Source organism: Quercus lobata, chromosome 12 (genome assembly GCF_001633185.2).
Source record: "Quercus lobata isolate SW786 chromosome 12, ValleyOak3.0 Primary Assembly, whole genome shotgun sequence".
NCBI classification, from domain to species: Eukaryota; Viridiplantae; Streptophyta; class Magnoliopsida; order Fagales; family Fagaceae; genus Quercus; species Quercus lobata.
The window spans coordinates 13189319-13253935 of NC_044915.1; the positions used below are offsets into that span (position 1 = coordinate 13189319).

Consider the following 64617-nt stretch of genomic DNA (forward strand, 5'->3'; position numbering starts at 1 on the left):
AGAAAGATAATTCCCTCTCTCCCTCTCTTCAAGAAGAGAGGCTAAAATAGGCGTAGAAATGTTCTCTCCCTTTCTGCCACTCATATATATATATAAAACATTATAAAATATCTTTCTTTATTTCTCCTACTTTTATCGATAAAGTATCAGTCACTTTTTTTTTCTGAATTTTTTTTGCGCTAAATATATATATGTACTTTGAAAAGTAAACATACTTGTTTGAAAAGTAAGCATACTTGTACTTAAAAAAAACACTCTAATAAAAAGCTAAAAAATAAAAAATCTAGCATATAAGCTAGTTTACAAACCCAACTCTTTGCTACAACTCTAAAGTAATTGGTCGAAAAAAAAAAAAGGATTCATACGAGAATAATTGTGTATCACACATAGAGTCTACTATTAAAGTACTAGCAAATATTGTGACATTAATAACGCACATTTACAGGTACTTGGATTTGTGACATTAAGAGGACCAGTCAGAGGTGGTGTGGGGAGTGTGGGGACAGCTTCAACTTTCAACCGCAAAGGCCCAGGTGGCCCACTAGTACTGTCCTAAACTATTTAATATTTTTGCTTTGGCCTGTTTATTGATTTTACAATTTTGTCCCCGTACTATTTTCCAAATGACTGATTTCTCATAACATGGGTTGTGTTGTAAGTTGCTACTTTTTTGTATCACGAATTTATGCTAGTATCTATTTATAGGGGCTGTTGTCCATATTCAGTTGTTGCGGAGTGAAGGAGCTTTTGTCTACGCATTGGATGTTCTGCCCAACAGCCTGTCCACAGTTATTATTTATCTATCTATCTGATTGGGGGGGGGGGTCATCAACATTAACAATTATTTATGGTTTACTACTCTTAAGTCTTGTCTCAATAATCTATACCGTACTCATTTGTCCAAAAAAAAAAATCTATTTTTGTTCTCCTGCCAATTTGGTTTGATCTTAACCAAGATTTCATATTTTGGGTCTTCATATTTTGGGTCTGTTTGGATTGAACTTATTATTACTGAAACTGAAAATTGAAAACTGAAAACTGAAAACACTATAGCAAGATAATTTTTAAATGTGTAAATAGTACCGTGGGACCCATTTTTAATATTTTTTAATAAATAAAGTGGCTGTGGGTTCCATAAATAGTATTGCTACAGTACTGCTACAGTGTTATTTGTCCCCCTTTTCTGCAAAACGCGTGAAAAAAAAAAAAAAAAAAAAAAAAAAAAAAAAAAAAAAAAAAAAGAAGAAGAAGAAGAAGAAGAAGAACGCCAGACGCAGTTTCAGTCGAATCCAAACGGCACCTTTAGGTTAAAGGCTCAAGCCCTACTTAAATTATTTCATCCACCCCTTCAAAGCTAGTTTTGTCCATGAAGAAAAGCTAGTGATTACTTTTTTTTTTTCCTTTGATGAACAAAAAGCTAGTGATAACTTCATTCTACCTCAGAAAATTGTTCATTCCATGACCACCTCCAAAAGTAAACAAGGTTTACATGGCTTTAAAAATAGATATTAAAAAAGTTTTTGACAGACTTGAATTGAGCTTCATGAAACACATTCTCACCTTCTTTATCTTTTCCAAGGACTAAATTGATCTCATCATGTCTTGCATTTCATCCTCTAGCCTATCTCCATTCATGTCAATGGGAAAAGACTCAGTTTCTTCCTTCCCTCTAGAGAGATTAGGCAAAATGACCCCTTATCCTTGTACATTTTCATTATTTGCATGAAAAATATCTAGCTTAACTCATCTAAAATGAATTCCCATCTCGTAATTGGATTGGCTTTGAAACCACAAGAGATGGACCGACATTTTCTCATTTTTTCTTTGTAGATGACCTCATCCATTTTGCAAAAGTAACCAAAAAGAATTATCTCACCGGTAAAAGGGTTCTTCAAGAATTTTGCAAGTTCTCCGGTTAGAAAATCAATTTCAACAAATCCTAGATCTTCTCTCCTCACACAAATCCATGTAACATTGAAACCATTGAAAAGAGAACTGGGAATTAGATCCTCCAAAGAATTTGGGAAATACCTTGGAAGTTTCTATCCTAATTGACAAAACGGATAAAATAGCTTTTGACCTATCATTTACAAACTCCGCAATAGACTTGCAAACTGGAAAGTTAGCTTTCTCTACTTAGAAGGCCGCCTTACCCTCATTAACTCTATCACCGCTTCTATTCCCGTGCACATCATGTAATGTACACTTCTTCCTTCCAAAATTTGAATGAAAATTTACAAAATCAACCACAATTTCATTTAGGGTAATTCTGCAACAAATAAGAAAATTCACCTTATCAACTGGGACACGGTCACAAAACCCAAATTCCTAGGAGGGCTAGGAATCAAGAAAAGCTTGAGTCACTAGTCACTACAAAGCTCTCCTTGCCAAAAGAGCTTGGGCCATCTGCACCAACTCCACTTAAAACCTCATGCCATCCTAATATTCCTTGGAAAGAGGCCTACCCCATCTCTGCTTGGACTATATGTACTGCCCGCAACAAATGAACATACATATAATTCATGCATATCAACTGAAACCCATTTAGCAAATTTCCAAATAAACTAAAACATCATTATGTGTCGCCATCATATCACAAACCAACCATAATATGCAGACATCACGAATCCAGCATAAAATTTTACACATGCTCATACGTTCTTTACTAATTGCCATGAATCACCTCCCCAAAAAGTAACAATAATCAAACAATTTTTTTTTTTTTTATTATTATTTTTTTTTATAATATATAATCTTTGCTTACACAAACTAATGGGCGTGCTCAACATCATATCAGAATCGTGCATAAAATTCAACACAGTCGCATAACATCATAAAAGAGAGACAGTGCAACTTTATTCAAAGTCAAGCTCACTCTGGTCACTTTTCTTTGCACTTTTGATCAGCTGTAAAGCGTTAAATTACTTTTACACTAACGAACCGAATTGATGAAACTCTATATTGTGCCTGAGCTCAGAGCAAAATTGATTTCATATGTTTATATGACTGCTACAAGATGGAAATAACAAAGAATGTTTACATGACACGTCCAGTACTGAGGATGATGAGTTGGGAAATATTACTCCTGCACATATCCATTTGGTTTATCTCCGCTCTTTGCCGATCTCTTCTGCAAATCCGCTTCATAATGTTGAAAAGCGGCATCTTGCACCATTATAGTCTCTGTCCATGAGTTTCAGCCATCAACAAGATGGCACTACAAACAACCCAACCCAAAAACAAATCATCACAGAAGCACATGGATGGTTCAGTTATACCATGTACTGATTTGTTTAATCAATTAATATGGAAAGGAGAAGGGAGGAAAACATCAACGGTACACACAGGCCAACAGGACAAGTGAAAGGCAATCACCAATCCACTAGCTTTCATGCTGCAGCCAGGTTGATTATGGTACTCAACCACAAAGTGGGAGAGTGAGAGTATATGATGAAAATCAAAACCTTTAGAAAATCAAAACTACGGAAATTGACCATATAATAGCAGCGGACTGAAGGCAATAACCAAGAAGATTGTTGATAGGGTTGGAAGAGTCAAAAGCTCATGAGGAAAAAATATAAATGACAGGGATTTTTTATATTATAAGATACCTCCAGCTGTGGATAAAATTTTGACATGGCATCCTCCACTGTGCTCACCTGTACATTAGTCATTAAATGAATAAGGCAATAGGCATGCTGAACCAATCTAATCAAAAGACAAATTTCAGAAGATCCATTTTCAAATGCTGTGCATTACATATCCTTATTTGATCCAATGTCGCATACTCGCATTTGAGGGCAATACTTCTTGACTGTCTTCTTCATTTTTTGCTTTGATAAATGACCATCTTTTGTGGCCTAAATATGAGAATGTTTCTTGACAAAATTCATTCTTCATATTAATATTAAAATCACTGAAAAATCATAATTCATAGAATATACAATTAATAAGTTCAGCATTTAACACAAAAACAATTGGTTCTAGCACATGCCCTGCTTAACCAACTCTTGAATAAATAAAGTATCTGTGGTGTTTAGTCACATTTTTCTAGAAGCAGCTATATATTATTTTAAGAAACACACATCTACTCACATGAGTTCCTCTTTAGTTGTGTTGGGCAAGCTGTTTAGTACTCTCTTGCGCATTCTTCCCAAGCTGACATTTGGTACTTGAAATGTTCTGGGTCAATCCATTAAGGATCTGAATCCTACAAATTATACAGTTTAATTATGCATCATATATATGATAGCATATCACTTTTTTCGGGGATTTTTGGGGATAAGTAATATTATTTCTAAAATCTTAAGGCTGGCACAAAATAAAGATATTATAACCATAACAGCAACCTCAGGTCTGACTATGGGATCACTTAAGCCCACAGCCATTATCTCCGATACTGAACCCATAAAAGAACCATATGCTTCCTCAGAGCTCAGGCTACATCTTAATTGTTCTGTTCCAGCTCGTGTATCATCAGAAGTTTTAAGTTGTTGGGAATCAAAGTAATCACGAGGATCCTGATTTTGGAAAAGCCTGTATAAAACATCTGTACGATAATAAATTAGAGGCATTGTACAAACTACAATGTAGAAAAAGTCCGACCTTGATACAAAGTGGAGCAAGAGGGTGATCATGAGGTGCCTGAAGGTGCTCCATCTCAGTCATCCGTGAAATTCTATCAAGCCTCTCCTGCTTTGCATTCTCATCAGATTCTTCACTGCAAATTCTCTATAAGACTTGAAAAAAGGAAGTGGGATTTTTTTACCAAACAAAAATAAACCTTGCTAACCCTGTCTTGACCGCGCAAGTGCTTCTGCTACGGTTCTTGGATCTTCCAACTCTACATCTACATTCAGGATAATAACCAAAGTTATCTACCTAAATTGAATGAACAAAAAGGAAACTCAGCAAGTTTAAAATCAAATAACTTCTGAAGAAAATGAAATTTGGTGAGAAACAGGCAACTTTTGACGTTTACTATATATTCACTGTTCCAAAATAGAAAAGAGAATGAATAAATTCAAGAGAGATCCTTACCCATAGTTCTTCCTTCAAGAACAACTTCTCCTTGGGGATAAGATCTTGCAAGAAAGTTCTCTTGAATTGCTCGTGCCTTCAATCAGTTATTTCCTAGCTACCATCATGGAAAATCCCACGATCCTGAAATATACAACCAAATAAGATACATAGGGATGTATGTGTACTCCTAGCAATTTTCCTCTATAGAAGCAGATGATTGTATCTAATAACAATGAAAATTAACCGGATACTAAGAACTATCCCTTCTGCTATTTTTTACTCTTAGAAGAGGCAATGGTTCATATATCAAGTACAGAAGTAGAACTAGAAACTGCTGACGTGTTCCAACTTTTAGAACATAACACCAATTTGCTCCGAAATTTTGTCAAAGCATGTTATCCTGACAGAAGCTAATGGACAAGCATGAATTTAATCACACTATGAATTTGAAGTGCGGAACAAAAAATACACCTTGTAAGTGGATGCCCTCATTAAGTAATTCCAAGAATGCAGATATGATAAACTATACAACTATGAATCTTTTTATTTAATAGATATTGTTTACCGACTTCTCTTTTTGTGGGCAGAGGGGGAGAGGGACTTTAAGAAGTATGGCCTCTCCCACTATACAAGTTTTGAGTTCAAAAGTTACTATCATAAAAGAGCAACTTTGTGTTATTCAATATAGAATTGCAAAGATCTCTTCAAAATCAAGTCTTAAATCTATAGAATCCTTCCCAAGACTGACTAGTAACTTCAGAGTTTTGTAATTACTTCATTGTGAATTCCTCTGTCAACTTTGCTTGACTCAATAAAAAATCACTTGCCTAAATTTGAATCCCCCTTACCAAGGTAAAAAAATGGAAAAGAAGAATGCGTTTGGATTGGGATGAAAACTTCTGCGTTTGCGTTTTTTTTTTTTTTTTTTTTTTTTTTTTTTTTTTTTTTTTTTTTTTTTTTTTTTTCACGCATTTTTGAGTGTTTTGAGTGTTGCGGCTACTGTTCATGCACTGTTCAATGAACAGTAACCGCAAACTTTGACTTTTCAAATTTTTTTGGACCAATCACAGCACATCGTGTACTGTTTACGGACCCACAAATTTCACTTTTCAGCAACTTTTTCATTAAAAATGGGTCCCACAATACTATTCACACATTTAAAAATTATTTCGCTACAGTGTTTTTCAGTTTTCAGTTTCAGTTTTCAACTGTATCCAAACGGACTCGAAGAAGAGAGGGAGAGACAGAGAGAATAATTTAATGAATCTACCAAAAGAAACTCTACAAGAGTGGTCTAATCCCACATACTGGGAGATGCATGTAATCATCCCCTTGGTCAGTTTCCATGTCAAGAGTTAGATCAACCCGTTGAATCTGCAAAAAGAGGAAACAATATTGTAAAAGTACTCGAGTAACCATACAAAAATATTGCAGGAGAATCACGTTAAAAAAAGAAAACCTCAACTCTCAGAAAGAGTACCATCTGCTGAGCTGCACTTGACAATATGTTTTCAGCAGCCTCTGCTGCTGTAACAGCATTTTATGTACTATGGAGATATTCTGCTCTGAAATATTTTGTCCAAAAATCCTTTTTTGTCATCTGGAATTCAAAAATCAAGGGAAAAAACACCAATACACACTTTGAGTAAAGTATAGGAGAACTTAAAATTACTTAGTCTCATCTAATCATTTCATAAGTAAACCTTCTTCACAGTTAAAGTGAAAAGAAGAAATTGTTTCGCCCTTTGGAGGCATAGTGCATTGGTAGGAGTCTCGGACTGGATTACACCTGAGGGTCTAGGAGTTACCTTGTTCGAGTTGTGTACTTTGCAAAAATGTTATGTCACGACATGGATAGCTCTAACACCCCAGGGGTGCCCACACCATGAGTACTGCCAGCTCAAGTGGGCTGACTCAATGATCATTGGCGTTAAACCCTTTTTTTTGTTCATCAAAAAAAAAAAAAAAAAAAAAATTGTTTCAATGCCCTAACTGCTTTATTGGGAACATGCTTATGGAATGCCTGGTGAACAGCTGGTTTCAGGACAAAAAACTGAAAGACAAGTAAACCATTAACACTAAGGAAAAGTAAGCAGCAAAAATTTCGTGATGAATAAGCCACATGCTTGACGTGAATATCAAACCGTTCAAACCCAAAGTCTCTTATCTAGACAATGGCAGAAGCAACTATGAAGATGTTGTATTTGAGCTCCAACTTTAGAGAACAAAACGGTCATGTGTTTAAGATCCAAGGGTGGTGCATGTGTAACTTACCAATAAAAAAGAATTATAACACCAATAAAAAAGATTATAACACCAGTGCATGTTCATAATCATAATCACAATCTATATGTTTGTTTCTTATCTTTCTTCTTATTTTATTTCTGCGTATCATTGTCTATAAACCCTTATCAATTAAGCATCAGCTCAGCAACTACCAAATATAACGGCCAATGACAATCAAGGATGGAGAAAGGACTTCGAGTTAGGGGCAGAAGTATAAATAAAAAAAAAAAAAAAAAATTTGAAACTCCAAATAAACATTCATTAAATAAACCATCAATAAAGAAAAATATATAAAATTATTGTTTTTTAAGATATTATAATGCAATTATTTATGAAAATAGAACTTGCCTTTTTTTAAAAATCTTAGACAAGCACTCAACAACTAACCAATAAATTTCAAAGTTGCAAATAATCTCTTTAATTATTTACCCAAAAAAAAAAAATCTCTTTATTTTTTAAAAGACACTAATTGAAAATAAACACTAACAGACAAAACTAAAATAAAATGCACAAAAGATTACATGGGCTTGGGTGTTGTGTTACACAGTTGTTAGTCATAAGTAAGGTTGTCAAAATCGGGATCCTATATAAGATCGTGAGAAGTAGGTGGGATTGTGAATTGTAGGATTGGATCATGGATTGTGAATTATAAAATCCTACATTATTTGAGAAAAAAAAACAAAAAAATACACATTGGTATGTTAAATAATCACATAAATTATACATTCATTAAAAAAAAACCAAAAAATTACATCTATTTGATGTAATTACCATACATCATTACATGCATTTGTAAACATCATTTAAAGAGTCCAAAAACCTCAAAACATAATACTCTATTGGGATTTTTTTTTTTTTTTTTTTATTTGGGTCCAACTGATATTCTATCTCTCTATATTAGAGTAACAAAACTTGGTCTATTGGGATGTTATTTTTCATTTAGGTCCAACTGAGCATTTTGTTAAGTTAAAGAAGATTACAAGAAAGCATGATCATTTGGAATCGTCAGAATCTACCAATCTTGAATGATCGTAAAGATCCTTGAAAGATCCAGATCGTTTTAGGCAGGTGGGATCGTAAAATTGTAGAATCGTAGGATCTAGATCGAGATTTTGACAACCATGATCACAAGAGACAAGACACCACTATTATTTATAATAATAATTGTAAGGACACGATTCCTTTGCGGCTCACTAACATTTTTGGGCTCACGCAATAAAGGTCCCTCACAATATGATTTGTAGAGAGTGGGCTTGAAAAGCTAGCCGCTGGCCAAGTGGCGATGCCCGGTCATGGCTTTAGAGGAAGCTCTAAGGCGTCGTACCCCGTGGGATGGAGCTCCTCGGAGCTGATCCGAGGACCTTTTGAGATCTTATCCCGGTTACCCAACGGCGGGATTTCTTCCGTGAAGTCCAGTCTGGTTGAGATGTTTCCCCACGTTGTCTTTCTTTTTTCTTTGGGGCTGGGCTCCCCTCGTGATTTACTTACTTCCTTATTTTATACTAGCTTGCATTCGCTCTCCTTCGTCCACGTGTAGGGTCAGTCTTTGCAAACACTGACATTTGTCCCATCAGTCCAATCCCGGAATTGTTGGGGATGGTTTGATAAAGCTGCAGAGTACGGCTCTGTCAGGCGCTGGGTCTTATCTGGAAGAGTAGTAAGGATAACCTCCCCAAGGTATCTTGGATCTCCTTACGAATTCGTCCCTATACCAGTTTCACCCCTTTGTTCTGGTGGGACTATGGATTTGCCGAGGACTACACTGTCCTCGGTTGCCTCCCAAAATTCTTTTGTACTCTGCGTTGTAGAGCTTGGGCCACAGCTCTCCTCGGATTGGGCCTTCGGAATCTCCAAGGGCAAATGGGCCCTGTCCACGAATTGTTGGGCCCCACAATAGCCCCTCAAAACCCTTCTGTTCGACTTCCGGGTTGGAAAGGAGGGTTTTGGCAAACCCGGGCCCTCAATATGGCCCATTTAGTTTGACCTCGCATTCATGTGAGCGGTTTCCCAGGAAGTCAGCCGGTTTTCAAGGGATTCCGTTTAATCCGCTCGTGATCTACTCCTGCCGCTTGGATGTCCCAGACGCGCCCTTAAATGAATTCCCTTTATGAGGCACATTTATGTCCGGCGGCTCATCTGATAAGGTGGGGAAACGGAACGGGCGCCTCTTTCCTCTTCAGATTCTTTTGGAAACTTTGAACGCATTTAATTCCATCCGTTTTGCCCTTCCTATAAGAAGGCAAGCAGGTGGCAGTGACTTTCGTACAGACTCCTCTCCTTCCTTCTGAAATCTGAAATCCGCATCCCCCTTTAGCGTCCACTTAGCCCGTTTGTTATACATCATATCCGCATACGCCCTTCATAACGAATGATGAAGGAAACACGCTCCTCCTCAAAACACCATATTCTGACAAAACTTGAAATGGCTCGGTTAGGGCAAGGGTGGCGCAGACTTAAGATCTGTCCCGCCTCTCTTTTAGCCAAAATCCGAAGCAGGGGCTCGTCATGTCGATTTCTCGGCGTGACTGAGTCGAGAACAACCAAGACCAGCACCACCCGGCTCCTCACGAGCGTACCTAATATGGCGCCAGCGTGTTAGGAGTCAGGGCTGAGGCAGGGGCTAAGTGCTTTTACTTCTCCCTCTTTTGCTCCCTGGTGCCCTCCCCCGCCTTCTTCTTATAGTCTTCCCAGCACCAGTTCCGTTCTGGTGCTTTCTCTTTTCCCTCTTTTGCTCCTTTTCTTTCTTTTTATCTCTTCTCTCTTCTTCTCCTCCTTCCTTACTCATGTCCTCCATTTTCTTCATTCATCTCCTCCATCTTCTTCATTGATTTCTTCCTTACTATTTCCTTCTTCTTCGTTTTTTTTTTTTTTAAAGCGAGTTCTTCTCTTAGCATGAGCAACAATGTGGCAGAGATTGGAGAGACTTCGAAGACAAGTTTAAAAGTCGCTTGACCGTTTGCTTATCTGTACTGTGGATGTTAGTGCTGCTTCGACAGCCCCTCTTTTGTATAGGCTTATTAAAGCCCCTTTTTGTACGTTGTAATAATTTTTCATATTAATAAAAGTTGTTTCTATTTCACTCTACATGTTCTGTCTCTTTGCTTTTATAAATTTGCAAATGCTGTTCGGCTCAATAATATCGCATTTAAATCAATGACGACTAAGACCAAAATACTTAATAATAAAAAGGTGTTGCCATAATTTCAATAGAAGTGCTCGGCATAATAAAGCAGACCAGTAAAAAGTAATACTTACCCCCTGCTAGCCGAGGAGAGAAACGAAGGCTTGATGCCGTGTGAGGAATAACCGTTTCAAAACATACCACCCACTAAATGAACAGACCTCTTAGGTCATTGTATACTGGGGCGTTCCACCATCTTCCTTGCTCCTTCGTTGGGCCTAACCCTTTAGGGTGTTTAAGCCGTGGATGAAATGACCTGACCTTTTTATCTAGTAGCCCATATTGCGAAGTCCAAACCCTTTTTTTTTTTTATCCGTCCAAACCTTTTTTTTTTTTTTTTTTATCCGAGCAGTCGGTTTCCCCGTAGGCTTGGGTCCGAGGAAAGTACAACGCCCTGGTTCTGTCCAGAACTTGTAATAATTAAAATTTTTGTACTTGGTTTCCCCATAGGCTTGAGTCCGAGGACCATACAAGGCCTTGGTTCTGTCCAGAACTTGTAATAATTAAAATTTTTGTACTTGGTTTCCCCATAGGCTTGAGTCCGAGGACCATACAAGGCCTTGGTTCTGTCCAGAACTTGTAATAATTAAAATTTTTGTACTTGGTTTCCCCATAGGCTTGAGTCCGAGGACCATACAAAGCCTTGGTTCTGTCCAAAACTTTATGCTCTTTCCTCAGGTGTCTCATAAGCTGCCGAGCAGGAAGTTGTCCTCGGCAAAGGTTATTCCTTGGTGTGGGCCATAGTCCGTGGGCTTCCATGCAGAACGGGCCTGGGCCGCGAATTTATTAGGCCCACGGATTTTAGAGGCATTTTCGTAGTCTTTGGTCATGCGGTACTTTTTGGCGTCCCAGTGTTCGAGGTGCGCCTTCACGAGGCTCCTTTAATCTCAGGGTTGCAGACGGCATTGGAAATCGAGCCGAAGACATTTTGTCTGTAGCGTTCCTTGGGACGCTGCGTGAATTAAATGTCATCACCTCATCTTTTAAATAAATAGGAGAGAAAGTTGCTTTGCCTTCGCACAAATTCTTCAGTCTCCTCTCCTAGTACATCATGTTTGAGGCGAGGATTGGGGCAAAGGAGCTCTCTCCGCCACAAAAGCGCTGTGTCTTCCTGAGACTCCAGATAGTGAGGTACGGGCCAAGGAGGCGTAGACTCAAGAGAATATTTCAGTTCGAGAGAGGGGAAATGATGTTTCTCCCTCTTTTAGTCAAAATCCGAAGCAGGTTCTGGTCATGCCAGATTTTTGGTATGTCCGAAGAAGGAATTTCCGCCATCAGCGCCGTCTGCCTTGTAGCAGGCAAATTTCTGCGGGGGCTTCCCAACTTCCGGCTCCCTGCATCTTTTCTGTAGATGGTGTTAGCCTGAGGTCAGGTTCTTTGGCTGCCTGAGTTATGGGCATGTAGAAGCGTCGAGGAATAGTTTCCTTAGACGACATCTTGGAACAGTAGCCAACCTCTCCTCTGAGATATCTCCTCGGCATCATCCTCACTCTTTTGTACTTTTCTTTTGCTTACGCAGTTAACTCTAATGTAAGCTTGTTTCAGCTTTTATTGTACACTGTACTGTTCTTTTGTATTAATAAAAGATGTGTTTATTTCTTTATACATACTTTTTTGCAACAACCACTTTGGGCCTGAATATTAAGTCTAAGCCTGCCTTTAACAATATTCTGGGCAGAGGAATACCTTAACACAAATCCTTATTAGTTTAAACTCGCAAATATTATCAAGTATAACAATGGTAATCCTCAATAGATTAAATTCATGGAACTAACCGAGATAGCTGTTGAGTGCTGTGCGACGCACGCTAGACCCATTCCCGAGAACGATAAACTCTAAACAATTCGTCCGAGATGATAGTTGAGTAGCGAAGGACTTTGTGCTTTTTGGGTAATATGCTGTACCGTATCACATTATTCCCTTTGGCACGGGGGATCCAAGGGTAGACCGGGGAACCCGTGCGATTAAGGGATTGACCCAACCGTTAACGAGAGGTTCTCTTCGGATGGATCTTGAGATTTATGATCTTTTTATGTACTTGGTTTCCCCATAGGCTTGAGTCCGTAGACCATGCAAGGCCTTGGTTCTGTCCAAGACTTAGGATCTTTTCATGTACTTGGTTTCCCCATAGGCTTGAGTCCGAGGACCATGCAAGGCCTTGATTCTGTCCAAAACTTGGAAGATTTTTTTTATGTACTTGGTTTCCCCATAGGCTTGAGTCCGTGGACCATGCAAGGCCTTGGTTCTGTCCAAAACTTGGAAGATTTTTTTTATGTGCTTGGTTTCCCCATAGGCTTGAGTCCGTGGACCATGCAAGGCCTTGGTTCTGTCCTAAACTTATGATCTTTTTAATGTACTTGGTTTCCCCATAGGCTTGAGTCCGAGGACCATGCAAGGCCTTGGTTCTGTCCAAAACTTATGACTTGATAGGCTTTTTTGGTTCTGTCCAAAACTTGGATCTTTTTAATGTACTTGGTTTCCCCATAGGCTTGAGTCCGAGGACCATGCAAGGCCTTGGTTCTGTCCAAAACTTACGATCTTTTTAATGTACTTGGTTTCCCCATAGGCTTGAGTTGCAAGGCCTTGGTTCTGTCCAAAACTTTCTTTTTAATGTACTTGATAGGCTTGATCCCCCATGCAAGGCCTTGGTTCTGTCCAAAACTTATGATCTTTTTAATGTACTTGGTTTCCCCATAGGCTTGAGTCCGAGGACCATGCAAGGCCTTGGTTCTGTCCAAAACTTGGAAGATTTTTTTTTTTTGTACTTGATTTCCCCATAGGCTTAAGTCTGTGGACCATGCAAGGCCTTGGTTCTGTCCAAAACTTACGATCTTTTTAATGTACTTGGTTTCCCCATAGGCTTGAGTCCGAGGACCATGCAAGGCCTTGGTTCTGTCCAAAACTTGGAAGATTTTTTTTTTTTATGTTTCGACCACAAGCTCCTACACCAGGACGGGGAAAGTTGGTCTGAGGCTGGAAGCCCCTAGAGACATCCGCGTCCTCAGCACTGCGAGACGTAGCCCCTAGCAGAAGCTTACGTCGGGGCAACAACTAGATGTCGTCGGAGACGGAGGAGGTCCCAGAAACTTCTGCTTGCCCATGAGTCGATTCCACCGCCACCTGCGCCAGCGCGCAAGCTCCCCACAGACGGCGCCAATTGTAAGGACACGATTCCTTTGCGGCCCACTAACATTTTTGGGCTCACGCAATAAAGGTCCCTCACAATATAATTTGTAGAGAGTGGGCTTGAAAAGCTAGCCGCTGGCCAAGTGGCGATGCCTGGTCATGGCTTTAGAGGAAGCTCTAAGGCGTCGTACCCCGTGGGATGGAGCTCCTCGGAGCTGATCCGAGGACCTTTTGAGATCTTATCCCGGTTACCCAACGGCGGGATTTCTTCCGTGAAGTCTAGTCTGGTTGAGATGTTTCCCCACGTAGTCTTTCTTTTTTCTTTGGGGCTGGGCTCCCCTCGTGATTTACTTACTTCCTTATTTTATACTAGCTTGCATTCGCTCTCCTTCGTCCACGCGTAGGGTCAGTCTTTGCAAACACTGACATTTGTCCCATCAGTCCAATCCCGGAATTGTTGGGGATGGTTTGATAAAGCTGCAGAGTACGGCTCTGTCAGGCGCTGGATCTTATCTGGAAGGGTAGTAAGGATAACCTCCCCAAGGTATCTTGGATCTCCTTACGAATTCGTCCCTATACCAGTTTCACCCCTTTGTTCTGGTGGGACTATGGATCTGCCGAGGACTACACTGTCCTCGGCTGCCTCCCAAAATTCTTTTGTGCTCTGCGTTGTAGAGTTTGGGCCACAGCTCTCCTCGGATTGGGCCTTCGGACTCTCCAAGGGCAAATGGACCCTGTCCACGAATTGTTGGGCCCCACAATAATAATAATAATAATAAACCTTTAGGCTTTATTAAAGAGAGAAAGAGAAAGATGGAGTTAGGAGTCTACCTCTCTCTTTGACTCTTTCTCTCTAGTCTCTTCTATTTTCGGATGTGGAGTCTCATCTTTGCCTCTCTTTCAATTTTTTTCACAACACTGTCAACACATATGATTAAATCTAACTTAATCAACCAAGCATTAGAGATTCAGATATGAGAGGAATAAAAAATTCTCATTCAAAAAAAATAAAAGAGATTAGATATAATTACCAGGTTTGGGCAGTGCTGCGGTGGACTAGTGGCAGTGTCAGGCATGGTGCACTGGTGCTAATCTGCTTCTACTGCTTAGGTTTTTTTTTTTTTGAGTGGCTTCGAAATCCTCTTCTTTTTCCCTTTTATTATATGTGTGTCTTACCGGAAGTTGGGTGTTTTCCTATTCCTAGGCTAGTTAGATCTCTAGTTAGAATCGGCTTTTTTTTTTCTTTTTCTTTTTTGCATGTGTTTGTTTTGGGGTGATGTTTGGGCTTAATTTTTGTTGTTAGGCTAATTTTTTTTATAGCTTTTAAAAATATTGTTGAAGGGACAAAGTGAAATTTTATTTAAAAAAATAGCTAAAAATAATATTATATATATATATATATATATATATATGCACGCTAAAAAATTAAAAAAAAAAAAAAAAATCTGGAGAGGTCACTACCCCACGTCCAAAATAACTTCGTCCCTGATGACAATGTTGGGGAAAATGGGTTTTTGTCCTTATTTTGTAAAAAATCTAGTACAATGTCCATGTTTTGAAACTATTAAGTATCGTGTTTCTGTTTTGAAACTCAATTTAAAAAAAATCGAGTTACAAGTGAAATTCGACATTAGGAATGTTGAGTTTTATGCATATTTTGCCACTTAATTTTTTTTAAAAAAATTTACGTGAAACTTGACTTTGCTAAAGTTGAGTTTCAATTAAAAATTTATATATAACTTAATTTTGCGGATATCAAATTTTATACAAAACTCGATTTTGTTAAAATCGAATTTCAAAAACAGAGATACTATACTTAATAGTTTCAAAACATGACATTCTGCTAGAATTTTTTTTTAAAAAAATAAGGTCTAAAACCCATTTTCCCCTGACAATGTTTATTAACTCATGCTTACATCTTAACCTCAGCCAGGTATGTCCACAAATGTAGCTAAATATAAGTTTGCAGGGAAAAAAAAGTGGATAGATTGGCGTGAATGCTCAGATATAGAAAATAATGACTATAAATAGTTTGTTTGTTTGTTTTAAAAAATAATAATAATAATAATAATGATGACTAATAGTTTACACACGATTTCCCATGGGTTAAAATGAATGAATATGGACGCAATCATTCATCAAATACAATAGAATGAATAGGGACGCAATTCTATGCTAGTAAAAGCTACGCGCCTGTCCTGTAATGGAACACTAATCTCATCACAAATCAAAATCTCCTGTGCGTCTCTCCCTAGTTTTCCATCCATGCCTCAAAGCCCAGGACACGCACCCCAGCCGATCGTATCACGCCACGTTGCAGTCATCGGCGCCGGCGCCGCGGGCCTCGTAACTGCTCGAGAGCTCCGCCGCGAGGGCCACAGCGTGGTGGTCTTCGAGCGAGGCGACCAGGTTGGTGGACTCTGGGTCTACACCCCGAATGTCGAATCCGACCAGATTGGACTCGACCCGACTCGGACCACGGTCCACTCCAGCGTCTACCACTCCCTCCGCACAAACCTCCCCCGAGACTCCATGGGCTTCTCGGACTACCCGTTCGTTGCCAAAGACGACCCGGACAGAGACCCGAGACTGTTCCCGGGTCACCGAGAGGTTATGATGTATCTGCAAGACTTCGCGCGCGAGTTCGGGATTGATGAGTTGGTGAGGTTCGAAACGGAGGTAGTGCGCGTGAGATTCGTGGAGGAAGAGGAGAAATGGAAAATTAAATCAAAGCAAAGACACAAAGAAATGGATGAGATATTTGATGCTGTTGTCGTATGTAATGGCCATTACACCCAGCCTCTTGTCTCCCATGTTCCCGGTAATTTTTCCTAACTCCGTATTCAGAAATTATATATCATAGTTATGACACTTTTTTTTTTTTTTTTAAGATAAAAGATAAAAATACTATTTTATAAAAAGGAAATACATCTACAAACACGTAACAACCCTGCAGGGCAGCCCAAGTGTTTCGGAGGCCTAAAGCGAAATTTTTAAATGAGGTTTTTTTTTGTTATCACTTAAATAATATTTAATTAGTATTTTATATATATATTTTTAAATCTATTTTTTTTACTCTTTAATATGATTTTTTATTTGAGAAAATACTAAAGTTATAATAAATTTTACTACAAACTAGTGTTGTAATGAATGTGATCAATGGCACAAGGCTTACAAAAATATTAGAAATATTATAAAATTTATAACATGAGAAATACAAAAATATATCACCAATTACAAATATTCATTTAAAAATGCATCAATAGTTTGTTGAAATCTACCTATCATATTTATTGTCACATCAAATTATAAAAGTTATAGAGACCACCACATATCCTTGGTACAGTGATGACTCCACAAGTATAAGTTCTTGTGGAGTGTGGGGGCAATGGCCAAGATTTAAATCTCTAAAAGAGAGTTTCGCATACATATACACTTAGATTTGATTAGAGTATAATTTTTATCTTGTATAAAAATAATTAAATAAATAAAAGTTATGTAGTAAAATTTATAGTATTTTTAACATTTTTCTATTTGAATTACTTGTGATTAGTAATATGTCTATTTGTAAGATCTATTTATTTAAATTTGTCTTATCTCTATCTCTAGCATTACTTAATTCTTTGAGCCTTCTTAATAGTGAAAAAAATGTAAACTAAAATGTTTTAATATCTCCCAAAAATATTTATATATAAAAAATAAATTAAAAAAATTTGCCCCCAAATTTGGGGTCTTCTCTAGTAAGGGGGCCCTAGGCAATGGCCTAATAGGCCTAAGCCTAAGGCTGGCCCTACAACCCTGTAAGCACAGATACAGGGGAACAAAGACCTGTACTACAAAAAACAAAATATGCAGCAAAAGAAATACAGCCCATGGACATACAATACAGAAGCACAAATTATATCGAAAATCCTAAACCTATTTTGCGGAAACTAAGCGGGTGTTGGTACTGTTGTTCTACCAAACAACCCCTTGTTATGCAGAAAAGAAACTACATCTCGTGAGCATACAATTCCAAGCAGCAACAGCTATTGAGTAGCTACCAGCCTTTGGTACTCCTATAGAAAACCAATTGCTCTATGCAGAATAACCTTTGGGTGAGTTTGGATATGCTTAAAATAAAATTTATTTCGAGCATTCCAAATTGCCCAAGCAGTCACCGCCCAATTTTCTAACACTTGACGTGATAGTTTATCAAGCAACCAACGGAAAAGACTGAAAATATCTTGAGCATTATTGGGACATTTTTTAAATTTCCCTTGGCAAAGGGCCCAAATGTTTCTTGCAAGGGGATATTCCCAAAGTAAATGAGCAGCAAAGTTTACTTATTAGTGTTGAGGGCCATTTGTGAGAATCCAGGTGGAAAGAAAGAAAGCCCAATAACAAGGGTAACAAAGAATTGACAAAGTAGACAACAAAACCATTAGGCCCAAGCGGCAGGAATAATAGATCACAGGCTCAAGAAATAAACAAATGGGTCTTGAAGAGGCAAGTGGGCTCAAAGAAGCCCGGAAAAAGAAAAATAGCATCCTATGGGTAGTGTATGAGGTAGAAAAGCGAGAAAAGGTTGCCGCAAGCCCAAAGTAATGCAAACTAAAAAAGTAAGGGGTTTATGGCATGACCATAAACCCCAAGGATGAGAATAAGGTTATTGGACCAGGGAAGCCTAATGAAGCTAATAAAAAGCCCATGGGAATGTAGAATTAGTAAAAGGGTCGAGGAAGCCCAAAGAAAGTAAACGGGTCGAGGATGCCCAAGGGAAAGCCAAAAGGGACATAGGAGCCCATAAATAAAAGCAGACCAGTGGCCATGCCAAGCCACTGAGAGAAGGAATAAACGGCTGGCCTAAAAGAGGCCCGGCAAGATTAAGTTATTATAGCAGGAATAACAGAACGACATTGCAAGAAATAAAGGAAACCAAGGAATGGGCCAAAGAAATGTAAGATCCATTATCAAAGAAAGCCCAGCTCTTGAGAGGAGCAGGAAAACAAAAAGCAGCCCACATAAGAGGTCAAAAAACACAGACGGCGAGCCTCCAGACCACGGCAGACGAATGGGCAGCAGGCAAGTTTTGGACACATATGGAATGAACGCACACGCAAGGCCCAGGCACCACCAGCCTGTACCCAGCCAATACAAAGCATGGTGAGGTCGAGGGGGTCAGAGAATCAGAGGGCATGGTTTGGTGGTGGGGAGAGGGGAAAAATCTATTTTGAAGGTTCTGATTCAGGCTCTTTCGGGGAGGTGCCCTCTGGGATGGCTTACTACCTAAAAGAGGTAAGCTGAGTTGGAACCATTAGGTGCATGCCATGAGGGATAGGGAGAGAGAAATAACCCAGACCGTAGCAGGAAAAGAGTACCATGGCAAACTAGTAAACAAAATACTCTTCCTTGTTTGGTGATGGAAGGGCGACACACAGACGGAACAGTGATGGTTAGCCAGTACACCCAGACCAGACAAAGGGAGTTAAGGGCTAAAACAGTAAAATCTGGTCACGGCAGACACTATAAAAGGAGGGTCTTGTTCTGAACAAAGGGAAGGAGGAACAACGGAACTTTGACTAAGAAATAGAAAACTTAAAAGAAATAACAAAGAAAACGAAGTGAGAAGAAAGAAAGAAAGAATGAGAATTAGAAAGGTGGACATGCACCGGTAGATTGGTCCCTTCTCTCCCTCATGAAATTCGACCATCTATAAGAAAACTTGAGAGTATCTACTCAGAAAATCACTCAGACCCATTTCCCTCAAGGCAGTTAACCTCTACGGCAGGACTCTTTCCTGAGAGATTGACTGCTTTGAGGAGAGATGTTCTTCCCTTTGTGGTTCTGCCCCTGCGGATTGGATTTTCGGTCGATTTCCTCTAATATTCCAACTAACCCATGAGTATTAACATTTGATGTCCTCTGTTATGCTTTTTTTTTTCTCTTACGTAAAAAATAAAACAGTTAGTATTGTTGTTGTAATTGATTTTAGGGGCTATTCGGTCAATTCTCCATTAAGTGGCTAGATACTATTTATTTTATTATTATTATATCTGTCTGCCACGATTTGTTTGAAATAGTTTTGTCTACCATGAACACGTCCCTGGCAAACTTGGCCTAGTTTGCGCACAAGCCGGACTAACTTAAGCCGAAACTGGGCCAGTCCCAACTCTCTTATCCAGAAAACTTGGGCTTAGTGCAGCACGAGGTAGCCCAACACCACTAGCACAGCCCACCCCCTTACAATTAGCAACATAGTTCACACTATGGATCAATATTGATTCTTCGACGATGTAGATTGTCTCTAGTAGGTAGGATATTAGAACATGCTCACCATACAAACATCCTCACTTTAGGGGGTGCATTCAATCTCCACAGCCTTCTCCATATGGTTTGGTCAGCCACCACACCCGAATATTCAACTCTTAACTGCTCCCTCAGGCATTGTGCAACTTGATATGCTAATTTGATAGAGAAATTCTGAGCCTAATTTTCCATCCATACCAGTACATCTCGTGAAGACAACCTTGACAAGGGCAACTACAAAATCTCCATTCGTGTTCAATGAGCAAAGAGATTAAAAACTTTGTCTCTATCCCATTGAACTATGGCATTATCAATCAAATCTTTAACAAATAGATTAGGCCTTGCCTTTCCCAGAAAAATTGGTTTATGTGTCAGCCACTTATGTTTTGAAACATCAATGTATCTTCCATTACCCACCTGCCACTTAGAACTTTCCTTGATGACCTCTCTAGCTGCCAGCAGACTTCTCCAAACATAAGAAGGATTGTTTCCTATCTCCACATCCATAAAAGAACAATTTGGAAAATATCTTGCTTTATATACCCGATAGAACAAAGAGTGCGTATTATGAATCAATTGCCACGCTTGTTTAGCTAGCATCGCTAAATTAAAAGCTTGAATATCTCTAAAACCCATACCTCCTCTCTTCTTTCTAGTATAAATTTTTTTCCAATCGATCTAATGGATTTTCTTTTCATCTTTTGACTGCCCACACCAATATTTTGCAGAGTTGATAGTATCACATAGATTCCTTGGAATTTTGAAAATACTTATAGAATAGGTGGGAATGGCTTGGGCAACTGTTTTGATTAGGACCTCTCTTCCTACTTTAGAAATGTATTTTTCCTTCCATCCCAAAAATCTATTAGTAATCTTTTCCCTTAGATCCTTAAAATTCTTGACCTTAGATTTCCCCCCAGCCATTGGCAAGCCAAGATACCTCTTACAATCTTCCATAATTCTTGCACCCAACGTAGCTTGTATATCATGTTTTACTTCAACCCTTGTGTTTTTGCTAAAGAAAATAGAAGGTTTTTTTTGTCTATTAATAGCTTGGCCAGATGCTGATTCATAGCACTCAAGTAGGGTCAAGAGATGTTGACATTCCTCCATAGTAGTTTGGCAGAATATAAAACTATCATCTGCAAATAAAAGGTAAGATACACATACCCCATTATTACAAGTTAGAATGCCATGAAGGTTTTGTGATTCAACTGCCTTTCTGATCAAAGAAGAGAGCCCTTTCACACATAATAGGAACAAGTATGGGGATAAGAGATTGCCTTGCCTTATACCCTGAGATAGGGTGACAAAACCTTTAGGCTCTCCATTAATAAGCATAGAGTAAGAAGCAATAGTCACTGTTTCCATTGATAGGTGCACCCACTTAGCATTAATGCCCAATTTAAGCATTATTTGGCGAAGGAAACCTCATTCAACCCGGTCATAAGCCTTGCTAATGTCCAGTTTAATAGCCATTTGCCCTTTCTTCCCTGCTCTTTTATTCCTCATCCTGTGTAATACTTCAAATGCTAAGGTGTTAGTAATAGTAATTAACTGATTAGGAATAAAAGCACTTTGTGAGTCTGATATTACATTTGGCAAAATAAATTTTAGTCGATTGGTTAAGACTTTAGAGACAATTCTGGACACAACATTGCCTAAACTAATAGGCCGGTAATCAGAAACATTTTCTTGGGTCATTCTTTTTGGGTATGAGAACAATATGTGTATGGTTCATCTTATGGAACATGTGACCCAAATTCAAAACAGATAATACTGCATCAGTTATATCATTACCCACTATGTGCCAATATTTTTGAAAAAATAAAGGAGACATACCATCAGGTCTAGGAGATTTAGAAGGATGCATGTGAAAAAGAGCCCGCCTTACCTCATTTGGTGTATACGGTTGAAAGAGTGTATGGTTCATATCTGGTGTAACAACTTGATCAACAGACTCTAGAACAAGATCCAAATTTCTTGGAGTAGCAACAATGAAGAGATTCCTAAAGTACTATTCAGCCACCCTTGCAATATCATCTTCAGAAGTGCACCATCTCCCTTGATCATCCAAAACTCCTAAAACATGATTTTTCCTATGCCTTTGACTTTCTCTCTGGTGAAAGTAATTTGTGTTATTATCCCTTGTAGGTAACCGAATTGATCTAGACCTCTATCTCCAAAATAATTCTTCTTGGAATAATAAAGAATTTATCTCATATCAGTAGCGGCCAAATCTGCCCCAGCCATGGATGTGGTCTTATGAGTTTTTATCTTCCTCCACGTGTGTGTTTTGGGCTTGCTTACTAATTGTTGATCACGTGGCACTATTTTAGATGTCAAGTCACCTACGGCACCGCTGGCAAGAGGCCTATTATTATCCAACTTATTTTGCTCATACGATATAGGCACAATAAACAATCTGTCATTGAAACTATTGGAACCATGCTCTATCCCATAATCATCAATATTTCCCATGTTATCAGGAGTTTTAAAGTACCCGGCAAAAGTGTAGGCGATTGTGTATCGTTCTCGCATAATTCCGTGAAAACTGTCAAGTGCTTGTCCCTATTATCCATAATCGTATCGTTAATATCAGGATTTCCATTGGAGGTTCTTGGTTCCGCAATATTTGGTGGCGGTGGCGACATGCTTCTATCCCCACTGTCATCAGCTTCCTCCATATTCCTCCGCGGTTGGCTATGGTGAGTTGAGTCCTTCGACTGACAGAATCCCACTCTCAGCTAGTCACCATATGGACTCTCTTCACCAATCCTTAGCCTTGCCGTTATGCATGATTTTGCCTTGTGTCCTAATAGACCACAATTGAAACAGAGCCCCAAGAGTCGTTTGTATTGAAAGGCCACCCAAACTTTATCCCCTTTTGGACTAATAACTGGTGCCCCTCTTCGGATTGGCTTATCCAGTGGCATTTCAACCCTTATTCGAAGGAACCTGGCTTGGTTAGATGAAATAGCTTTGCAATCGACATCCATTACTCGACCAATGCCACTACCAATGTCCTTACCTGCCTCTTCGTTTGTAAGGTCAAAAGGAAGTCCCCAAACTTATACCCAAACAGGGATGTTCAAGAAGTTAACAGAAAACGCCATCATCCCCTTTTCCCATCATCAGAGTAGTAAGAGATGGTTGTTAAAACTCTATGGACCATTGTTTACAACCCATAGAAGTTGACCTTCCAACGTGAACTTGAACTGAATTAGCCCCTTTCCGACATTAATAATCTTCAAATGTTGTCCAAATTTCCAAACACTCTGTAATAAATTTTTTGCCACTCGAAGGTTGATGGGTTTAGTTGTGAGGAATTGACCAATTAGACTAAGAGAGCACTCCTCAAGTATTTTCTGACGATGTTCTGAATGGACAATTATCACCTCTCCTTCTTCCTTTCTTAAATTAATCTTGTTAACGTATATTATGTTATGGGCTTTAGGCCCAGCTAGGTTACTTGTATAGTACACTTGTACTTGTACTACACTTTACTTGTACCGCACACATATGTCTCCTATATAAAGGCACTGATGTATATTCTTTGATTTGTGAAATACAATACTATTGCATTCAGTATTTCTAACATGGTATCAGAGCCATTGCTCTGACTTACTCTTTGTAGTCTTGTCTCTCATTGGTGTTATTCCAGACTCACAATTTCTTCCGCTGTTACAACTGCTACTGCAGCCATTCGCCGTTAAACCTCTGACGCATTTCAATCATTGTCTTTGGTTCCGGACTTGCAGCTACTGTCGTTTAGAGTCTCGAGACCACTGCCATACTGTCACCATCGTGATGCTTGCCCCGATTGTGTTTTTGCAGGTACCAATAAGATCGTCCTTCGCCGATCTGCCACCTCGTGGAAACCTGACCACCATCGGAGCTCACACGCGCCGTCACGCGCCACCTAAAGATTTTGCGCCAAAGTTCACGCGCCTCCAAGCGCTTCCATGCGCCGACATCCTTCTTCACGCGCTTACACGCGCCAGATTTGCATCTGCTGACGTCAGTCCTAGGTGACGTTATCACTGCCACGTCACCTGCTGACATCATCGTCCAATCTGCTGACGTCACCCGCCACGTCAGCTGACGTCATCGGTGACTGACTTTTTTGCCAGAGTTGACTTTTGCAGTCCAGGTGCTCCTTACCCAGTTTTTCGCGTAGATTTCATTTTTGCAGTCCTTTTTTGCATATTTTGCTTCTAAATGAAGAATAAGGACAAGTCTTCTTCCTTTTGCAACAATCGTCGTCGACGATCCAGCAATCGTTTTTGCAATTTATGTAAACGATTTGGCCACAGTATTGAGACTTGCTATCATCACAACAAATCAGCTGTTTCAATTTCTGCTACTACTGTTGCTAACACTGAGAGTGACCAACCAATGGCTCCCGTCTTTGCACAGTCTCGGTCTTCTAGATCCACTTTCACCATTTCTAGAGATGACCTTATAAACATCATCGCTAATATCATTCGTATGGTTGGTAATGCATCTTATTCCTCTTCTCTCTTAGCTTTATTTGGTATGTCTCCTACCTCTTGGCTTATGGATTCTGCTAATCCCTCTCTTTACAGACGCTTGGTTGGCAGTCTAGTTTATCTCACTGTCACTTGTCCAAACATTTCCTATGTTGTTCACCAGGTGAGTCAGTATCTGTCTGCTCCACGATCGACTCACTATGCTGTTGTTCTGCGCATTCTTCGATACCTAAAGGGAACTCTCTTCCATGGTCTTTTCTACTCTGCTCAGTCTCCTCTTGTTCTCCGTGCATTTTTTGATACTGATTGGGCAGGAGATCCCACTGATCGCAGGTCCACCACTGGTTATTGCTTTCTCCTTGGTTCTTCTTTGATTTCTTGGCGAAGTAAGAAACAAACTTTTGTGGCCCATTATAGTACTGAAGCAGAATATCGTGCCCTTGCTGATACCACATCTGAGCTCCTTTGGCTACGATGGCTTCTTAAGGATTTAGGTGTGTCCACATCCTCTGCTACTCCCATTTATTGTGACAACCAGAGTGCCATTCATATTGCTCACAATGATGTCTTCCATGAACGGACTAAACACATTGAGATTGATTGTCATTTTATCCGTTATCATCTTGTCCATGGTGCTCTCCAGCTTTTCTCCGTCTCCTCCAAAGATCAACTTGTAGATATCTTCACCAAGTCACTTCTTAAGGGATGCACTCGTGATTTAGTTGACAATCTCAAGCTGGTCTCACATCCACCTTGAGTTTGAGGGGGACTGTTCACGTATATTATGTTATGGGCTTTAGGCTCGGCTAGGTTATTTGTATAGCACACTTATACTTGTACTATACTTTACTTGTACCGCACACATATGCTTCCTACATAAAGGCACTGATGTATATTCTTTGATTTGTGAAAAATACAATACTATTGCATTTAGTATTTCTAACAAATCTGTTGTAATTTGTCAATAAAATTTGAGTCCATGACGGACCAGGAAGAGAGAAACAAAGACCAGAAGCCACAACGAAAAAAATCCCACACCTATACAATGAGAAAATCTAGTTTAGTGAGAGGACAGGAAAAACTACTAATAGTAGTAGTAGAGGACGTCTCACCTTTCGTAAGAAGAAAACACTCCTAGCAAGGAAAAAAAAAAAAAAAACCTTTTTTAAAGTGACATTAATAGCCAGTTATGACACTTTGATATTATTATTGATTATCTTAAAAATTTAATTATTAAATCATTTACTTTTGACATGGTGCGCATGTCTAAGTCACTATGGTCTTCAAATTATTATTTTATTTTTTCTTCTTTTGTGGCAGGAATAAATAAGTGGCCTGGGAAGCAAATGCATAGCCACAATTATCGTGATCCAAAACCTTTTCAAGATCAAGTATGTGCTACTTTTTGATTTTCCAAATATCCACAAAACATCTAAAACCGATGTCAAAAATGTGAATTGTAGCTTAAGCTTAGCAGTTGTTGTTGTTGTTGTTGTTTTTTTTTTTTGAAGACTACAGTTGATTTTTAAATCCAAAGCTTAATAAATCTTATAAGAAATTGATTCACACTTCCATTAGTTCACTTAACGAAACATATTCTCTTATTCTTATATAGGAGAAATGTAAAAATGTTGAATAAGTGTAAATAAAGTCTAATAAGACTAATATGCTTCGAATAAAGAATCTGCATGGTAATAAGAAACTAAAATCTAAATCTTATTAGACCAATCATGTATTTTTTGCAATGAGTTGGGATATGAGAACATGTATATATGCGAACAATATTTGTAATTAGTATCTACAACTTACTGCTCATTATATTATTTTTCGATTTCAATTCTTTCCTCGCACAGGTGATTAGCTTAGCTTAGCTTAGCTTAGCTTAGCCATTTCCTGCTTCCAACAGGTTGTAGTCTTGATTGGGAATTCAGCAAGTGCGTTCGATATTTCTCGGGAATTAGCTGGAGTTGCCAAAGAAGTCCACATTGCAGCTAGAACGGTCAAATATGAAACATTTGGAAAACAACCTGCCTATGATAATTTGTGGCTTCATCCTATGGTAAGTTACCCACAGTGAGATTGAGTGGCTATCAGGATATGTCAATCAAGTAATCCTTCTTTTTCTTTTTTTGGTTCTATTTAGAATGTCTTGCATATATAAACAAAATATAATATATAAATAAAGTGTATGTTAGAAATGTTTCAGTTCACTTTTAAAAAAGATTATGTTTTATGACATCCCAAAATAAATTAGAAGATTATAAGAGAATCAGCATCCCACAATTCTAATTCTACTCTATTTTACCATTCCAAAAAACCACTTTATCATTATACCATACCATTTTACAATACCTCCAGCATCCCAAATTTTTATTTTCCTATTCTACTCATTAAAATAATATATCTACATAATATAATAATATATCCCAAAATTATATATTTTCTCTACCATCTCTCTCCTCTCTCTAATTTTTAGCTCTCTTCTATCAGCAACTTCCGCTGGAGCCTTCATTTCCAGTGAGGTTCAAGAAAAAGACCGTTGAATAGGTTCAAGAAACCCAGAAATCATTCAAACAAAATCCAACAATAACCCATCAACTCAAACACCCAAAACTTCATAGATCAACCAAAAACACATCAATCAACAAAACCCACAAACAAAAAATCCTAATTTCTATCTGGAATTTCCGTCAGAGCCTTCATTTCCGACAAGGTTCAAGAAAAAGACCATTGAATAGCCCAGTCTCGCACTTTCCAGCGAGGTTCATTTCTGGCGCTCAGTCTCGCACTTCCATGGGAGGTACAACTCGGCTTGCTTGCACTTGTTGAGAGGAAACCACGCCACAAACCCCGCCAGAAAAAGCTTAAACACGCCGCCAATCATACCACGCCGATCTGGACCCAAAAAACCCAGAAATTGCCACCATACCACGTCGATCTCGACTTCCCCAGTCTCACCTCCACGTCGGACCCACGACCCACGCCAAAATAGCCCACCGTGAGAGAGAGATGTGATGAGAAAGAGAGAGAGAGGCCGTTGTGGAGAGAGAAAGGAGATGAGAAACAGAGAAGAGAAGAGAGAGAGAGAGAGAGAGAGAGAGTCAAATATGTGAATAAACAAATATTATTTTGTTTTAGAATTGTGCTACAGTGCAATTCTAAAGATAGAATTGCACTGTAGCACTATTGCAGAAAAATTTGCAATATTTGGCAGTAACATTTCCTGATGAAGAGGATATTGGGGCTTGAAATGCCAAATTTCCCTTACATTTGGCTTTAGCATTCTCCAGTACTGATGCTCTAAGGGACAAGGGCCCTGTTTGGTTTTTGATGGATGTGTATTCATTTTCTATTTTCATTTTCTGTACTCAAATCTTACACTCATTTTTTGTTTTCAACTAATTTTTTTGTTTGGCAGTAATTTTCAGCTTGTCTTCCCTAACTTTTTTTTTTTCCCTGACAATTCCAACAGATACAAACGCAGATGAAGCTGCTCCCACTAGAAAATCACTTCCCTCTACAAACTAGCCCAAGTCAGAGTACCTGAAAACAAACACCACACAACGATGGATCACCCATCAGATTTCAGCAAACTCACCCCCTTAACACCTCAAACCCACCATCAGATATGCCTTAAATCAAAAAACCACCAAACCTCAATATTTTAACAAAGCAACCCACAAGGCACAAACAAACCCCTAAGCAAACACCACACCATTGTTGATCGACCCCCACTGCTAACAGTGAGCATCGGCTGTGGGTCACAATCTCCAATCAAGTGCCACCACCACTGATTAAGAGAGAGAGAAACCGAGAGACGAAAAGGAAAACTAAAACCCAGATTTCATAAACCGTAATCCACCTGAAAAACTAAAAGCCAACCCAGATTACCACTGGAAAACTCAGATTTCACATTTTTGCACAAGAAAGAGTGAGATTGAAGAGAGAGAGAGAGGGTCCACAGAAAACTGAAAATGAATACAAAAAGCACTTCTTCTTCTTCTTCTTTTTCAAACCAAACATACCCTAAGACTCTAAGAGTAAGGAAACAGTGATTATAGGAAAGGCTAATTGAAAGAACTAACCTTAATTCAAATGATGCAGATAAAAAATGTATGTGAAGATGGTTCTGTACATTTTCAAGATGGGAGCTTTGTCATTGCTAACATCATTATACACTGCACAGGGTATGCTGCATATATACTCCAATAATTTGGCTTTAGCTTTGATTTAGGTCCAAAACTAAATCAAAAATGAAACAGCGAATAGTAACTAAAACTAGTTTAACTTTTTTAAGGTACAAGTATCATTTTCCTTTTCTTGAAACCAATGGCTTTGTGATTGTGGATGACAACCATGTGGGGCCACTATACAAGCATATATTTCCACCAGCCTTGGCTCCATGGCTTTCCTTTGTTGGAATACCTTTTCAGGTTTATCCCTACTTAATAATATATAGTGTAACCTCATTTATGGTTGGATCTTTAATTTAATTTTAATATAATGTTGGAAATATTTTTGTATTTGGTTGGTACCAGGTCATTACTTTCCCCATGTTTGAATTACAAAGCAAGTGGATAGCTGGTGTTTTGTCTAATCGTATCACACTTCCATCACAAGAAGAGATGATGGAAGATGTTAAAGCCCTCTACTCATCACTTGAAGCTTCTGGCACTCCGAAGCGAGACACTCATGCTTTGGATGATAAGCAGGTAATTTTGGTCAATTCAAGAACCTACATCATGACAGATTTTCATTTTCACTTATTTAATTTTCGTGCCCACATTAGGTATGGTGGCTAATGACCTATTTTCAATATAAATGTTACTAATTATTCCAAATTGGCACAGTAAAACACCATAAAGGTACCTCAATACTGATTTGAACCAGATAGTAAAGGCCAACTAAGTTAGAAAAGATCTTCTTCTTTTTTGGCTAGTAAAGGGCCTAAAGGCAATAGATTTTTCTAGCTATGATTTCTTACTTCTTAAATTCGTTCATGTTGATAAAATATTATGGATGTTGTTTTGTAGGTAAAGTACAATAATTGGCTTGCGGGTCAATGTGGATGTCCTGCATATGAAGATTGGAGAATGGAGATGTATTATGCCACTGTCAAGGGCAGACTAGCTCATCTTGAATCTTACCGCGATGAATGGGAAACTCAGCACTTGGTTTTGCAAGCTTATGAGGATTTCATTAAGCCCGCCTCAAATCAAGTTAGTGACAGATGTGTCTTTCCTTAATCAAGTTTCAAGACTCACCATTTTCCATTGTATCTCACATGCCAAAATTCTAGTCACCCTTCTGTTGTACATCGGCTTCTATTCCTTTTGGTTTAGGGTCTTTTTGGTACTGGTGTTCAAGTATTGTTGTTTAAAATAATGATAAAACTGTGATTTAAAAAGTGTTAGGAAACACATGTTTAAAGCATTTATAATGTATAAAATGTGTTTGGTACCATGTTTCAAATAATATATTTTAAAATATGAAAAAATATGACTATGTTTGATATGTGTATGTTTTTTTTTTTTTTTTTTTTTAAAGTGATGAAAAGAATACTATTTTATTTAAGGAGGAAGAAAAAGAATACACATCTGGTTCAGATGATTCTCCTTTCTTTTTGAGGCATCCATGTTTTGATTCACTGCTGTCAGAAGATCCTTGGTCCTGATTGCCTGATAAGGTTCCTGCAACTAGGCAGACTACATCAGTTCCAGAAAACTGATCGAAGGTAGAAAGATTTGAACTTTCCTTTTCAATTCCAGATTGCGTAGTCTTTATACTGCTGGAATCATTCTCCACATTGCAGTGGGACTTGCATGAAGCAGGAGACATGTTGCCACATTCGTCTTGAACTGTAACTTGACTTTGATCAGAACCTGAAAGTATAATATTCTCGACTTTGCTCTACTCAAAGTTTATTTGTCCATTAGCTAGACATGTACAATTTGAGTCACCTAAAATATCATCTGAAAGGACAAGCACATAAAGGCTGAATCCTAATGACTAAACATATGCACAAAATTGCACAAGGCTACATGTTCAGGAGTATGACTTCACGTCTATCGCACTAAAACCACAATCATATAAATAAATCAACAGTACCTTTCTTGAAAGAGTTCTTCTCTTGACAGCACTTGCTGTCATCTAGGAGAGGGCGACTGTCCGCAATCTCATATGGTAAATCTTTCTTCACACAGCTTAAGATGACCAGATCAGAAAGTACAGAATCTGACTCATATATGCTTGCCTCCAAAGTTATTCGTCAGAGCAGCAAAGCTTAAGGAAGGTGCATGTTTTTCGTCCTCATTTGATATCCCCTGATAACTAGCTAGACTCTTCTAAATCAATAATATCGGGGGTGGAGGAATGAGCATTTTTACTGAGCCAAATTCTCTTAGCACTCCTCGTTCTCCAATTGTCCTCGCCAGTACTGAGAGAAAGCTTCAACTCTGGATCTGAGACATTACCACCACACACACAAATCTTAACATTCAATATTTCCTTTAAGTGATTTTAAGTATTCATTTTCTTTGAAAGATCTTACCAACATGGCTAATGTACTGGTCAGCAGAAAGTTGAAGATCTAAAGGCTTCTGCTAAAGCTTAGAGTACATACCCTGGTTCCCTTTCTAACAGCACGTGGCTTCAGGGAATTTCGGAGTTTTGTAATTACTTCATTGCGAATTTCTGTGTCAACTTTGCTTGACTCAATAAAAAACCACTTGCCTAAATTTGAATCCCCCCTACCAAGGTTAAAAATGGAAAAAAAAACGTTCTACTTAATTAAATCAAATAATATTATTTCAACTATAATTGTTATTATGCTCTAAAATATGAGTAATGTTACTGACAAACTATTTTACAACATTTTTACAAACTATTGATTTGCCAAATTCTTATTAATTCTAATATGAGTCTATTATTAACATCATATTTTTACTTGTAATAACTATTTGAAAAATATTAAAACCACATCAGCAATTTGTAAAAATGTTGTAAAATAGTTTATGTCGATCGTATTACTCCTAAAATATTTTGTCTTGAAACGCTTTTCTATCATCTGGAATTCAAAAATCAAGGGAAAAAACCAATACACACTTTGAGTAAAGTATATGAGAAATTAAAATTACTTAGTCTCATCTAATCATTTCATAAGTAAAACTCTTCACAATCAAAGAGAAAAGAAGAAATTGTTTCAATGGCCTCACTACCTTATTGGGAACATGCTTAAGGAATGCCTAGTGAACAGCTGGTTGCAAAGCAAAAATCTGAAAGACAAGTAAACTATTAACACAAAGGAAAAGTAAGCAGCAAAAATTACATGATGAACAAGCCACATGAATATCAAATAGTTCAAACCCAAAGTCTCTTAGGTAGACAATGGCAGAAGCATTTATGAAGAAGTTGTATTTGAGCTCCAAGTTTAAAGAACAAAGGGTAAGGGTAAAGAAATTAATATGACTATGGTACTATAAAAAATATATATATATCCATATTGAAACAAATAAACCCTTTAGAGAACAAAGGGTAAAGTCATTTGGTCAAGACTGGTGCGTTTGTAACTTAGCAATAAAAAATATTATAATATTGGTGCATGTTCATAATCACAAGAGCAATGTTCGTTTCTTATCCTTCTTATTTAATAATTCTCCATATTATTTCTGCATATAATCTATATCTCTATATTACTAAAAGTTGAAGCGTAGCATTTAATGTTGTTACGCTCACATTAAGCCACGTTAGCAGCCATGTCATTTTCATAATATTTTTTTGTATTTTCCCAACAATTTAAAAATAGATTTCATCAATTTTAAAATAATAAAATAAATCTTCACCATAAAGGCCACTTCTTATTAAATTAATTCCCACCACTATCTCTACCATAAAACCCATTTATTAATTCCCACCACTATCTCCACCATAATTCCCACCACTATATCTATATATCTATATCTATAGTTATATTAGTTTCTCTCTTCATCTTTGCCAAAACCTACAGTTTCAAACTCTTAATCTAATTCTCACTAGCATTTTCCCTTAAAAACCAACAAACACAACGTTTCGGCTTTAGGAAGTTACAAATCTCACCTCTATCTCCACCATAAAGCACACTTCCTATTAAATTAATTCCCACCACTATCTCCACCATAATTCCCACCACTATATCTATATATCTATATCTATATCTACATCAGTTTCTCTCTTCATCTTTGCCAAAACCTACAGTTTCAAACTCTTAATCTAATTATCACTAGCATTTTCCCTTAAAAACCAACAAACACAATGTTCCGGCTTTAGGAAGTTACAAATTTGTACCTTTCATATTCCTTCTCCCTCAACTTCTTTCTTTATCTCTCTCTATGTTCTTCTGTCTGTCCTTCTATCTAAAACGCCAAAGCAACCTTCTCTCATTCTATAACCTTTCCTTCTTCTTACCTCTAGCCTTTCTTTGAATCTAACAACAATGAAGAAGCATGATGGTTGAATCCAAATTGTTTAAATTGGAGCTATTGACAACGGTGTTGTTGAAGGCAAGAGTGGCCTTGATGATCGCCTCCTAGGCTGTTCGTTTCTCTAACCTAGAAGACTAAGTCATCCTGCACAATGATTTAAAGGCTTCCCAACAGGTTTATAACTCCAAAGATCAAAACTTTTTTTTTCTTTTTTCTTTGGTGGGTTTCGTTGAAATTTACTATATGAATGAAATGTTTTATTTCTGAACGTGGGATTTGAAGAATTTTTACTTATTTTGTAGTATTACATAAAGCCCAATTCGTGGAAATGCAAATCGAAACATATGGGAAGAATAGAAAGTAGATTTTTTTTTTCTTTTTTATTATCAAGAAATGGATGTGTGAATATATATGAAGACTATGGCAATAATTAGTTGGTTGATAAATCTTTAATTTGCAAATAATTTGGAGGCCATGCTTAGCAAGTTGTTATATTTAAAGTTGCTTTAATATGTGGTTAAATGGTTTCCTTTATTTTAAAGCAAACTGGCTGTGTTAGATAGTGATTATTTAGAGTTTTATTGTTACATTTGAATTATGCATCAATTCATAATTTTTGTGCTACTATTTAAACCCCTACTTTAAACTTGGATCAATTTCATAGTGTTACATGTGCACAAATAGTTTGATAAAATTCTTAAGTGATGTTTCATTGGCCTTTTTTAAAAATGACATTTTTCATACAATATAGCAAAAGTTGCCCACAAATTTTTTTTATTTGGATTATGTTTCTCCAACTTAAAATGAATTATTGGCTTCTATGGATGGCACCTATTCTTTGAACTTGATTTTAGGTTTCTTTTGATTCTATTCTTTTAGAAAACATATACATTCTCCAATTGTAAAGCGGTGGTTTCTCTCTCTACTATTTGATGAATTTTTTTTTTAATTTAAATTTTATTTTATTTATCTTGGGTCTCATACTATTTTTCTCATTGTTTAATCAAAATGTAGAAATTTAGTTTAATTCAAGATCATTAAAAGCTGTTGGCCAATATCCTGTACTCATGGGCCTATTTGTTGGGAACTTAATTGCTTGATGAGATGAAATGGTAAGTGTTTTTTCGAGTCATCTTTTTGGGTTTCTTTGAATTAATCTATTCTATAGGTGTTCTTTTGGTGTTGCATAACATATGCTCGATGAAATCTCTTTTAAATTTGATGTGAAATCTTTCCATTCAAAGTTTTTTCTCCTCCTCATGTTGTGGTAAATCTAAGTAGCTATACTATGGTTGTAGACAACTTAACTACTTTTATGACTCCAAGAATTAACTAATATGCCATTTACTATGATATACAACAAATTTTGTGCATATTGTTTATAGGTTTAATTTTCTTTCTTGCTTGCTTTGCACTTCCTACGAATGGTTTAAAAAAAAATTTCATTGCTTGCTTTGACTAATTTTGCTTATTGTTGATTTCATCAAAGAGTAGTATTACCAACAAAATAAAGAAAAAAAGAGAAAAGGAGAATTAATACTGTGGGTCATAATAGGTAGGCTTTTATTTTTTATTTATATTTTTAAATGTACTGTTATGATTTTATGAGATTGTTATGCCCCTTTGTAAATTATTAGTTATTTGCTCTAACCTCTAAATTTGGAATGATGTCCTAGGACTATATAATGGTTGTTGGAGCATCAAAGCCAACTGTAGTGGCTGATGCTGATAGATTTTCCAGTATAAAAAGGTAGAATGTTGGTGAGTTTTATTTAGTTTCAATTTATTTATAATGTATAAATTGTGTTTCACATCTCCAACCTTATGAAGTTTGACGAGTCCAAACAAGTTCTTATAAGTACACTTTGGTGAGATTTTTTATCTTCAAAAAATTGGCATAACAATTATCATGGAATTTATTGTAGCATAGGAACTATAAGCAATCTGCTCTACATAGTCATGAATTTTGATTGGGTAAAATACTATTCTAGTTCCTAAACTTTGACAAAAATTTGTTTTTTGTTCCTAAACTTTAAAAAGTTCTTTTTCATCCCTAAACTTTGTAAATAGTTTTTTTAATGGTTTAAAGACGAAAATAGGGATGAAAAAGGAACTGATTTCAATAATTTAGGGATTAAAAGTAAAGTTTAAGGACATAAATAAAACATTTTCAATAGTTTAGGGATGAAAAATGAACTTTTCAATAATTTAGGGACGAAAAACTTTTCATGGATAATCTATTGTTTCAGGTTTAGGTTATTCATGATACTCAGATTCAGAGTTTGAACTTTTGGATTAGGTTTACTGTGAATGATTGCATCATTGTGGTGTCCTTCATTGCTTTGAGAAGTAAATTTTGACTTGAACGAATAAGATGAACTAAAGTATATATGAATGAAATAAGATGCATGTGGCTGTGTTTTCAATTGCCATTACTCAAATTCTATACCATATATAAACTCTACAATGATGTAGCTCTTCATTATAACGAATGATCTTGGTTGATGAAAGTGAAAAATCACTGCAGACAAAAATTGAAACTGCTATCTTTATTTTGAACTCATATGTGCTCAATTAGGATTGATATATATTGGTCATGGTGAGCAGAGAAAACAAAACTTATTTTTTATTTTGCACACATGCATGCAATGAATATATGAATAGGATGGCTTCAGTTAGTTTGCTAGATAAAGTCTTCCAACTCTTTTTCACATTGCTTCACTGAATTAACATCTCATGCTAATGGTGTTTGATGATGTGTAAGGCTATAAGATGTTGAAACAAAGGAAACTCTAAGATCTTTTGTTTTTCGTTTTGCATAGTAAGAGCATGCAATTACAAAAGGTAAAACCCACCCACACTCCAAAAGGAGAAAAAAATGGCACTTAGATTTGGGCAAAAGTGACTTTTATTTACTTGAAATCATTGGCTGAAATTATTTCACTTAAAATTGTTCATTTGCAGGTTTAAAGAAAAGAGATGGGACTCTAGAAGGAAGATGCTTGGGTGAAGATTGTTAGGTGAATGATCTCCAAAATCATATAAGTGTAGAATATATTTATGTAATGAGGTTTATTTATATGTAATTATTTATAATAGAAAATAACGTTAATTTATATGTAATATGAAGTCGTATAGATTTGTTGGTGCAAAAATGAATGTAGATTTTAAATAAAATTCTCTCATTGCCTTGATTTTTTTTTATAAAAAAAATTACCATCTTTACTTTTATGTTGTATTCTCTTTTTTTCTTTTAGTTTATTTTTGCTGGGCTAATTAGGCTCTTATTGATATTTGATTTCCTTTAAGCTCATATTTCATGTTAATTAGAATTTAGAGGTGCATGATTAAGAAGAATAAAAAGAATAGATGGGATTCTAGAATGATATTTATGTTAAAATTTGAAAATCCTTTATTTTTATGATGGCATAATAGTGTTTTAGGTTTGATATAGTGGATAGCATGCTTGATCCTAAGAAGTCACAATTATTATTTTTTAGACCTTAACAGTATCAAATTGATCTCTTCAATTTTTGGGAAATTATTCTAAAAGTCCTTCTAAGCATTTAGATTCATTTATATTAATTTATTTTTAATGCAGTCACACATTTGTTTTATCTTTGTTATTATAAATATAAGTGATTTTAAATTTAACTATCCCGTGCATCACATGGGTTAGCGACTAGTTGTCTATAAAGTATAAACCCTTATCAAGCAAAACAACCTACCAATATAATGGCCAATGACAATGTTTATCTCATGCCAGCTATGTTCACAAATGATTGCCAACCATGTTTGTACTTTGTCATCAACCAAAGGTCTTGTGGTGGGTCTCAAAAAAATCCCCAACTATATATGGAGAATCTAATGTAGGTTTGGCTAAATATAAATTTGCAAAAAACCCCATAAAAAAGTGGAGTTTTTGTCCCAAATGTGGATAGATAATAAATAATGGGTGTGGATGCTCAAAGAAAGACAATAATGACTATAAATTGTTTTTTTTTTTTTTTTTTGGGGCAAAAATCCAAAACTGGCCCTATAACTTTCAGTGTTTTTCATTTCAGTCCTTTAACTTTCAGTTTTGTTATTTCAGTCCTCTAACTTTCAATTTTTGTCAATGCAGGATTCTGTTAGAACTCAGTTAGAGGCTGCCATTAAAGTCACTGAAACGACACCGTTTTTCCTTTTTTTTTTTTTTTTTTTTTTTTTTTTTTTTTTTTTTTACATTTAGGAATTAAAAGAAAAAAAATCTGAAAAAAATAAATAAAAAATAAAATAAAATAAATTTAAGGGGAACTACCCCTCCCTTGAAATCTTTTTTTTTTTTTTTTGGAAACCCCCTTCCTCTGAAATCAAAACAAAGAAACATTGAGAGATCCAAATCCCTAATGTAGAGAATTTGGGGAAAAGGAAGCATTGGTTTGAGAGAGAGAGAATTTAGGGTCGGCGGTTTAAGAGAGAGAGAGAGAGAGACCGAGTCCGTTTGAGAGAGAGGCTGAGTCGGATTGAGAGAGAGAGAGACTGAATTGGTTTTTCGAGATAGATCGAGTATGAGAGAGAGATAGAGATACTGCAGAGGATACACGTGACGGACACGGAGGTGACCGAGAAGGTATATTGGACTATGTACACTCGGATATTTGAAGGCCGGTGTAAGTGGTCTCTAAAGGTAAAGCTCGGTATTTTATGAGTTTCATTGATGATTATTCCAGAAAGGTTTGCGTTTACTTCTTGAAAAACAAGTTTGAGCCATTTACAAAGTTCAAGAAGTGGAAAGTTGAAGTGGAAAACCAGACTGGAAGGAAGATCAATTGCCTAAGATCTGATAATGGCACTGAGTACAAGGATGGGGAGTTCTTGAAGTTTTGTGAATAGCAAGGTATCAAGAGGCACTTTACAATAAGAAAAACACCTCAATCGAATGGAATGGCTGAGAGACTTAACCAAAAAATCGGTGAGATAGATAGACGCATAAGACTGAATGCTGGGCTTCCTAAAGTCTTCTGGGCTGAAGCAGTGAACATGGCTTGTTACATTCTTAACCGATTGCCTAGAGCTGCACTTGATGGGAAAGTTACTGAAGAGGTATGGACAGAGAAAGAAGTTGATTACTCGTTAATGAGGATATTCGGGTGTCCAACCTATGTTTATATTCCTATCGAAGAAAGGTCAAAGCTTGATTCAAAATCCAAGAATTGTATTTTTCTCGGGTTCGAGAAAGGAGTAAAAGGGTACAAGCTTTGGGATCTAGTGGCATAAAAGGTGGTGATTAGTAGGGATGTGGCGTTTGACGAGAACTCCATGATAAAAGATTTCAGAAAGGAAGAAAAGTCTCAAGAAAATGGAAGTAGTAGTGACAGCAATAGATTAGTGGTGCAGGTGGAGCTAGATGAAGTGAAGTCTCAGCTAGAGAAGGAACCTCACAATAGTGATCAAGAAGATCACAACATGATATCAGAACGGCCTAAACGCAACATAAGACCACCGGTCAGGTATGGTTTCGAGGATCTTGCTTCTTATTGCTTAGTAATTAGTAGCGGGGATCCTTCCACTTTTAAGGAAGCAATTGATAGCTCTGAAAGGAATAAGTGGATGGAAGCTATGGTGGAGGAGATGGAGTCCTTGAATAAGAACAAGACTTGGGAGTTGTCAAAACTTCCAAAGGGAAAGAACCGATAGGTTGCAAGTGGGTGTTCAGAAAGAAGAAAGCAGTATCAGAAAAGGAAGGAGAACGGTTCAAAGCAAGATTGGTAGCAAAGGGATATTCACAAAGACATGGGATTGACTACGATGAGGTTTTCTCACCTGTGGTCAGGCATACTTCTATCAGGGTAGTGCTGGCCTTGGTAGCACATCAGGATCTGGAATTAGAGCAACTGGATGTGAAGACGACATTTCTTCATGGGAATTTGGAGGAAGAAATCTTCATGGAACAACCAGAGGGGTTCAAGAAACCTGGTACGGAGAATCTTGTCTGCAGATTGAAAAAGTCACTCTATGGGCTTAAACAATCTCCCAGAAAATGGTACAAGAGGTTTGATTCCTATATGATTCAAATTGGTTATACCCATTGTGAGTATGGTTGCTGCATATATGTTAAGTTGCTTGATGATGGCTCTTATATTTTCTTGTTACTATATGTTGACAACATGTTAATTGCTGAAAAGAGCACGTGTCAGGTTAACAGGTTAAAAGCTTTGTTGCGCAAAGAGTTTGACATGAAAGCCTTGGGTACTGCTAAAAAAAATTTGGGTATGGAGATTCACAGGTATAGGGAGTCAAGAAAGCTGTGGATATCTCAAAAGAACTATATCAGAAAATTTCTTGAAGAATTCAACGTGCAAGATGCTAATCCTGTAAACACCCTATTGGCAAATCACTTCAAATTATTTGGTAGTTAGTGCCCAAAGAATGAAAAAGAAATTGAAGACATGTCAAAGGTTCCTTATGCAAGTGTAGTTGGGTGTTTAATGTATGCAATGGTTTGCACCAGGCCAGATTTGGCTCATGCAGTAAGTACATGGCAAACCCAGGTAAAAAACACTGGAATTCAATGAAGTGGATATTCAGATAACTGAAGGGAACCGCATGATATGGGATCCTGTTTGCGTGGCAACATGGCAATAATTTAGTGGTAGTATGTGGATTCAAATTATGCAGGCAATATAGATGACGGAAGGTCTACAACAAGTTATGTGTTCACACTATCAGGAAGGCCTGTTTGTTGGAGATCCACACTACAATCCCTAGTAGTCGTGTCTACTACAGAAGTTGAGTACATGGCGGTAGTTGAAGTTGCAAAGGAAGCACTATGGTTGAAAGGGCTAGTCAAAGAGCTTGGTTTGAACCAAGGAGGAGTATAGTTGCATTGTGACAGTCAAAATGCCATTTACTTGGCAAAGCATCATGTTTATTGTAGGGTGTTGGTTTTGAGTGCTCTTCCTATTAGACGAAAGATCTCAAGCCCAACTGGCCCAATACAATGAATTTTTAGAGAATGGGCCTAAGAACTAGGTGTTGGTCTAAACCACAATCACAATACATGGTTGGGTGTGGACAGACCAATGAGGAAATGGGTTCGAGTCTGGAATGTGGTCCCCGAGTGTCTCGTCCGAGATGCTTGATGTTCTTCTTCTTCTACTTCCAGTACTAGGTTCCCGTGGTTTTTCAAGACCATGCAAACTGTTGCCGTTTTCTCCTTTTTCTCTCTTCTTCTCCCTTTCTCACGATCCCCCATTCTTAGTGGGTCTTTCCCATTATATACTTCTTTCCAGTCGATCCTGACCCTCCATCTGTTGATTGTGCAGGCCATTACTCGAGTGCTCGTCCCATTAGCCACCTTCCCAAACCCTCTGTGAGTTGCGGCAACCAAGGCCATACTGTTCAGGGGTCCTTTCATCATTAATGTGGCCAGAACGTTAGTTGGGCACATTAAATGCGGAGGTGACAACTTTTCCTTAAATTGCTCCCACTTCATACCCCCGTGTGCGTCCTGTTATACTTGTCCTTTCTTCAGAGAACACTCTGGGAGGCTACCTTTGATGGTGTACCGTTCTTTCCCACTGGAGTCTGGAATGCCGAGGACAGAATCGTCCTCGGCAACATCTCTAGACCACTTGGATTTTCAGCGCATGTCCTCGGACATTTCTCTCCTTGGCGTGGGCATTGGGCTCAGCATAAAGCGAGTCGGGGTCGTCAAGTTCTCTGGCCCCACATTTATCATGCTAGGACAAAGCATATTGATGTGAGATTCCACAAGATAAGGGAGTTGACTACTACAGGAGAAATTATTCTTGAGAAGATTGACACTTCAGAGAATGCAACTGATATGTTGACGAAGCTTGTACCTACAAGCAAGTTCAAGCACTGCTTGGACTTGATCAGTGTTTGTGGCTTGTGATAGCCCGTAAGGGCCAAGGTGGAGGTGATTGAAGAGTTTAGTTTGTGAAGCTTGATTCAATTCAAGCCAAGGTGGAGATTTGTTGAAATGGCTTGAATTTTAATGTTGGTGGATTAACATTACAAGCAAGCATTAAATGCTATCTTGTATGAATTGTCATAGAAATTGGCAAGGAACAACACTGGCTTGAACTATATTCATGCATTCTTCACAATAGCTGAAATGTATGACTCCATAGGCAATAAATGGATGCATGCCTATGTTAGAAAGTATGGCTTGATTAACAAAGTCAAAGATATGCAATTCAGCATGTAAGCTTGCGTGAAGAAACACAACACTCATGCATTAAATGTTGCATTGAAGCTCGCGTGAAGAAACACAACACTCATGCATTAAATGTTGCATGAATTGCTTGGCCACTATTGTTGACTTCCTTTAGAATTCTCTCATGTGCTGAAATTTGTGATATTTCAGCTCAACATCTAGCTATAAATAAATGTGAGTATGAGAGAATATGCAAGAGTAGCAAAAAGAGAGTTCCTACGTGAGCTAGGGAGATAGCAAAAGAACTTCTTCTGTGTGTGTGCACCAGAGTTAGGAAGTTAAAAGTGTCTTGCAATTTTAGGAAGTTTTGTCTTGCAATTTGTCTAAATATAATAGGGTGTTCTCTATTTATTTGTGAGAGAACTAAGGGTGTATTTAGGGTTTGAGTTTGTGTGAGAGTGTCTTCAAGCCATTGTTATAATCTCCACAGTTACAGTGAAAATTTATTCTATCGCCTCCCGTGGACGTAGGCATATTGTCGAACTATGTAAGTTTCTTCTGTCATATTTTCTTCTCTCACTTCTTTAACCTTGTGTTAACTAATTATTTCACCAGATTCCCATAACAAGTTCCAGTTAACTCAACTAGTAAAATCTAATTGATGAAGTTTTTAATGATTGAATAAGAAATCTGATGCTCAATTCTTGTATATATAAAAAAAATTAATTGATGTTTGAGTCCAATAATAAATAAAAATCATTGTGAGGTAAACACCATATATTAAAACTTCCTAATCCTTTGACAAGACAATACTTGTCTATCAAAAAGATAAAAGTCGAAGACAAATGATTTCCCATGGATTAAACTGAATGAATATGTAATGTAACACTAATTTCATCACAGATCAAAATCTCCTGTGCATCGCTCACAGGTTTTCCCTCCATGCTTCGAAGCCCAGGACACGCACCCCAGCCAATCGTATCACGCCACGTAGCAATTATCGGCGCCGGCGCCGGCGCCGCAGGCCTAGTAACTGCTCGAGAGCTCTGCCGCGAGGGCCACAGCGTGGTGGTCTTCGAGCGAGGCGACCAGGTTGGCGGCACCTAGGTCTACACCCCAAATGTCGAATCCGACCCGATTGGACTCGAACCGACTCAGACCACGGTCCACTCCAGCCTCTACGACTCCCTCCACACCAACATCCCCCGAGAGGCCATGGGCTTTAGGGACTACCCGTTCGTCCCCAAAGACAACCTGGACAGAGACCCGAGACGGTTCCCGAGTCACCGAGAGGTTCTGATGTATCTGCAAGACTTCACGCGCGAGTTCAGGATTGATGAGTTGGTGAGGTTTGAAACGGAGGTAGTGCGCTTGAGATTCGTGGAGGGGGAGGAGAAATGGAAAATAAAATCAAAACAGAGGTCAGGCACAGAAATGGGTTTGGAATTGGATGAGATATTTGACGTTGTTGTTGTATGCAATGGCCATTTCACCGAACCTCGTGTCGCCTATATTCCTGGTATTTTTCCTAACTGCTCCTTTCTTTTTCCTTTTTTAGAATCTATTTTTTCTAATTTTGAGTGTGCTTAGAACACTGTGGTGTAAGAAGTAAGAACCTCCCGGGAAATTCTTACCTAGTCCCGGACTACAAGGTCACCAAGCTGACCTTGTAGTCCCAGCCAATAAAAACAAGACATGTAAGATGAAAAAGCTGACATCATTTAAATAGTACAACTCATCAACCATGGGAAATATTGGTCTTTCCGTTACCTTTCCCGTTAGCCACCTGTTTTCAATAGTTTTATCACGAGTTTCAAAAGTTTTCGGGCCCACCATAATTTCAAATTTCAAATTTCAATCCACCCGCTTTTTTCTTATATTTCATTCAAGGTTTTAAAACTAACCCTAAACTAAAACTAACCCTCTCACGCCTCATCTCAGACCCTCACACCTCTCTGTCTCACTCTCATGCCTCTCTGTCTTACTCTCATGGTCTCACCACTCAAGCACACGGTCTCACCTCACTCAAGCTCACGCATCTCTCAAAATCTCTCTCACTCACAAATTTTTTTTTCCTTCTCACCCTCATGGCGTCTGAACTTGCCTTTGCTTCTGGGTTTTTTTCTTTTTTCTTTTTTCTTTTTCCTTTGGTCTCAGTCTCTGTCTCGCCCTCTGTGCTCCACTCTCTGCTTCTCGGCTTCATCAGGTATTGATTCTTTTAATTTTGATTTTGATTACTGGATTCTCTTTTAATTGTAAATGTCTTAATTAACCACTGTTTCCATTGCTATACAATATTTTTTTCTCCTTTCAAAAGCTCAAAAAGTGTGTTACACTCTTACTCAATTAAGTGTTGTTTTACGTTTCTGTCTATAGTGCTCTGAATCGTCAATGAAGTTCTTAGCCTCTGTTCGGTTCCAGAGAAAATAGAAGGAAAAACTTGGTGCCAAATTTAAGTTCTAATCTCCATTTTCATGGAATCATAGGTGCTTAAAGGTGATTTTGGAAGGAGCGTTAGCCATATGACCCTGAACACAACTTTCGGCCTGAACACATGACCCTCTGTTTATAGTAGGTGGGAATAAGGGAAAAGCTTGGGGGTTGTTTATTTCTATTCATGATGTATCCTCGGGAACAAACTCAGCTAGCTTGGGACCTTTTTAATTTGTATACTTTGTTTACTTACACATCAATAAAATTCTGTTTGTTATCTAAAAAAAAAGGTGCTTGAAGGTTGTATTTGTGGAATATGAGAAGCTGTCAAGTGCCAACAAAAGATCAATTTTACTATAATGTAATCACAGCCTGAACTTGGAGCCATCTTATCCAAGGGATTAGTGAAAACTTGAAGTCTTTTATTGTTTGGGAGATTAACCACCTGAAAAGGGACTGCAACAAGGTTGCTCGTGAGCTAGCACAGTTTGCAAAATGCAGCGGCACTAATCAGGTCTGGAAAGGAGTTTCACCCCCTATGGTGCAACACCTTATTCAGCTGGATAAGACTTTAATGTTTTATTGTATTAGTTTGTAGCTGTTTCTGTGTTTCTGCTCTGTTATAGCTTTGTATTTGGACTTTGTTGTCTTCCATTTTCAGTTGAATGAATACAAACTGTTCCAATCAAAAAAATAAAAATAAAAAAATCACCAATTGTACGCATGCCATTTTGTGACATGGAATTTAACCTTGAGCGTAATATTGATAATGCAAATTATAGTTAATACAAACGGTTCCAATCACGGTTTTCTACTCCAAAGCCATACTCCTATCTCCATTAACAATAAAACTATAGTTAATACATAACTTTCACTTGGCAACAAGTCAAAATAAATCCATAGAGAACAAATGTATTCCTCAAAAATAAAATAACAAACAAAAGAAACTTGGTGTCATGATAAATGTCACTTGGCTCCAAGTCAATAATTTGTGCCGGATTTGTGAAGTTCCTAGGATTCTTGGCTGCATGACATCTTCGGTCTTCCCACCTGGAAACATATAAAAATCATATTAGCATATTGAATGGAACAAAAATGAATACATTAAGAATAAAGTATAAAGGAAGTCATCCTTAGGAACAAGAAATAAGTAATAAAATTGATAATGCAAACACATCACAAGAATTTTCAAATCTACCTCTTGTATATGTGTGGAATTTGATTGCTTGGAGCTATACATCAACGAGTTTATTTGTGAGGGAATATAAGTCGTTGGATTCTATAGAGATCAAAATATAAGAAAACATTATTTCGAAACAAAATTTTGTACACATGTTAATACATAAATGATAGATATTTTATTCCATTTCAAATAAATAATCAATCATGTCAATTTACCTGACTAAGTTGCGTTATAACATTGGTACCTTGCAACATAGTTGTAAATGGAACATTTACACAACTCATTTCCTATATAGAGACAAAATTCATATTTAGATATCACGTCAATGACCAAAATTATGATTACACATTATAAATATTCTAAATTTGTAAATTAAATGATGATGAATACTTGAGAATGATTTGTCCATGACATGTAAGATTGACCATGTGCATTATCACTTGTAAATCCTAAATGAGAGTAGGGATTTGGTGGTTGGTATATAGCTGGATTGTATGAGCCACCGAATGACACATTTGGATTTTCTTTAGAAACTTGTTTTTTTGCTTTTCCTATAAAATTGCACATTAAAAAAATCAAACATAATAATAATTGTAAATAAATTTTTTTATTAAAAATAAAAATATGACATATATTTAGTATAAAGAAAAAAAAAAAGAATTTCTTATGTGAAGAGGATGCATCCTTAGACGATTTTGCCTTGCGCTTCTCAAAGTGGCCTTTAAGTCTATCTTTTCGTAAGCCTTTTGATCTCACACATGGGGGATTTAAAACTGACACATGATTTGATAAGCCAAGCATTTCATCAACTATATTATGCTCTACAACTTCATTTTCTTCCAAATTTGCATTTGAACCCAACTTTGATGACTCTCTTTCAATTTTTTCATCAAGTCCCAATAGTATCTTTTGATAAATGCTTTTAAGGCTATCATCCTCTTGACTTTTGGATATAATTGTATTAGCTATACGTAACATGCTATTACGCCACACTATCTCGGCCTCTTTAGCATTGCCACTTGAATGATTGTCTTGTTCATAAGCCATCATCCCTTTCTTAGCCTCCTTTGTCCAACGTTTCAAAATGTATTGGCTGGGAATTTTAGTCAAATTTTTTAAATTGAAGACCCACAATGCGTGACAACAAAGAATTCCCAATGACTCAAATTTCTTGCAAGAACAAGAAATGTTGCTATTGAAATGATCAAAATGGACAATGCGTACTCTTTCACTATCTTCTTCTTTCACCTCAAAGACATCAATTGTATCTTGACGATCAACTTGCTTCCACTCTATTGCAAGACTATTAAGGAATTCATATTCAAATAATCTAAATGTCTTACATGTGTAAACTTGAGCTGCATGACCCAAAATACCACTCTTCTTAACTGCTCTTTGCGGGGCGCCTTGCTTGCATCGAAAATCTTCATTAAACTCTGAAGAACGTATACCTGCCAACACACTTTCATATTTAATTACAAAGTTAGTGAGGCTTATTGTTGTATCTGCTATATTATTCAAAACATGGTTTGTGCTTTCACTCCTCGAGGAAGCTTTAAATTCAGCTGTGAAGCTATCCTTAGTGAATGCAGTGCTCCATTTATGTCGAATTTTGTACATCATATTATGCCAGTGATGATCTTCAAGATTAAACTTATGCATCATTTTATCCCATGTGTTTTGAAATTCCAATTCTGAATCACAATATTTTTGACACTTGTTCCACAAGGATTGAAACTCTGAATTAGAATTTAACTCTCCAAAGTAGGAAGGTGCATTTTTTGAAATATGCCACAAACATAGTTGATGATGTGTGTTCGAAAACACTTCCTCAATAGCATTTGACATGGCTTGATCTTGGTCAGTAAAAATTATTATTGGAGATCGATTCCCCATTGAGTCTAAGAATGACTTGAACAACCATTTGAAAGAAGCAGTAGTTTCATCCAAAAGAAATGCACACCCAAATATTACATTCTGCCAATGGTGATTAACACCTACCAATGGAGCACAAATCAAATTATATCTATTGGTGCGGTAAGTAGTGTCAAATACCACAACATCTCCAAAACAATCATAATCAACCCTTGATCTCCCATCTCTCCAAAAAAAATTCGTCATGCGATTTTCTTGATCTAATTGAACCGTGTAAAAAAACATGGGATCTTCTATCTGCCTTTTCTTAAAATGATTCAATAGGTTTTGAGCATCTCCAGCACTAATCGTTGACATCTTTTTTGTGTTCACATGATTATAACAATCTTTTTCAGTGAAGCCCACATTCTCACTCCCTCCAACTTCTTCTGTTAAATACAAATAAGTATTCTTTGTACTTATACCAGCATTCACCATGGAATCAATTAAACCTGCCTTAGGTTTTGAAATACGACGACCCGATCTTAACAAATGTCTCTCTAATGGTAGTGCAAGTTCATGATTATGCTCTGGATTAAATGCAGTAACCCTCCATGCATCATTTTCAACTGTGAAACGAATAAATGCTTTACAGCCAGTTCTAGTCTCTAGTTTCTTCCAATTTTTCTCTTCACAAGGATCTTCATCTACTTTAAACCCCTCCTTAGAACATAGAAATTCACATTGCCTTATGTTCTTTGTCCCATTAAAATATATAGGCTTTCCTTTCCGTATACTAAAACCTGTTCGTAATGCATAATTGTTGTATAAATTGTAGGCTTCATTTTCAGTATATGTCACCTTATCCAACAAATTGTCATCACTATTTTCTAGTCGTTCAACAAACAAACAATCTTCAATTCCTTCAATATCACTTGAATTGCAAATAACTACAATAATTTTTATGAAAAATATAAACGTTAGAAATAAAATATTAAGGAATTTACAATACAATAATTATCTTATGTGTGCAATTTTTTATGTGTTCTTAAAGGCCTATGGTATGCTTGATTACAAAGCTTCCCCACTTCTAGGCACAAATATAATTAGAAATTAGACATAGTTACCAATATAAAGATGAATATATTATTTATTCCTATCATATATATATACATATATATATATATATATTTATATTTATATACACACACGTAAATTTAGAATATAATAACAAAAAAAAAAAAAAAAATACATCACTACACATATTTTATTTGGGAGCAAACTTATCACAACAAAGTATTTAATTCATATCTCAATATATTTTATTTGGGAACAAACATATCACAACAAAGCATTAAATTTTTCACAAAAAAAAAGCATTAAATTCATACCTCAATACATTTTTATATATTTTATTTGGGAGCAAACATATCACAACAAAGCATTAAATTCATACCTAATTACATTTCTATATATTTTATTTAGGATCTAACATATCACAACAAATCATAATACATTCTTTAAAAAATGAAACAAAACACAACAAGACAAAATAAATTATACCTCCATTACTTTGAAAATTGGGCTCTTCCATGCTTATGTGAACAGAATTTTATCTCTTTACACTAAACTTTTCACTTGATTTCACTAAAAATCACACACAGTAACATTTGTTTGCAATCACACAATGCACTTGGTTTTTGTCGGCACTGAGGAAGACCTTGTGGCTTTTGTTCACAAGAGTGAGAACCCTAAAAGGTTCTCCTTGTCCTAAGTTTCAATTGGAATATAGCTGGCTGGCTCCCTTTTGTATATTTTATTCTTTTAATAACGTTAACGTTAACTGTTGACTAACGTTGGGGACATTTTTTTAATTGTTTTGAGAATTAACGTTGGGGATTTCAAGAGTGTGCTGCCAAGCTGTACTATTTAAATGATGTCAGCTTTTTCATCTTACATGTCTTGTTTTTATTGGCTGGGACTACAAGGTCAGCTTGGTGACCTTGTAGTCCGGGACTAGGTAAGAATTTCCCAGAACCTCCCATTTTAGCAATCAATAAGCCAAAACCCACCCACATCCTGGGTGGGTTTTTACTTTTATATTCTAACTATGAACAGTTCGTTATCCTAAATAAAAAAATAAAAAAAAAAGACAAAAAAAGAAAAGTAGAGATGAAAGAGAGAAGAGAGAGAAATTGAATATTTTATATTATTTATTGAAATAGTTTATATTATTTTATTGAGGTATATCTAAAAGTAGAAATTAGAAGTATGTTTGAATCGTAAAATAGAATGATAAAATGGATAAAGTAAGTTTTGAGAATACTTTTAATAAATGTTTTTTATTTTATTTTATTTTAATAGTATTTTGTGGCAGGAATAAATGAGTGGCCTGGGAAGCAAATACATAGCCACAATTATCGTGATCCAGAACCTTTTCGAGATCAAGTATGTGCCACATTTTCATTTTCTTCCCAAAAAAATGTATGTGCCTCTTTTGAATGTGAATAGTAAGTTAAGCTTAGCATATGATTTAAAAAAATAAAAATTATACTACAGTTGTAAATTGATTCCCATTTGAATTCCTTTAGTTCACTTCTTTTACTTTGAGAAATATTTCCATTATTTCACCTTTTTTTTTAATTAACAGTTAAAAAATATTTTATAAATTAACTAAATCAACTAGGAATACAACATTCAACTCAGATGGTAGATCTTCTACCCATACATCAAGATTCGGTTCTTTTAGAAAAGGAATTAGCAAGCTATTTACCCTCCCTTTTTACACGTTCAAAACTACACTTATGAAAAGCACCTGACAAAGACCAAATTTCTTCAATTACATGACCAAACATAGTTTTTGAAGGCATCTGGTTGTTGATTGCTGTGATAACTCTTTAACTATCTTCTTTGAACTCCACCTAGAAAATGTAAAGTTCTCGAGCAAAACTTAACGTCCAGTTAGCTATTAAGGCTTCCACCAAATTTACCGGGTGAGGTAACATGATTTTTTTGGCTAAGGGCTACTATTATATTCCTCCAAGAATCTTGATTCACTACTCCAATACCAGATAGGGAGAACTCAGAGAAAATCACTCAATCAAAATTTGCCTTTTACATTCCTTCACTTGGAGGGTTCCACTTGACTAGCACGGGTGCGTTTCGGGACTCGGGTGCGGATGCAGGTGCGGGTGCAGGTGCGAGACTCGGCAATTTTTGAAAAAGAAGGGTGCGGGTGTGACGGGACTCGGCGATTAAAAAATTATTAAAAATATTTTTATTTATATTTTCTTTATATTTTTACTATTAAAATATTCTTAAAAAACACATTAATATACCTTGATTCACAAAACAAAGAAAGAAGAAGGCAAGAAACACATCTAAGGTCAGAATTTCGCCTACTCCGGCGAGTTTCAAGGCCGATTTCGGCCTGTTTCAGCCGTATCGATCGCCGGCCGATACGACTCGATATGGCTGATACGGCCCGATTCCGGAAAAATCAGCCCAGTTCAGCGCGAATCGAAGCCAATTCAACGCGAATCGAGCCGTGTCAGCGCAAAAAAAAAAAAAAAAAAAAAAAAAAAAAAAAAACTCAGACGCGGCACTGACGCGTGGTCAACCGCGTCTGTGCTTTCTAGCTCAACACTTAAGCTGGACATCTCTAATTAATTTCCGCTGCACATCAAGGAATTCAATGAGGAGTTCCTTTGCTTTCGATGCCACTTCTATAAAGCCCATGTTGGTTGTTTTTCTTTGATCCTATTGCGTCTTTGTCAAAGGCTCCAGGCGATCATAGAAAAATAATGCCACTGTGAGACGAGGAGCTTGTTCGAACACTGTACAGTCTGTAGTCTGTACTAACCGAATCAATAAACAATCTAAACTTCTTCTAAAATGAATTGAGGAAGCTAGTTTCTAACCGCCACACTAATTGAGCCTGGTCACATAACCATAAGGCATGTAAACAATCTATTTAGTGTTCCTCATAATGACTACACTGAGTTTCCTTAAGGACATTCCGTTTGAACAAGTTTTGCTTGGTCGGGAGACTCTTTTGCAGCATGCCACATGAAGTGCCTACTTTTGTTTGAAACTTTGAATTCTAGTAGTCCACTTAACGAAACATATTCTCTTATATTCTTCTGATATTAGGAGAAATTTAACAATGTGGAGAAACTACGTAGGGTAAATAAAGTCTAATATGCTTTGAATAACGAATCTTACCAGACCAATCATGTATTTTTGCAATGAGTTGGGATTGAGAGCAAGCACATATGTAAACACTGTTCTGTAATTAGGACCTACAAGGCTACAACTAACTGATCATTATATTATTTTTCGGTTTCAATTCTTTCCCTGCACTTGTGATTAGCTTAGCCTACCTAATCCATTTCCTGCTTTCAACAGGTTGTAGTTTTGATTGGGAATTCACTTAGTGCATTTGATATTTCTTGGGAAGTAGCTGGAGTTGCCAAAGAAATCCACATTGCAGCTCGAACGGTCATGGATGGAACATTTGGAAAACAGCCTGCCTATGATAATATGTGGCTTCATCCTATGGTAAGTCACCGACAATGCGATTGAGTGGCTATCAGGGTATGTCAATCAAGTAATTCTTCTTTTCTTCTTTTCTTTTTTGGTTTTTTTTTTTTTTTTTTTTGGGGGGGGGGGGGGGGGGGTTCTATTTAGAAAATCTTCAATTTGTTTGATGAAATGTCTAGCATATATATTTAAAAAAAAAAAAAAAAAAAAAAAAAAAAAAAAAAAACCATATATAAATAAAGAGTATGTTAGGAAAGTTTCCGTTCACTTTTAAAAAGGATCATGTTTTAAGACATCCCGAGTTGAATTAGAAGACTAAGGGACTAATAATAAGGTAAAACTGAATTACTGATTACAAGAAAGGCTAATTGAAAATACTAACCTTAATTTAAATGGTGCAGATAAAAGATGTATGTGAAGATGGTTCTGTAAATTTTCTAGATGGGAGCATTGTCATTGCGAACATCATTCTACACTGCACAGGGTATGCTGCATATATGCTCCAATAATCTGGCTTTGGCTTTGATTTAGGTCCAAAACTGAACCAAAAATGAAATAGTGAATGGTAATTAAAAGTCATTTATTTATTTTTTCAAGGTACAAGTATCATTTTCCTTTTCTTGAAACCAATGGCATTGTGACTGTGGATGACAATCGTGTTGGGCCACTATACAAGCAAATATTTCCACCAGCCTTGGCTCCACGGCTCTCCTTCGTTGGATTACCTTGGAAGGTTTATCCCTACCTAAAAATATATAGCGTGACCTCGTTTATGGTTGAATCTTTAATTTAATCTTATATAATGGTGGACGTTATGTTTTTGTATTTGGTTGATGCCAGGCCATTCCTTTTCCCATGTTTGAATTACAAAGCAAGTGGATAGGTGGTGTTTTGTCTAATCGATTCACGCTTCCATCACAAGAGGAGATGATGGGAGATGTTGAAGCCTTCTACTCATCACTTGAAACTTTTGGCACTCCAAAGCGATACACTCATTGTTTGGGTGATAATCTGGTAATTTTGGTCAATTCAGGAGCCTACAACATGACAGATTTTCATTTTTCCTTATTTAACTTTCATGCTAACATTAGTTATGGTGGCTATTGGCTAATGACCTATTTTCCATATAAATGTTGCTAAATTATTCCAAACTGGCATAATAAAACACCATAAGGGTGCCTCAATAGTGCCTAGCAATAGAAGTATGCGTCTGGTAAAACTGACTTGATTAATAGTAAAAGACCAGCTAAGGTAGAGGTAAGCTATTTTTTGGCTAGTGAAGGCAATTAGACTTCATTCTTCTAGTTCTGATTTCTTACTTAGTATTAATTTGGTCGTGTTGAGAAAATATTTTGGATGTTGTTGTTCAGGTAAAGTACAATAATTGGCTTGCGAGTCAGTGTGGATGTCCTGCATTTAAAGATTGGAGAATGCAAATGGTTTTGGTCACTATCAAGAGCACACTAACTCATCTTGGATCTTACCGTGATGAATGGGAAGCTCAGCACTTGGTTTTGCAAGGTTATGAGGATTTCATTAAGCACACCTCAAAACAAGTTTGCTAGTGATAGATCGTAGATGTGTCTTTCCTTAATCAAGTTTCAAGACTCACCATTTTTCATTGTATCTCACATGCCAAAACCCTAGTCACCTTTCTATTGTTGGCTTCTATTCCTCTTGTTTAGTCATTGTTCTAAGCGGTAATGTACGTTAAGAATAACTAGTAAGTTGCTTGTGCGATGCACGGATAATGTTTCAATACTTTATGTAAATTATTTTTGGAGAATGTTGTGTATATATTATAGCATATTTGTTATAAAACTTTGTTAGAGCATTCCCATTGGCAATTGTAAATGGTATATGTAGAGAAAATTTAGCATAAAGACACAAAAAGAGCCCAACAACTGGACTTGTAAAATTTTACAATTGCAGATTTTTTTTGCAATTGTGCTACAGTGCCATCCTACATTTACATTAATGTAAATGTAGGATGGCAATGTAGCACTTTAGTAAAAATTATAATATATTTTAATTGATAAAGTGGAAGAGAGATGGGGGAGAAGAAAGAGAGAGGGAGTTGTATTGGAATATATTATATTATTTTAATGGGTAATATATATTATTTTAATGAGTAGAATAGGAAAATAAAAGTTGAGATATTGTTTGTGTTGTAAAATGGTATAGTATAACTGATAAAGTAGTTTTTTGAGATAATAAAATAGAATAGGATGAAGGTTGCGGATGCGAATGCTCTAAGTAATGAGTTCATCATAAGAAGCAATAATTATAAATTGCACACACAAATCCATTATAAATATTTTTTTCAAGTAATGAGCTATAAAAAAAAAAAAAAACAACAACTTTCGAGTAATATTGTATAATAATTAAAGCATGTTAATTCATTCCATATTATTGATCTTTATTATGTGATGTAATTGTTAGGACATATGTGATTCACTTGTTAGGAATATATGTCATTATTTTATGTAATTGGCTAATCCTTTAACAAAACGCACTTTACTTGTTTTTGGGTTGATATAAGATGTTTTAATACTTCAAGAAACATTGTTTCAAGATCAAGTGTTGAAGTCATGCAAGTCTGTCCAAGATTCAAGCTAAAAAATGTCTATCATTAAAACTCGACAGCTAGCCATCCATTGAGCTTAAAAGAGTTCTTCAACCCCGTGGCTCGACAGTAGCTCGACAGATTGGGTATTTGTCGAGATATATAAAAAACAGATTTTCAATTCTGTTTTGACTCCAATCTATGTTTATGTGTTTGGGTTTTCTTTTCTCACAACCCTAAACATATAAAAGGATTATTTTAAGGGCCGTCAAAGAGTACACAAGTTGCATAAGTGTTGAGCAAAGTTTGTTCAAGCAATTTGTGACCGGAGACATAGTTTTACCCTAGTTCATCATTCTTGTGAAAAATTTGTTGTATTTATGTACTGTACGGTTTTGTGACCAAACATCTTCTTGATCTTCATTGTTGGGATGAACTGAAGAACTTTGCAGCCAATAAACTTCTCTAGTTGGTGATTGAAGTCGCATATTGGGATTTGCGCAATTGGTTAGTCATGTACTGGGTGCCGTGCGTTGAAAGGAGAAATTGTCACTACAGAACAAGTCCAATTAGGTATTAGGGTAAGGGTTCAACTGTAAGTTGGTATAAGGTATTGGGATTCCTTTACTTGTAACTGCTTGTTGTGATAATAGTAGAATTTCGAGAGTGATGACCTTAAAATCATCCGGTGGGGTTTTTGCCGTGTAGGTTTTCCCTATTCGTAAACAAATCACTGTGTCAATTTAATTTCCGCTACATAGTTAGTTTAATTGGTGATTTGTTTGTGCTACCATGCGTTTGTATGTTAATTAACTTAATTAATTCACTTGGCTAAATTAATTGGTTAATTTATCACAAGGGATCAATTCGTTTTTTGCCTATCAGTAATAAAGAGCTTCATTGCGAAATCTTTTTTTTTTTGTTTCTTCAATGCTTTGTTTTTGCAATATGGCAATGTTTGTAAATCTTGTTAAGAGGTATATTATCATCATCTATTTCTTCATCTTTAACGTTTGAAGTTTAGTCCGTCCTTATTTGTTCAATTTTGAGATTTCATCACTTATTCCTTTTGTTGCATCATTTGTTTTAATCACTAATGAATTAGCATTGAAAGATTCTTAACTGGATCTTACAAAGTTTGGACTTGTGTATTTGTTGCTGCTAAGATTTTGCGTAAGGATCCGTTTGGATACCACTTATTTTGCTGAAAACCGAAAACAATAAAAAAAATAATAAAAAAGTTGTTGTTCACATGCAGTTTACTGTTCATTTGCCTAAATGCACTGTTCATGTCCAATGAACAGTGCAAGAGGCATTGGTCAAAAAAAAAAAAAGGCAAACGTAGGAGAATAATTTCTATCCAAACGCATACTAGGTATCTGCATTTATATTAAATTTTTGTGATGTAACAGTTTTTTGCAAATGATTTTATATTTTTTTTTTTACTTTATAAGGAATAGTGTAACAAAAAAGTAAATATAGCATATTGGATTGTGTATTTTTTTTTTCCTTCCATATCTTTAAAATGAATTATTGGCTTCTATGGATGGCACCTATTCTTTGAACTTGATTTTAGGTTTCTTTTGATTCTATTCTTTTAGAAAACATATACATTCTCCAATTGTAAAGGGGTGGTTTCTCTCTCTACTATTTGATGATTTTTTTTTAATTTAAATTTTTTTTATTTTTTTTATCTTGGGTCTCATATTGTTTTTCTCATTGTTTAATCACAATGCAAAAATTTAGTTTAATTCAAGATCATCAAAGTTGTTGGCCAATATCCTGTACTCATGGGCCTATCTGTTGGGAACTTAATTGCTTGATGAGATGAAATGGTAAGTGTTTTTTCTTGAGTCATCTTTTTGGGGTTTTTTTGAATTAATCTATTCTATAGGTGTTCTTTTGGTGTTGCATAACATATGGTCGATGAAATCTCTTTTAAATTTGATGTGAAATCTTTTCATTCAAAGTTTTTTCCCCTCCTCATGTTGTGGTTCTAAGTAGCTATACTATGGTTGTAAAAAATTAATTTTTCTATGCAAATGATTAATTTGGTTATTATAGAAATTTCCCAAATATATTTATTTAAATAAAAAATTAATTTGATTGTAGACAACTTAACTACTTTTATGACTCCATGAATTAACTAATATGCCATTTACTATGATATACAACAAATTTTGTGCATATTGTTTATAGATTTAATTTTCTTTCTTGCTTGCTTTGCACTTCCTACGAAGGGTTTAAGAAAAAATTTCATTGCTTGCTTTGACTAATTTTGCTTATTGTTGATTTCATCAAAGAGCATTATTACCAACAAAATAAAGAAAAAAAGAGAAAGGGAGAATTGAGGCTGTGGGTCATAATAGGTAGGCTTTTATTTTTTATTTATATTTTTAAATGTACTATTATAATTTTATGAGATTGTTATGCCCCTTTGTAAATTATTAGCCATTTGCTCTAACCTCTAAATTTGGAATGATGTCCTAGGACTATATAATGGTTGTTGGAGCATCAAAGCTAACTGCAGTGGCTGATGTTAATAGGTTTTCTAGTATGAAAAGGTATAATGTTGGTGAGTTTTATTTAGTTTCAATTTATTTATAATGTATAAATTGTGTTTCACATCTCCAACCTTATGAAGTTTGACGGGTCCAAACAAGTTGGCATAACAATTATCATGGAATTTATTGTAGCATAGGAACTATAAAGCAATCTGCTATACATAGTCATGAATTTTGATTGGGTAAAATAATATTTTGGTTCCTAAACTTTGACAAAAATTTGTTTTTCGTCCCTAAACTTTAAAAAGTCCTTTTTCATCCCTAAACTTTGTAAAGAGTTTTTTTTTTTTTTTTTTTTAAATGGTTTAAAGACAAAAATAGGGATGAAAAAGGAACTAATTTCAATAATTTAGGGATTAAAAGTAAAGTTTAAGGACATAAATAAAACATTTTCAATAGTTTAGGGAAGAAAAACGAACTTTTCAATAGTTTAGGGACGAAAAATGAACTCCTTAAAGTTCAGGGATGAAAAACAAAATTTTAATAAAGTTTAGGAACTAAAATAGTATTTTGCCCATTTTGATTCAATATATCTATTATACCAAGCAATAATTGATGCTTTTGAATGCTTCAGATTCTATCCACAATTTGTTCAGTTCTCATGGATAATCTATTATTTCAGGTTTAGGTTATTCATGATAATCAGATTCAGAGTTTGAACTTTTGGCTTAGGTTTACTGTAAATGATTGCATCATTGTGGTGTCCTTCATTGCTTTGAGAAGTAAATTTTGACTTGAATGAATATGATGAACTAAAGTATATATGAATGAAATAAGATGCATGTGGCTGTGGGGAAATTATTGTGTACTCCCGGAGTACCATAAATGCGTACTCCCGGAGTACCATAAATGCGTACTCCCTCCTCTCACATGAATGGTGGGTCCCACTAATTAAATTCATGGTGGGACCCACCATTCATATGAGAGGAGGGACTACGCATTTATGGTACTCCGGGAGTACCTAATAATTTTCTATGGCTGTGTTGTCAATTGCCATTACTCGTATTCTATACCATATATAAACTCTACAATGACATAGCTCTTCATTATAACGAATGGTCTTGGTTGATGAAAGTGAAAAATCACTACAGACAAAAATCGAAACTGCTATCTTTATTTTGAACTCATATGTGCTCAATTAGGATTGATATATATTGGTCATGGTGAGCAAAGAAAACAAAACTTATTTTTTATTTTGCACACATGCATGCAATGAATATATGAATAGGATGGCTTCAATTAGTTTGCTAGATAATGTCTTCCAACTCTTTTTCACATTGCTTCACATAATTAACATCTCATGCTAATGGTGTTTGATGATGTGTAAGGCTATAAGATGTTGAAACATAAGAAACTCTAGAATCTTTTGTTTTTGGTTTTGCATAGTAAGAGCATGCAATTACAAAAGGCAAAACCGACCCACACTCCAAAAGGAGAAAAAAAGGACATTTAGATTTGGGCAAAAGTGACTTTTATTTACTTGAAATCATTGGCTGAAATTATTTCACTTAAAATTGTTCATATGCAAGTTTAAAGAAAAGGGGGTGGGACTCTAGAAGGAGGATGCTTGGGTGAAGATTGTTAGGTGAATGATCTCCAAAATCATATAAGTGTAGAATATATTTATGTAATGAGGTTTATTTATATGTAATTATTTATAATAGAAAATAACGTTAATTTATATGTAATATGAAGTCGTATAGATTTGTTGGTGCAAAAATGAATGTAGATTTTGCATAAAATTCTCTCATTGCCTTAATTTTTTAATAAAAAAATTACCTTCTTTATTTTTATGTTGTATTCTCTTTTTTCCTTTAATTTATTTTTGCCGGGCTAATTAGGCTCTTATTGATATTTGGTTTCCTTTAAACTCATATTCCATGTTAATTAGAATTTAGAGGTGCATGTTAAAGAAGAATAAAAAGAATAGATGGGATTCTAGAATGATATTTATTTTAAAATTTGAAAATCCTTTATTTTTATGATGCCATAATAGTGTTTTAGGTCTAACTATAGTAGATAGCATGCTTGATCCTAAGAAGTCACAATTATTATTTTTTAGACCTTAACGGTATTGTATAGCACCTAACGCCCAAGTTCATATTGGGCCTTGGACCATGAATCAATGATATGGACCAAAGGTCCAACCTTCACATCAACAAGAGCCCCGGCCCAAACCCATGAATAACTACCAATGTAAACTGAGCGTTGTCCGGACACTTAAAAGGCGGACTATGTACGCCCCGCTCACAGGATGCTCGGGAAACCATTTTCGGGCACTATGCACATGTTCAGTCACATTGCCCGGTCACATCGCCATTCAAGTGCCTGGCAGAACCTTAGGAAACTCCGCTGCCGAACACATTAACTGAAGTGGGAACCATTTCCAAAGCCACTCATACCTAAAAAGTCCACTTAAGTTCATCGACATTGGACCTTTCTTTGCACTAAGGGAGAACATAATGATGATCATCCCATTAACAAAGGCTATAAATAGGAGAAATGAATGGATAGTTAGGGGATGCAATTCTGAGGAAAGAAAAGAGTGAGCGAGATAGAGAGAAGATAACATTGAGAAAGAGAGAAAAGTGATCTCATTGGATCCCTTAGCCTAGGACAACCCAAGGTAGGATACCCAGACCCACCAGATAAATTAATTGTGAGCCCAAATAGTGGTTTGGCCCAGTAAGCCCATCTTTTGAGCCTACAATTGGTGCCCACCGTGGGGCTCTCCTACGACGTTGTAGTTCTAGAGGGACTCAAACTTGGGGACAATGTTTGAAAGGTGTTCGGGGGACCATGCGGGAACCGAATCCGTAAGGTCCTCTCGGGGGTCGAGTTGGCGAGAGCGTAGACAGAAAGAACAAGAAGATAGGAGGCATGCCAACTAGAAGTGATGTCCGGCGGGAGAGGGGTCGTACCAAACCCAACGAACGGTTTCTGGTGCTACGGGATGTAGGCAGAGGAAGGAACGGGATAAAGAGTTTGAACGGCTCCGCAGACTAGTCAGAGGTTTGGAGCTAGAGGTGAGAGGTAGGCATTGGGGAGGAAACAGAAATGACCGCCAACAGGAGGACGAGATTGGGGGAAATAGATACGAAGAGGGATCCAATCAGTCTGGACCTTGACTCTGGCGAAGTCGTTCACATTCCCCGGAATCCCATCGATACCGAGACCATTCGCACTCGAGAGGGTCTCGACGAAATAGGAACCGGTCTCCCTCCCGGGAATCGCGGCAATGCCGAGACCATTCACATTCTCAGGAAAATCAAGTGAGGGACTCACTCTCCCCGAAAGAGAGGCGATCTCGGAATGCTACCATGGACGCCATGAGTCGCGCTCTGCGAAAAGTAGCTCGGTCCCTGTTTTCGAACGAAATAGAGCGAGTCGAAATGCCGAACAGGTTTGCCCACCCACCGTTCAACTGTTATGACGAGAAGACTAATCCGGTAGAACATGTCAGCCATTATATTTAGATGATGTCTTTGCATACTCATAACGATGCGCTCATGTGCAAGGTATTTCCTTCGAGTTTGGAACCGACTATATTGAGGTGGTTTAATGGGTTACGGAAAGAATCCATACGTAATTTCTCCAAGCTGATTCAAGAGTTCGGAGTCCGGTTTGTGACGTGCAGTCGAGTACCTCAGCCAGTAGACGCGCTTCTCTCAATGAAAATGAGGGCGAGAGAGACCCTCCGTAGTTACGCCAGCCGGTATTGGGAGTTATACAACGAGATTGGCGGGGATAACGAAAGGGTGGCGGCAAGCACATTTAGGATGGGGTTGCCCGAGGATTCCGGGCTACGAGAGTCGTTAACCAAAAAGTCGCCTGAAGGCATGCGGTAGCTTATGAGACGCATCGAGGAATACAAACGATTAGAAGATGACCGGCTGCAGAGCAAAGGCAAAGTGCTGATGATAACTCATCCCCGACAGGCAGGTTTCCCGTTCAGGCCTCGTGGGGGTCTGGCGATTCAAGAACAGGCCGCACAAATGGAAGAAGTGAACGTGACATTTAAGGAACCGATACACAGGATTCTTGATCGGATCAAACACAAGCCGTATTTTCGATGGCTGAACAAGATGGGAGGGGACCCATCCAGAATGAATCAGATTCTGTACTGCACTTATCACCGAGACAAGGGTCACACCACCGAACAGTGCCGGGTATTAAAAGACCACCTCGGGCAGCTAGTCAAGACCGAGCACTTAAAGGATTTCGTGCTAGACTCGGGGGACAGAGTTGTAGGGCAAGATACTCGGCAAAGGGGAAACCCTCTCCCACCCCCTGTGGGGGTAATTGAAGTAATCCATGTTGCGCTGGAGAAGCTCATTGTAGGAAAGAGGAAAGGAGTGTTGACAGTGGTACCGGTAGAAGGTAACCCAGGTCTACAGTCGCTAGGTAAGAAGATGAAGTTTGTACGGGAGCGGCATCGTTTGACGATGACGATTTAGAGGGGACGATTCAGCCACATGATGACGCATTAGTGGTCATGGCCCGGATAAACGGCTTCTTAGTAAAAAGGGTGATGATAGACCAGGGAAGCGAGGCCGACGTGATGTACCCCGATCTATTCAAGGGACTAGGTCTAAAGAAGGAGGACCTTGTAAAGCACACTTCACCCTTGGTTGGGTTTGACGGCAAAGTAGTGATTCCTGAGGGGCAAATCTCTCTCCCCGTGATTATGGGAGGGAAAGAGGTATCTGTAACGTTCACAATAGTAAGTTCATTTTCCCCGTATATTGCCATCCTGGGAAGACCATGGATCCATTCAATGAGGGTCGTCCCATCAACACTGCATGTAAAGATTAAATTCCCCACCAAGCAGGGTGTCATTGTAATAAAAGGAGACCAGCAAGTGGCCAAACAGTGCCTTACTGCCGTAGTGAACTGGAAGTAGGGGAATCAGATCAGTCACGGAGAAATCACCGGACAACTGGTTGGAGACGAGGAGACTGGGCGGCCCTAACAGGGGCGTATTGAACAGGAAGATGTGCCCCGAAAAAACCCATTATAGCAATTAAAGGATCCCCGAGAAGGGATGGGGGCTGGTTGTGTTGAGGAGTTAGTAAAGGTAAAAATACTACCAGACACTAATAAATACTTTCAGGTCGGAGCAAGCATGAGTTGCGAGAAAAGAGTCCAAGTATTACTACTTCTGGTTCAAAACTTAGATGTTTTTGCTTGGGATCCTTATGAAGTTCTCTGGGTCGATCCCGGGTTTATTGTCCACAAACTTAATGTAGACCCTTCATATCCCCCGAAGAAGCAGAAGCCGAGAAAGTCGACCAAAGACCACGTTGAGGCAGTAAGACAGGAGGTAGAGAAGCTGAAGGAGGCAGGAGCAATAAGGGAGACCTTTCTCGGAATAGCTGGCAAATACCGTGGTTGTCCGGAAGAAGAACGGCAAATGGAGGGTTTGTGTGGATTTCACGGATTTGAACCGAGCATGCCCAAAGGACCCGTTCCCCATGCTAAAGATTGATCAAATAGTGGACGCCACTTATGGACACCCGAGAATGACCTTCCTAGATGCCTTCCAAGGGTACCATCAGATTGCCCTGGCTGGTGAAGACTAGGAGAAAACGGCGTTCATATCCCCCGATGCTAATTATCATTACACCGTGATGCCTTTTGGGCTAAAAAATGCCAGGGCGACATACCAACAGATGATGACGAGGATGTTTCGGGATAAAATTGGGCATACAGTCGAAGTGTATATCGACGATATGGTGATAAAAAGAAAGCAAAAGGTCCGACATGTAGATGATCTCCGGGGAGTGTTCGAGGTGTTGCAAAAGCACAGATTGCGTCTTGACGCTGAAAAATGCGCCTTTGGAGTGGGGGCTGGCAAATTTTTGGGGTACTTGATCACCAACAGGGGGATAGAGGTCAATCCCGACCAAATAGAAGCCGTGAAGCGTCTCCGATCGCCGAGCAACCTGAAAGAAGTACAGGTATTGACCGGGATGCTGGCTGCTCTCAACCAGTTCATCTCAAAATTTTCAGGTCGCTGCCATCCTTTTTATCAGCTTTTGAAGAAATGGAAGGGGTTTCGGTGGGATGATGAATGTGAAAAGGTTTTCCAGAACCTTAAGGAGTACTTAGTGCGAGCACCGATGTTGAGCACACTAGAGCCCGGAGAGGAATTGCTCATGTACCTCTCGGTATCCGAACATGCTGTAAGTGTTTTGCTTTTAAGGGACCAGGGAGTACAACAACCCGTGTATTATATCAGCAAGACTCTAGTCGACGTCGAGACCAGGTATTTGCCCTTGGAGAAATTGGTGTTGGCCCTAATGCATGCTACCAAGAAATTGCCTCAGTACTTCCAGGCTTATACCGTATATGTGCTGACCGAACATCCCCTACAGTCATTATTGAAAATATCTGATCTCACGGGGCGAATAGCTAAATGGGGGACACAGCTCGGGGCATTCGACGTGAGGTACAAGCCGAGAAGTGCAGTAAAGGGGCAGGTATTAGCAGATGTTGAAGAAGTGGAAGGGGTTTCGGTGGGATGATGAATGTGAAAAGGTTTTCCAGAACCTTAAGGAGTACTTAGTGCGAGCACCGATGTTGAGCACACTAGAGCCCGGAGAGGAATTGCTCATGTACCTCTCGGTATCCGAACATGCTGTAAGTGTTGTGCTTTTAAGGGACCAGGGAGTACAACAGCCCGTGTATTATATCAGTAAGACTCTAGTCGACGTCGAGACCAGGTATTTGCCCTTGGAGAAAATGGTGTTGGCCCTAATGCATTCTACCAAGAAATTGCCTCAGTACTTCCAGGCTTATACCGTATATGTGCTGACCGAACATCCCCTACAGTCATTATTGAAAAGATCTGATCTCACGGGGCGAATAGCTAAATGGGGGACACAGCTCAGGGCATTCGACGTGAGGTACAAGCCGAGAAGTGTAGTAAAGGGGCAGGTATTAGCAGATTTTGTAGCAGAATTCTCTCCTAAAGGGGAGATGGTCTGTTAGGTGGAGCACCGCCCGTGGAAGGTACATGTGGATGGGGTTTCCAGTGCCAAAGGGGCCTGAGCCGGGGTAGTCATAATCACCCCGGAAGGAATTCTCTTGGAGCATTTGTTCAGGTTGGGGTTTAATGCCTCCAACAATGAGGCCGAGTATGAATTTTTGCTTGCCAGACTGAGGGCAGTTTCACGGTTGGAGGCCCGGGATGTAGAGATTTATTCGGATTCAAGACTCATAGTCAACCAAGTGCAGGGGAGTTTTGAGGCTCGAGATCCTCGGATGAAAGCATACTTAGACTTGGTGAAGCAAGTCATAGACGGATTTTGTATGGTGATGGTGATTCAAGTGGCTCGAGCACAGAACAGACACGCTGACTCTCTCGCCACTCTGGCATCTTCAATTGCCAAGGATATTCCCCGGCTTATCAGAGTGGAACTCGTCCCCGAGCCCAGCATTAAGGTGGCAGGAAATGAGGGGGCTGTGAGAGTCGAAGTCACAGCAGTCTCAACACTTGGACCAAGTTAGATGGACCCCATCATAGATTTCTTGGCCGATGACCGGATTCCGGACGATGAGAAAGAGGCCAACAAGGTCCGCAGGGTGGCTGCTAGGTATTGGTTGTCTGAAGATTGGAAACTCTATCGTAGGTCATTCGGAGGGCCATATTTGTCATGCTTACACCCGGAGAAAGTGGGCCAACTCCTAGCCGAGTTGCATGAAGGGGTATGCGGCAGCCATGTAGGGGGACGGTCACTGGCACACCAGGCAATGACTCAGGGATTCTAGTGGCCCCAGATGCAGAAGGACGCCGCAAAATACGTTCGAAAGTGTGAGCAGTGTCAGAAGCACGCCCCTCAAATACACCAACTTGCCGGGCATTTGAACCCGATTAGCAGTCCTTGGCCCTTCGCATAATGGGGGCTGGACATACTCGGGCCATTTCCCCGAGCAACGGGCAATCGAAGATTCCTGTTGGTAGCCGTTGATTACTTCACCAAATGGGCGAAGGCAGAGGCTTTGGCCAATATCCGGGACGTAGATGTGAAGAAATTCGTATGGAAGAATATAATCACCAGGTTCGGGGTCCCGGACTCCCTTATATCGGATAATGGGCTGCAGCTTGATAGCCGAGGTTTCCGTGAATTTTGCAGCAATCTCGGCATCAAGAATAGGTACTCTACTCCGGCGTATCCCCAGGGCAATGGCCAGGCTGAGGCCATGAACAAGGTAATTGTGAACGGCTTCAAGCGAAGGCTGGAAGGAGCGAAGGGCAACTGGGCTGAAGAACTACCCAATGTTTTGTGGGCATACCGGACAACTCCTCGAAGACCCATGGGTGAAACCCCATTCTCTCTCACTTACGGGGCTGAAGCCGTGATACCAGCCGAGGTCAACCAATGTAGCGCACGAGTTTCAGAATTCAATACAAAACAGAAGAAGGTCAGCTAACGGAGCCCCTAGATTTACTT

The 64617-nt window shown here is 37.7% G+C and overlaps 4 protein-coding genes and 2 long non-coding RNA genes across 15 annotated transcripts in view; 3 read left to right on the forward strand and 3 right to left on the reverse strand.

Annotated features, from left to right (window-relative positions):
* LOC115971374 overlaps positions 1-64 on the reverse strand; it is a 4779-nt gene extending 4715 nt beyond the window's left edge. Inside the window, exon 1 of the mRNA XM_031091254.1 lies at positions 1-64. This exon is cut by the window's left edge and continues 251 nt beyond it. The gene's annotated coding sequence lies outside the window, so the exon portion shown is untranslated.
* Positions 65-2945: 2881 nt separating this feature from the next.
* LOC115971053 lies at positions 2946-5884 on the reverse strand. Of its 8 annotated transcripts, none has more exons than XR_004087216.1 (6): positions 5041-5883; positions 4606-4849; positions 4350-4520; positions 3760-4210; positions 3612-3659; positions 2946-3183 (listed from the first exon to the last, which is right to left on the reverse strand). It is a non-coding gene; the product is annotated as an uncharacterized LOC115971053 (long non-coding RNA). The 8 variants fall into 8 exon arrangements; XR_004087212.1 differs by having other exon boundaries at positions 2946-3217; XR_004087218.1 differs by having other exon boundaries at positions 4096-4210; positions 5041-5880.
* Positions 5885-6232: 348 nt separating this feature from the next.
* On the reverse strand, positions 6233-6911 carry LOC115971054. Of its 2 annotated transcripts, none has more exons than XR_004087219.1 (3): positions 6831-6911; positions 6503-6622; positions 6233-6396 (listed from the first exon to the last, which is right to left on the reverse strand). It is a non-coding gene; the product is annotated as an uncharacterized LOC115971054 (long non-coding RNA). The 2 variants fall into 2 exon arrangements; XR_004087220.1 differs by having other exon boundaries at positions 6482-6622.
* Positions 6912-15703: 8792 nt separating this feature from the next.
* LOC115969853 (flavin-containing monooxygenase FMO GS-OX-like 4) lies at positions 15704-29804 on the forward strand. 2 transcript variants are annotated; one of them, XM_031089486.1, is made up of 7 exons: positions 15704-16436; positions 25717-25787; positions 26303-26455; positions 28501-28583; positions 28694-28829; positions 28935-29108; positions 29430-29804. In XM_031089486.1, the coding sequence occupies exons 1-7, from the start codon at positions 15788-15790 to the stop codon at positions 29640-29642; spliced, it is 1479 nt and encodes a 492-aa protein (XP_030945346.1). In that variant the 5' UTR covers positions 15704-15787; the 3' UTR covers positions 29643-29804. The 2 variants fall into 2 exon arrangements, with proteins under 2 accessions (XP_030945346.1, XP_030945347.1); XM_031089487.1 differs by lacking the exons at positions 28501-28583; positions 28694-28829.
* Positions 29805-42219: 12415 nt separating this feature from the next.
* On the forward strand, positions 42220-52596 carry LOC115970252 (flavin-containing monooxygenase FMO GS-OX-like 3). The gene is made up of 7 exons (XM_031089914.1): positions 42220-42538; positions 48867-48937; positions 50897-51049; positions 51433-51515; positions 51629-51764; positions 51872-52045; positions 52402-52596. The coding sequence occupies exons 1-7, from the start codon at positions 42235-42237 to the stop codon at positions 52594-52596; spliced, it is 1116 nt and encodes a 371-aa protein (XP_030945774.1). The 5' UTR covers positions 42220-42234.
* A 7416-nt stretch (positions 52597-60012) lies between these two features.
* Positions 60013-60618, forward strand: LOC115970253. Its single transcript, XM_031089916.1, has one exon. The coding sequence runs from the start codon at positions 60013-60015 to the stop codon at positions 60616-60618; it is 606 nt and encodes a 201-aa protein (XP_030945776.1).
* Positions 60619-64617: the final 3999 nt, after the last annotated feature.

Excerpts from the sequence above, each read along its gene's own strand:
- LOC115970253 (XM_031089916.1), top strand. The coding sequence starts at position 60,013 with ATGAGACGCATCGAGGAATACAAACGATTAGAAGATGACCGGCTGCAG.
- LOC115969853 (XM_031089486.1), top strand. The coding sequence starts at position 15,788 with ATGCTAGTAAAAGCTACGCGCCTGTCCTGTAATGGAACACTAATCTCA. Across the intron at positions 25,788-26,302 it reads CAAAACCTTTTCAAGATCAA|GTTGTAGTCTTGATTGGGAA; the intron begins GTATGTGCTACT and ends TGCTTCCAACAG. Across the intron at positions 26,456-28,500 it reads ATTTGTGGCTTCATCCTATG|ATAAAAAATGTATGTGAAGA; the intron begins GTAAGTTACCCA and ends CAAATGATGCAG.
- LOC115970252 (XM_031089914.1), top strand. The coding sequence starts at position 42,235 with ATGGGCTTTAGGGACTACCCGTTCGTCCCCAAAGACAACCTGGACAGA. Across the intron at positions 42,539-48,866 it reads TCGTGTCGCCTATATTCCTG|GAATAAATGAGTGGCCTGGG; the intron begins GTATTTTTCCTA and ends ATTTTGTGGCAG. Across the intron at positions 51,516-51,628 it reads ATCATTCTACACTGCACAGG|GTACAAGTATCATTTTCCTT; the intron begins GTATGCTGCATA and ends TATTTTTTCAAG.